Raw genomic sequence first — 72,089 nt, forward strand, 5'->3', positions numbered from 1 at the left:
CATGTAAGAATCAGGTTGGTTCACACACAATATCTCACAGTTCACGTTTTGATGCTAACAAAACAAATGAACAATTTATCTATTAGTTGCGTAGTTGATTGTGCAAGATATAAGTACTAATTAGATAAAGACAAAGATGATCTTTGTCAAGTTAGTAGAACACCACATGAGGAAGAAGACAAAGTACAATCAACTCTATCGTCTGGACATGTAATGCAAAAGAACAAAACTTTGTTCAATCAAGGCAACACTAATCTACGGTCAAAAGTAGTCAGTCAAACAAAATCTGAAACCATTCATCCAGTAAAAAAGAAACAGTTATGAAAAGCATGGTAACTGAAAGCATCTTCTGAATCTCTAATCATCATTACTACAAAAGAAGTATCCTATGATAGTATTTTTCAACACAGCTTAAAATATGAACTTACACTTTCAACGACTCCTTGTACAAACCTTATCTAATATCTCTACGTCTCCTTTCACAACAACAATATTTTTCAGGGTGCATGAATAGGAAAATCACCTATGTTGAAGATTGGCTTGGCTTGTTAGTAAAGCTCGTGTTGAAAAGTAGTTGAATCCCATACATGTGTGCTTAAAAGACACACAGTGTGTTATAGAGTGATCAACACAAAATGTGTCTAGCACCAAAATTCGAGAGAAATAGCCATATAATTTTAAGTAATGGATATATGAAAAGAGAAAAAATGTGTGAATACAAAGTTTGCATAATCTATTCACAACATTGAGAGATAAGAAAACCAACGTCAAATTAAACAAATTAAAGAATATTATATAAGAAAAGGATGACTAGTATAGGAAATAAGGTATGACAGTATTGATATCAGAATTGTGTGTTGTTCTTATTCATGTAAAATCTTATATATACAAGAATACAAGAATATTAGGTAATAATGACTAGCCTATAATATGATTATAATATAAAAACTATTAAATACATTACATGAGTCAACTTGTGTACAAGGAATCTGTCATGATATGCTTATTTAATTCCATAATATGCATTTATATGTCAATGATCACTAGTGTTGACCATATTCCATGATATACTCTCAACACCCTGTTAGCCAATATATTTTACTAGCTGTAATAAATGTGGTCAAAGTATAGTTGACCTAGATTTAAAGAAGATTCGAACAGAGTGTTGTATTGAAAGCAAATTTAGGTTCGAAGATGGTAGAAGACTTCGACAGAGCAGTTTTCGAAGGTGGTTATCAACAGTTATTCTTTAAGTCAGTTTGTATTTTAAGTTTGTTTTCAAATAAGCAAAACTGTCGACTTGTGGCAGTTGTAGTTTGAATTTCAAAGAAGTGTAGTTATTTCTAGACTTAGTATAAATAGTAGTTTTTCATAGGAAAAACGGGTCACAATTCCATCATACAAACTTACACTCAAAGTATCCGTATGGAAGCGAGAAACGAGTCACAAGTTGCAATGTATGAATCTGTGTACCAACTTTTGTTTAATCAATACAATTTACCTTTTTTTCTTTAAGTGTTCTTGCACTTTACTTTATTAAGTTCGATTGAGTTCAAGTGGATTGAATTCGATTGTTTTTATCATATTTCTTATATTTTCGACACCAGAGACACAGAATTTCTAACAACAAGAACAAACACAATATGTCCTAAGATTTACTGGTTGATCTTGCAAGTTACCATTTGTAAACCAGCGGTTGTTTACGAAAATCCAACGTAAACAAATTGGCACGCCCAGTGGGACTGTTTGTGCTTTTTGTTTATAGTTTTTGTTAGAGTTTCTTTTAATTCTGGTTTGTTTTGTTGTGTATGCAATTAAGAAACAAGAAATTGCTTTTTAATATGACACGCGCTAACAACCAAAAGAAAACAAATCCAACATCTTCAAATGAAGATGTGGATCAAGTGACGGTTGAAGATGATGTTCCATCCCCAGAGAATGTTAGAACATCACAGGCTGTTCCAACTAGTAATACAGCCACTCAAATATCGTCTCAGGCCATGCCTTCGATGGCCACAGTAATTTCTCAAGCCATGCCTTCGATGGTTACCCAAACTTCCCATGATTATCCAAATAATACTTCTATTCAAGGAGTTTGGGATCATAGATCAATGCCATATGGTATGCCATCATCATTGATGCAAGGCTTACAAACTAGTGGTAATATGTTTTCAGAAAATTTAAATGTTTCATTACCACAACTTTTTGGTCCTGGGGTATCTACCACATATAGAAGTCCCCAACAAAATTTAACCAATGCTTCTATGGCTGCCATTAGGCAAACTATGGAAGAAACTAATCATGATATGGTTAATATGATGACCCAACAAATTGGTACTGTCATAAATCCTTTAATTCGAGACACCAGCACTAGTTATCAAAGGTTGTCTGATCAAATGGAAAGAATTGCTAATTTCTTTGGCGCTCCACCAATCCAAAATACCCAATTGCCTCAAAATCGAAATTTGAGGGCAATTGAAATAATTGCTGATGAACCAGTGGTTCGAAATCATGAAAATATTGTCCAACCACAAGTAGTACAACCACAAGTTCAGGCAGAACCTGAAAGACAACCCATTTTGGTTAATAGAAACCAAGATGCCGATCAAGTGGTTTTACAAGCCCGTCGAAACAATTTCGATGGTCAGAATAATATAGCGGGTATTGTCGAGGCTTTGTTAGCCCAAAATGGTTTTAATATGGGTTTACATAGACCAAATTTTGTGTCTCCTTTGTCTGAGTATGTTTTAGACGCTGAATTGCCTAGAAATTGGAAAATTCCAAAGTTTACCAAATTTGCTGGAGAAACTAATGAATCTACTGTCGAACACATTGCTAGGTTTCTCATGGAAGCAGGAAATATTGCAGAAAATGAAAATTTGAGAATGAAATATTTCCCAAGTTCTTTGACAAAAAATGCTTTTACTTGGTTTACAACTTTACCTCCTCATTCAATTTATAGTTGGAACCAATTAGAAAAAGCCTTTCATGAACAATTTTACATGGGTCAATCTAAGATTAGTTTGAAAGAATTGGCCAGTGTTCGACGTAAAAGTCATGAGTCAATCGATGATTATCTCAATAGGTTTCGTCTCCTTAAGGCTAGATGTTTTACTTCTGTTCCAGAATATGAATTGGTCGAAATGGCTGCTGGTGGCCTCGATTATTCTGTTCGAAAGAAATTAGATACCCAGTACTTAAGAGACATGGCCCAATTGGCAGACAGAGTTCGACAAGTTGAAAGACTTAAAGCTGAAAAAACTAGAACTCATAACAAATTTCCTAAAAAGGAAAAAATTGCCTATATAGAAACAGGAGATAGTGAACCCGAATTCGATTGGGGTTTAGATATCGTTGAAGACAATGATATAAACCTAGCAGAATTAAAAGATGGACCTCCATATGCTTGTAAAATGTTGAGGCCATCCAATGGAAAAAATCCTGAAGATCCCAAGAGTGACAAATATCCTTCTAAAACTTATACTTTTGATATTACTAAAAGTGAAGAAATTTTTGATCTTTTAGTTAATGATGGCATAATATTAGTGCCACCTAATATGAAGTTGCCTCCTTTGGAACAAAGGAAGAAAAGAGGATTTTGTAAATTCCATGGTTTTTTAGGTCATAACCTATCTCGATGTACTCGTTTCAGGGATTCTGTACAAAAAGCTCTTGATGAAGGGAGGCTGAAATTTGGAGAGAAATCAAAACAGCAAGTGGATGGAGATCCTATGAAAAAGGCAGAGTCCATGTTTGCTGATGTTTCTGCCAATGTGGCAGAATCCATGTTTGCTGGTATTTCTATCAATATGGTGGAAATTTCAGAGAATATTGATGCAGAAATGGTTACTGAGGACCATCAAATTGAAGAGCCAGTGGTTACTGAAGATCAATTGGCCAAGGAAATGGAGAAAGCATATCCAAAGGCTGAAGAAGATTTGGTTGATTTTTTAAACCGATGTAAAATATCTAACACCAATGCTATGCTTTGTCCTCGATGCAGTGCAGTGTTCGATAAAGAAGCTGCGAAATCAGTTGAAGGATATCAACCTCAAACAAAACGTAAAGGAGGGTGGTTCGAGAACCGTTCTAAATTTGGCTTTAACAAAAGAGGTGTTCCTTACAAGATGAAAACTTCAGAGAAGTATCAAGTGAAGAACCATAAGAAGACGTTCGTTCCTTCATCGAAGTCTCCTATTGATACTTGGGTTTTCTCTGGGGGTAAGAAAACTGGTCATTCTGCGCCTCCAGCACCACCAACAAAATGGGTAAAAAGAGCTGTCAAAGTTCCAGACCAACCAGAGAGTTCTAATCCTAACAAGTATGCTTACAAAAATAACTATAAAGGTAAGAATCCTATGACTAGAACTCAATGGCGCCGTTTTCAACGCCAGAAAAAGGAAGGAGTTTTGAAAGATGTCACTAATGATGACAAAAGTAAGGGAAAACAACCAATAGTTTTCGAAATGGTTAAAAAACCAGCTACTGAAAGAATTTTCCCTCCATTATCTTCTGCTTTAAACATCCCCAAAGGGGATGATGATATTCTAACTTCTACTTTTTCAGATTCTGAATCAAGTCTTGACATTATATGTGTGGTTTCTGTACTACCAATTGAATATGCATATGATGTATCTTCGAAGGCCAATCATGATGATGAATGTGATTTCACTGAGGAAATGGCTCGTCATAGGCCTCTGTGTTATTATGTTATGAACAATGGCTGCATCGAAGATCAACATGCAGTGTTCGAAAAACCTGATAATATCATGAAGCTTCATTTAAAGCCTTTGTTTATTCAAGCTAAATTAAATGGTGTTGGAATTAACAAAGTGTTAGTAGATGGTGGTACTACTGTTAATCTCCTACCACAATCTTTTCTAAGGAAACTTGGTATTTATGAATGTGATTTGAAACCACATAATGTAGTGCTCACTAATTATGAGGGATCTACTGGACAATCTCTTGGTGCTATCGAACTAGAATTGGTAGTAGGAAGCATAACCAGAGCAACTGTGTTTTTGGTAGTTCCTTCTAAAGCCAATTTCAATGCATTATTAGGGAGGGAATGGATCCATGCTGTAGGTGCAGTTCCTTCTACAATGCATCAAAGGATTGTGATTTGGAGGAAAGATGGTTTGGTAGAGAATATTGAGGCTGATCAGAGTTATTATTTCAAAGCTGAAGTTGATAATCAAGATATCAACAAAAAGAACTTTGACAAACAGCTTCAATATATTGCACCATTCATGGAAAATGATGCATCAAGTTCTATGACTAAAGAAGAAAAATTCTTTGTAAAACTTGCACCAGAATGGGGTTTTCGTTGGAAAACTGCATTCGACGATGACTTCGTAGTGGTGAACAATGAAGATTGCCATGAGAAGATACCTGTAAAGGAAACAGATTTGCTGAAGACAAGAAGTACTTCGTACAAGAGGGTTACTGATGACCAAGGATATTCAGCAAATGGAATCTCACCAACTGGGTGGGATATCAATAATTGATCAATGGTTGAGCCCAGCATATGGGAAAAGATTACGGCTTATGTAGCCGAGAAAAACTTCGATTTGGCTGAAACAGCCAAAGAAGAAGAGGTCTTCGATGCTTCAGTAGAAAATAATTCTGATGACCTCGTTGATGATCAAAAATTAGACTGTATTTACGATGATGAACCTTTGGGTTTTGAAGAAGATCCAATGGAATCTACAATAAAAATGAAGGCCCAAGATCCTCTTGAAGAAGTGGATATAGGAGATGGTTTTGTAAAAAGACCAACATACATAAGTTCAAAGATTCCTAAGAGTTTCAGAGATCGAATTGTGGCGCTTTTGAAAAATTACAAGGATTGCTTTGCTTGGGATTATCATGAAATGCCTGGTTTGAGTAGAAAGGTTGTAGAGTTGCAATTGCCAATCAGGACAGACAAGAAACCAGTGAAGCAAATTCCAAGAAGGTTTGCACCAGAGATTCTACCAAAAATAAAAGAAGAGATCGAAAGACTCCTCAAATGTGGCTTCATCAGACCTGCAAGGTATGTTGATTGGTTAGCTAATGTAGTTCCTGTTAAAAAGAAAAATGGAAGTATAAGAGTTTGTATTGATTTTAGAGATTTAAATCTCGCCACTCCTAAAGATGAATATCCTATGCCAGTAGCAGAAATGTTGGTAGATTCTGCAGCAGGTTTCGAATATTTGAGTATGCTTGATGGTTATTCAGGTTATAATCAAATATTTATTGCTGAAGAAGATGTTTCTAAAACAGCATTTCGATGCCCAGGGGCATTAGGATGTTATGAGTGGATAGTAATGCCATTTGGTCTTAAAAATGCTGGTGCTACATATCAAAGAGCAATGAATTCAATGTTTCATGATTTAATTGAAGATTTTATGCAAATTTACATTGATGATATTGTTGTGAAATCATCTTCTGAAAACAAACACTTAGAACATTTACGTTTATCATTCGAAAGGATGAGACAATATGGATTAAAAATGAATCCATTAAAATGTGCGTTTGGTGTTTGTGCAGGTGATTTTTTAGGATTTGTTGTCCATAAAAAGGGCATCGAAATCAATCAAAATAAGACTAAAGCTATAATGGAGGCTAAAGCACCCTCTACCAAAAAAGAGTTGCAGTCTTTATTAGGCAAAATAAATTTCCTCAGAAGATTTATATCTAATCTAAGTGGCAGAGCACAAGCATTCTCGTCATTACTTCGATTAAAGAAAGAGGAAATTTTTAGATGGGAGCCTGAACACCAAAAGGCATTTGAAGACATAAAGTCATATTTATCTAATCCTCCTATTCTTTCACCTTTGTTGAAAGACAAAAAGATGAAGTTATATATAGCATCATCTGAAAGAACTATAGGGAGTATGTTAGCACAAGAGGATGAAAATGGTGTAGAAAGAGCCATTTATTATCTTAGTAGAGTTTTAAGTGATGTTGAAACAAGATATCATCCTAGTGAAAAATTATGTCTTTGTTTGTATTTCTCATGTGTGAAACTTAAGCATTATATAAGACCTTTTGATGTTTATGTTTATTCCCATTTCGATATTATTAAGCACATGTTATCTAAACCTATTCTGCATAGTAGAGTTGGTAAATGGGCTTTGGCACTCACAGAATATTCTTTAACTTATCAATCTTTGAAAACTGTGAAAGGCCAAATAGTGGCTGATTTTATTGCTGATCATTCCATTGAAGAACCTGTGACTGGGGGCATCGAAACATTTCCATGGACATTGTATTTCGACGGGTCTAGTCATAAAAATGGTTCTGGAATAGGGATAGTTATTGTTTCACCAACAAATGAAGTAACCAAATATAAATTTCGAATTAGCCAATATTGTTCGAATAATGAGGCAGAATATGAAGCCTTAATAAATGGTTTAGAGATTTTGCTCGAACTGGGGGCAAAATGTTTAATTATTAGAGGTGATTCTGAATTAGTAATAAAGCAAATAACAAAAGAATATAAATGCCTCAAAGAAACTTTGATAATGTATTACACTATAGTTAATGCATTACTTAAACATTTTGTTCAAATTGAAGTTCAACATGTTCCTAGAGCAGAAAATCAAGAAGCTAATGATTTAGCTCAATTAGCTTCTGGATACAAACTTTCGAAGGAACAAGAGCAAGAGGTTATTGAAATTAAAACAAAGCGTAATTCGATAGACATTGTGCCTAACAAATTGTTAAGACCAAAACTTGGGGGCATGGAAGCATCTCAAGGATACCTTCAGAGTGCAAAATTTTCTGAAATTTTGGTCATTAACAATTTGGATGATAATGATTGGCGAAAACCCATAGTCAATTTTTTGGAAAATCCAGATGGCACAACTTGTAGAAAAGTCAAATATAGAGCCTTGAGTTATGTGATAATAGGCAATGAATTATTTAAAAAGACTCCAGAAGGAGTTTTACTTAAATGCCTTAGTGAAGCAGAAGCATATTTGGCTGTATCGAATACTCATAGTGGTGCTTGTGGTACACATCAAGCAGGCCATAAAATAAAATGGCTTTTGTTTCGACAAGGTGTTTATTGGCCAACCATGTTAAAAGATTGCATAAATTTTGCTAAAGGTTGTAAAGAATGTCAAGAACATGCTGGAATTCAAAAAGTACCAGCTAGTGAATTACATTCAATAGTGAAACCTTGGCCATTCAGAGGATGGGCTTTAGATGTAATTGGGGAAATCAAACCTAAGTCATCCAAAGGCTACAAATATATTTTGGTTGGAATAGATTATTTCACTAAATGGATAGAAGCTGTTCCACTAAAAGATGTTACTCAAGATGAAGTTATAAACTTCATTCAAAAATTTATTATTTATAGATTTGGCATACCAGAAACTATTACTACAGATCAAGGATCTGTATTTACTGGTCGAAAGATGGTAAAATTTGCTGAAGAAATAGGATATAAATTGTTGACTTCAACACCATATTATGCTCAGGCAAATGGTCAGGTAGAAGCAGCAAATAAGAATTTGATTACTATAATCAAAAGAAAAGCTAGCCAAAAGAAAAAACCCAAAGAATGGCATGAGTTTCTTTATGAAGCTTTATGGGCAGTTCGAACTTCTCCTAAAGAATCTATAAATACTACTCCTTTTGAATTAACATTTGGCCATGATGCTGTATTGCCAACATAAATCTTACTTCAATCTACTCGAATTCAAAGACAAATCGAAATTCCAACAAATCAATATTTGGATATGATGTTGGATGAATTAGTAGATATTGATGAAGAAAGATTAATGGCTTTAGAAGTGCTTACAAAGCAAAAAGAAAGAATAGCAAAAGCCTATAACAAAAGAGTTAAATCGAAATTATTCCTGCAAGGGGACTTAGTTTGGAAAGTTATCTTGCCTATGGATAAAAAGGATCGATGTTTAGGAAAATGGTCTCCTAGTTGGGAAGGACCATGGAAAATTCTAAGAGTTTTTTCGAATAATGCGTATGAGATCGAAGAACTACAAGAAGATCAGAGAATTCTACGCATAAACGGTAAATATTTGAAAAAATATAAACCGATGTTACAAGAAATTAAAATTACACAAGAGTAATTTGATTCGAAATAAAAACTTGGCATTAATTTAAAAATGCCAACTGATGGGCAGGTTACATCGAAATGCTTAAAATGGAAAAACCATTACAAAAGAAAACATAAAATACTTAAAGACTAAAAAGCATTTAAAGATGGTTTTCACCATTCAGTTACAATCCCAAAACGATCGAGAAACCAGTGAATTTCCGTATCGAGACGACACCTGAAGCAAGCATTGACCAAGTAGTATTCATGATCTGGCCCAGGTAGAAGTGCATACCAGCCTCCAATTCTCCCATCTCCTGCACAGTTGCGGTAGTTGTTGCAAAAACGACGCCTAGTAAGCCAAATAGGCATGGGCCTATTCCACCAAGGACAGCGAAATCGATAAGTTGAAGTCCCTCCCAAAATGTCGCTTCGAAATTCTGCCAATCGATGTGTCCATGCAAGATCTTCGAAGTCTTCGAGGATGTTTTCTGGCATAGGCATGGAGAGTGCATTGATGAGAAGACGGTAGTACCTTGCACTCAGAGAGCCAGTGGCGTTGATAGCAGTAGTGAGGAGGCGTTTCATTTCTTCAATGTTTGGATTAGCATCCAACATGTGTTGAGTGCTTCGAAGAATACAGAACATGGCGTTGCCATGATTCCAGAGTCTAAGTTTAAAAGCAAACTTAGAATGAGCCACCATAGCATTGTTGTACCATTCATTGGGGTCGTAGAGGAAGTAGAGGACATCATTTCCAAAAGCCCTAGAAACTTCAGAATCCTCACTGACACGCCAATGCCTGCTACTGGTATGGCGAAAGGCGAAAAGATCTTTCCTGCTTTGAGCAGCAATCTTTGCAGCAATCTTGACTAAAAGATCATCACTCAGATTATCAATGGTGGTCATGATGATTTGGGAAAGAAAGCTTTGAGTAAGAAGGATTTTTTCAGACGAAGACGAAACAAAGAAAAGAGTGATTTTTATAAAAGGAAAATCATATTTATAGGGGAGGGAAGTTGAAAGAAGTGGTTCAATCAGACGGTTCTTCTTGCTTTGAAGATGATGACACGTGGGAACAGTTATTCTGATGGCCAATGGTTACTTAACTTTGTAATCTGAGGGAAGTTTTAAAGGTTTTCTTTTAAAAGGATTAATCTGTGTTAAAAGGTTATTTATTTGTTTTATTTCTTTTCAACTTCCTAGACAAGTTTAACTTGTTGGGTTAAACAAAAAAGTTACTTTTTTGTTTCCTCATCATTAAAATGTCTTGGAAATTGTTCCAATCTTATTTGGATTTAAATAAAATTTGAATTCGATATAAGAAAATAAGAAAGGAATTTCGATGATTGAAAAGAAATTGTCATTCGAAACAGAAAATGGTCCATAAAATTGTTATAAAGACATTACAGACCAAGATATTCGATAAGGCTGAAATAAAATAAAAGTCTTAGAGAATAAAATAGAAACAGAACTAAATCTCAAATGATGAGATGAGTTTCTCGATTTGGCTCTTGTATTCAGCCAGTTGAGTATCGAGAGCATGGTTGTCACTTGCAAGTTGAGCAATGGTAGACTCTAGTTCCTTGGAGAGCTTGAATTTGTTAACAGCTTCATTGGCTTCTTGATTTCTGGCTTCATCCTAAGCCAAAATTTCAGCTTTCTGAGCTTCCAGCTCTTTAATCTTGGCATCGATGTCAACCACTTGCTGCTTCGCATTGTTTCTTTCTTGCTGAAGAGTTTTAAATTTTTCTTGGAAGAATGACAGTTCGATCACAATTTGATCATGATACGCTTTCTTCTCTTCCATTTGAGCTTGATCAGTTTTCCTCTTCTGGAAGTTTTGATTAGCACTCTCCAACATTGGTTCAAGATAGTTAAACAGGTTTCGAAATTTCCAACCAGTTGGGAGAGCACCAAGCTTTTCAAATAAACTCCTGATTTCAGCAAGAGCTCCAGCATCCTTTTCAATCAATTCTAGCAAGTTGGCTTCGATGATCTTCTTTTGAAATTCTGCTAGCAGGTTGTTCTTTGAAGTCTCAGAGGGATTTCCCTTGGATGAATCAGAAGTTTGGCCAGTGCTAGTTGAGAAAAGAGTATTACTCTTAGCTATCAAGGCAAAAGCGTTGAAAGGATCATCTTTGGCCAATCGATTGATTTCTTCCAGATCGATCATAGGAGTATCTTGTTGAGCAATCATCTCTGCATCACCAGGAGCATCTTGTCGAGTAGTGATTTTTGTATCTCCAGTAGCAAAGTTTGATACATTATCTCCAAGGGTGGGTGCAGAATAAGATTGATCATTGTTGAGTGATTCATCATTTACCAAGTCATCAGTGGGTGTTTCTGTTTGTTGTTGTTGAGAAAGATTCACTTTAAGACCTTCTGGACTGCTAGCATCATCATGCTCATCTTCTTTGTCTTCAGCAATTGGTGAAGTGGTCTTCGAAGAAGGAAGGTCTTGCCCATGTTGTGATGGATTAGCTTGTTCTTGTTCGATACCCTAAAAAGAATAAGATAAATGCTTAAAACAAGGCACATAGAAATATTTCGTATAAAATATGGTTTTGATAAAATACCTTCGAACCATTATCACCAACATGTGAATGAGCACTAGAGTGAGAATTCTTTCGAAGACGTTTGAATGGTTTAGATGGTGAGATGGTGGGAGAACCTTCAGAAGCTTCCACTTCGACTTCCTTTTCTTGGACAAGTGATATTTGTTCTTGTTTTCTTTTCCTTCTTCCTTCAGTATTGACTTTGGGAAGTGTTACTTTGGAAGCTTCGATCTGTTCTTTAGTTATCTCCACCTCGTCATCATCATCAGAGAGATCGACAGTTGCTTGTTCTTTCTTGTTCTTCGATCTAGAAGGTCTTTTCGATGAAGTTGTTTTCACTTTGGGTTCCTTTGATTTAGGAGGTTCCTTCGATGCAGCCTCAGATTTCTTCGATTCAACTTCTTTAGTTTGGGAAGCTTTCTTTTTCTTCTTGTCAGACTTGCTTTTTGAGGTGTTCTGGGTGCTGGCATCATCGAGCTTTGTTTCTCCTGGAGTTAAAGGCAAAGCTGAAATATGTGATTATACAGATAAGTACTATTTTTTCTAAAAATAGTATTAATATATTTTAGTAAAGGAAAAAATCATACCCATGATACTGGGAGTTTCGATTCGAACTTGGGATAATTCATAGCCAAGTTCACCACTATATTGATATAAATTGCATTTAGCATAGGTTACTAAATTATTCTGTGGGATTTTGAAATTATAAAGTAACCATTTTGGGTATGGTGGCCTAAAGGCCAAAGCAAGATTACAAGATGGAAATTTTGCTAGTCTCATTTTCTTTTCTAAAACATAAAGATATTTATTGGGTGTTCCAGGGGGAAAAATTGTTTCTGGAATTTTTTCTCGAATTTTGTCTCTCAAGGTCTGAGCAGCATAATATACTGTCCTCCTTGGATGTAAAGGGTTATATGCTGTTTGATAATATCTTTGAAATTGCTGAATTTCTTTAATGTGCGTACCTCTAGTCTTCTTGTCTTTGTTCTGCAAAGTGTGAAAAGTACTGGTCAGTTGAGGCAGCAATTCATCAGGATTCCCTCGATTGGATTGGCGTATGTAATAATTTCGCCACCATCGAAAGAATGTTTCAGAGCATGCAAATGATGTTGAGAAATATGTAGGCTCGAACACAGTTGTTCTCTTGGCTTGAATTATGGATTTCCACACAGGTTCGATCAGAGGAATTTTCCATTCACTTATACTTTTGAACGAAGAGCTAGGTTTCGATTGAACCATACCAAACTGTCTAGCTACATGGTTAGGTTGGTAACCATATACTCCATAAGGGCTACCAGGTGTAAGTCTGCTAGATAGATAGGTAGGGGTCAAATAAGCTTCCCATATAGCATTGATTTCTGTTTTGTTGGCTGTTTTCGAAGTAGTGGGAAAATCCTCTTTGAACCAGTTAGGTCCATATTTCCTAGTGGTAAATGGTGCCATTATAGGGGTGAAAATGGGACAATCAAGCAAGGTTTTGTAAGCATTCTCAAAAAGTTGTTGCGAAGATTTGTTCCCATCAGGGTGAAACATAGCTAAGCCTATACCTTCAGTGGTCCTTTCTGAGTATGCTGATGTGTAAGAGGAAGGTAGGATCGAAGCAAGTTTTGATCCAAAAATGGCTAAAAGCCATAGTTGGAACAACCATATGGGTCCTGATACAACTAAATTCCCACCAGTTCGGGGATAATCTCTAAGATTATTAGTTGTATGGTTAAGGGTTTCATACAAAGAACTTAGAATCAGTTTGCTTAAACAGATATCTGTTCCTTCATGTAACTGATTAGCTAGACACATGAATTTCTTAGGGACTTGTACTGACCTTGAGCAAAAAACATGCATAGATAACCAGTAGGTCAAGAAAGCTACATGTTCATCTGCAGATACTTCAGCACATTTGGTATCATGGTTGTTAGCTATAAACAAACCATAGGCAGGGCTATCGAAATTTACTGAGTATTGAGAGGTGGTAACATCTGGATTAAAGGTGTATCCAGTTGGTTTTAAGCTAGTAAGGCCGGCCACATCTAAAAGGGTAGGAGTGAGCATTCCACATTTCAAGTGAAGGCTGTTGTTCGATGGGTTCCAAAAATGTAAAGCAGCAAATATCAATTCATTATGGTATTTTGGACCATATCGAGATATTTGGATGAGATCAAAAATCCCTTTCTCCTTCCAGAATTGTCCCTTTTGTTTTTGAACTTTGTCTAACCAAGCAATGTATTCTGGAGAAGGTTTTGGTTCAGTCCTAATTTTGGATTTTACAAAACTTAGGTCAAAAGGACCTTTTGTGAAAATTAAAGGAGGTTGAGTTTCAATACATGGAAAAAGAGAGTTAATTTCTGGAGTTTCAGGTTCTAGAGAAATGGGGCCTAAGAATGCATGTGGAGTATCAGTACAAGGGATGATTACCTGGGTTTTCCAGATAGCTTTTTCAGCTTCATTGATCTCTGGTTCGTTCACAAAAGCAGGAGCAGCATTGGCGATTTCTTCAGTGAAATCAATGGGTTCTTCGCGATTCACATGAGAAGTTCCTGCTGCGTTTGTCATTGTTTCAATGTTTTTGTGAGAAGTTGATGAATAGTGAAGATTTCGTGTTTAAAGATAGGAGTTGCAGAAAATTCGAAGTTTTTTCTTTGAGAGAATTTTGGCGGAGAAGAGGAACAGTGAAAGTGAAAATGAAATGGTGAAAAGTGAGAAGAGTAAAGGTGAGTTTGTTTCTATATGGACCTTTGATCATGACACATGTCAAGATCTTATTTTGACAGTTTTACCATTAAAAATGGCGTCTTTTCCAATATTAGAGAACGTGGCCCACTAACTAAGATTGTGGGGTCAGTATTTAAAGGAAATTTGAATTAGTTTTGAATTAAATACTGACATCATTCATTTCGATGGAGAATGTTAGTTATTTTTTCAAAAACGTTTTTTTCTTCTTCGGTGAAATCGAAAATGGCGTTTCTGGGGGGCAATTTGTTAGCCAATATATTTTACTAGCTGTAATAAATGTGGTCAAAGTATAGTTGACCTAGATTTAAAGAAGATTCGAACAGAGTGTTGTATTGAAAGCAAATTTAGGTTCGAAGATGGTAGAAGACTTCGACAGAGCAGTTTTCGAAGGTGGTTATCAACAGTTATTCTTTAAGTCAGTTTGTATTTTAAGTTTGTTTTCAAATAAGCAAAACTGTCGACTTGTGGCAGTTGTAGTTTGAATTTCAAAGAAGTGTAGTTATTTCTAGACTTAGTATAAATAGTAGTTTTTCATAGGAAAAACGGGTCACAATTCCATCATACAAACTTACACTCAAAGTATCCGTATGGAAGCGAGAAACGAGTCACAAGTTGCAATGTATGAATCTGTGTACCAACTTTTGTTTAATCAATACAATTTACCTTTTTTTCTTTAAGTGTTCTTGCACTTTACTTTATTAAGTTCGATTGAGTTCAAGTGGATTGAATTCGATTGTTTTTATCATATTTCTTATATTTTCGACACCAGAGACACAGAATTTCTAACAACAAGAACAAACACAATATGTCCTAAGATTTACTGGTTGATCTTGCAAGTTACCATTTGTAAACCAGCGGTTGTTTACGAAAATCCAACGTAAACACACCCCCCCTCAAGTTGGAGGTGGGATTGAAATCTCAATGACACCCAACTTGCCGAGTATTCGTTTATAAGCGTCACCTCCAAGTGGTTTAGTAAAAATGTCAGCTAGTTGGTCAGAAGAACGAATATAGGAAGGATTTATGAGATCTGATTTAATTTTCTCACGAACAAAATGACAATCAATTTCGATGTATTTGGTGCGTTCGTGAAAAACTGGATTTTCGGCAATGTGAATGGCAGCTTGACTATCACAGTGAATTGTGATCGGCTGAGGATGATCAATACCGAGATCAGATAGAAGATATTTTAACCATTGCAACTCAGAAGATAAAGTTGCGAGAGAACGATATTCTGCTTCAGCAGAAGAGCGAGAAATTGTTGGTTGTTTCTTGGTTTTCCATGAGATGGGATTAGAACCTAACATGGTAAAATACCCAGTAGTAGAACGCCGAGTTGTAGGACAACCAGCCCAATCAGAGTCTGCATATCCAACTAAATTAATGGAGCTCGATGCCGAAAGAAATAAACCTTTGCCGACACTCCCTTTAAGGTATCGAAGAACCCGTGTGGCCGCATCGAAATGAGAGGAATATGGGGATTGCATGAATTAACTAAGAGTGTTAACGGCATATTGAATATCAGGTCGTGTCACTGTTAGATATAGGAGACGACCTACGAGACGACGATAAACTGTCGGATCAGAAAGAGGGGTTTCGTCTTTTGGACGTAGACGAAGATGTTGCTCCATAGGAAAATATGATGGGCGACAACCAGTCATTCCGGAGTCAGATAAAATGTCAAGTGTATATTTTCTTTGACATAAGAATATTCCCTTTTTAGAACGAGATACTTCAATGCCTAGGAAATAGCTAAGATTACCAAAGTCTTTGATAGAAAAAGATTGGGCAAGAAATTGCTTTATTTTTGAAATGGCATTTTCATTGTTGCTGGTGATGATGATGTCATCAACATATACAAGGACAAATATGGCTGTTTGATCACAATTGTAAGTGAATAAACTATAATCAGAAATTGATTGACGAAAGCCTTTTTGAATAAGAGTGGTGGAGAATTTAGAAAACCATTGGCGAGAAGCTTGTTTAAGACCATAAATTGATTTATTTAGTTTACAGACACATGGTTTCTCTTTATGAGAGAATCCAGGAGGTAATTTCATATAAACTTCTTCACTAAGATCTCCTTGGAGAAATGCATTGTTAACATCAAATTGATATAATGGCCAATTTTTTATGGCAGCAATGGAGAGAAGAAGCCGAACTGTGACTAGTTTCGCGACAGGTGCAAAGGTATCATGATAATCGATGCCTTGAACTTGATTGTAGCCTTTGGCAACTAAACGAGCCTTATATCTCTCAATGGAGCCATCAGAGTGATATTTGATTTTGTAAATCCACTTACAACCAATTGCAGATTTACCTTCGGGGAGTGGACATAAAATCCAAGTGTTGTTTGACTCAAGGGCTTGAATCTCCTTAGCCATAGCGTCACGCCATTCAACTGATTTCATGGCTTGAGAATAAGACTTTGGTTCTTTATTTTCAATGATATTAATGAGAAAAGCTCTATGGGAAATACTTAGATTGGATAATGATAAATAATTTTCCAAAGGAAAATTAATTTTTGATGTAACATTATTAATTTTACATATATAATCCTTGAGATGAATTGGAGGATTACGAATACGTTGAGAATGACGATGATTTGGAGGGTTCATTTCTGTCGAAGGAGAATTATTTGAGAGAGATTCTGCAAAAAATGATGGAGGATTAGATGAGGCATCATCTTCAGGAGTGGAAATAGTCACAATTGTATCATTTGAATTATCAGAATTATCATTGTTACTATTTTCAGGAGGAATATTAGGATGAGTTGGTGAACCAGTAAATAGGTCATCAAATTCATTATCAAGAATTTGAGTGTTAATGCTTATTGCATTATTAAATGGAGGGGATTGAATATCTTGATAAGGAAAAACAGTTTCTTGAAATTGAACGTCGCGAGAAACATATATTTGACAAGTTTTCATGTCATATATGCGGTATCCTTTTTTATTAAAAGGGTAACCAACAAAAATACCAGGTTTGGAACGCTCATCGAATTTATGTTGAATGTTCATATTTTTAGCAAAACATAGACATCCAAACACGTGAAGTGATGAGTATGAAGGAGGAGAACCAAGTAAAACTTGATGAGGGGATTTAAATTTTAGGATTGGAGTTGGAAGTTTATTTATAAGATAGGCTGCAGTAAGAACACATTCACCCCAAAATGGAAGAGGTAAGTTTGCTTGAAAGCGTAAAGCTCTTGCGACATCAAGAAGATGTCGATGTTTTCGTTCCACAACTCCATTTTGTTGAGGAGTTGCGACGCAACTGCGTTGATGAATAATTCCATGATCATGAAACCATGTTTGCATTTGTTTGGACAAAAATTATGAACCATTGTCAGAACGAACAGTTTGGAGTTGAGGAAGAAAAATGTCTCCGTTACCAAAGTTGATTTGATCAATTTTGATATTAAATTGACGATTGATTTGATTAAAAAAATGAACTAACATAGTGAATGTTTCAGATTTATGTTGCATTAGATACAACCAAGTACATCGCGAATAATCATCGACAATGGTTAGAAAATAGCGTGATCCATTATTAGATGGAATGGAGAATGGACCCCAAATATCAACATGAATTCGTTCAAAACAATGAGATGAATTAGTTGTTCTTGAGGAAAAGGGTAAACGTGGTTGTTTTGCACGTGGACAAACTTCACAAGAAAAATCTTTGTTTGCATTAATTTCTGGTGAATTTTTAACAATGAAATTGAAACGAGACATGGATGGATGACCTAGGCGTAAATGTCGTAGGTCAAACTTATTACAATGCTTAGAACTAAAAAAGGAACTTAATGGATGACTAAGGCAATAGTGATCCTTGTCATGCTTATTTGAGACTAAATCTTCATTCAGATAGAAGAGTCCGTTGCGAGCACTACCCTGACCAATCGTCTTCTTTGTTGCTTGGTCCTGAAATATGCAACGAGAAGATGAAAAAATTGCATCACAATTTATTGATTCTGTTAATTGTGAAACAGACAATAAATTGAATTTGAAAGTTGGCATGTGGTAAACATTCGTGAGTATAAGTGACGGTGAACAATTGACAGTGCCTATGTGTTTCACAAGCGCTTGAGAGCCATCAGGTAGTTGAACTGAGATTTGATTATGAACAGGAGAATATGAAGAAAAAAGGGAAAGAGATGTACATATATGGTTAGAAGCACCAGGGTCAATAATCCATGAAAACGGAATACAAGTAAAAGTTGTACCTGCTAAATTCACTGATGATCCCACATTGTCCTCTTTGGCTAAGAGAGTCAGAAGCTTGTGATATTGTGCACTTGATAGTCAGTTTTCTTCTGTGGCTTACTTGTGTTACTTGGGAAGCCATGAATTTGATAACAAGTAGCGATGGTATGACCATGCCTGTTGCAATGTTCACAGAAAGGACGCTGACATTTTCCTGGAGTGCGACTTGGCGCTTTAGAAGTTTGGAGTGCAGCAGATTCTACAGCAGGAAGAGGTCGAAAATTGATCTCTTGTTGTTTTTCTCCTTGGCGGACAATATTATAGATACGCTGAATCGAAAGGAATGGATCCATCAGAAGGATTTGACTAAAAACAGCAGAAAAACGATCATGAACGCCTTGAAGGAATTCCATGGCACGATCTTGATTCTGTTGATCAAGGATGCTTTTAGCATTACCACAGATACAAGGATTGACAAGAGCAATAGAGTTGAGTTCATCCCAAAGAGATTTAAGTTGGGTGAAATAAAGAGAAACAGACATGCCTTCTTGTTTGAGGGCAGAAATTGATTGTTTTAATTGATATATTTTAGGAGCATTTGATTGAGAAAATCGATCTTTTAGATCGGACCAGATTTGTGCTGCAGTTTCAGCATACAAAATACTAGGACGAATCTCGGTTGAAACTGAGTTAAGAATCCAACTTGCAACCAAATCATTGCATCGTTGCCATGTAAGGATGTCTTCTTTCTTCCTTGGAATGGTTAGTGATCCATCAACAAAACCAAATTTGTTTTTTGCACGAAGTGCCATTGTCACTGCACGACTCCATGAACCATAGTTATCACCTGTAAGTAAAGGGGTGACAAGAACAGTTGAAGGGTTGTCTGAGTGATGAATGACACAAGGGTCTGGGTTTGAGGTGGTTGTTGATGTTGACTGGACAGTTATGGGTGAGGAGATGGAAGAAAGTGGAGGATTTTCTGGTGGTGGTATATCAGACATGATGGCAAACAGAAGCAAAGGGAAAAATATTTGGAGCAAAGTGATGATATAAAGAGGACAAAGCTCTGATACCATATAAGAAAATGATGACTAGTATAGGAAATAAAGTTTGACAGTATTGATATCAGAATTGTGTGTTGTTCTTATTCATGTAAAATCTTATATATACAAGAATACAAGAATATTAGGTAATAATGACTAGCCTATAATATGATTATAATATAAAAACTATTAAATACATTACATGAGTCAACTTGTGTACAAGGAATCTGTCATGATATGCTTATTTAATTCCATAATATGCATTTATATGTCAATGATCACTAGTGTTGACCATATTCCATGATATACTCTCAACATCTTATGACATTCAATTTATAGAAAAAGAGATTGTAAACGGTTGTTCATAAAAAATAAATCATTTGAAAATCTAGGTATTCGATGTATATCCTCTCTTGTGATAGTCTTTGGATTATGTTGTACATCAATCAAGTTGTATATCAAGTTTTTTTTATTTCTTTTTTATGACAAAAGTTGTACATCAAGTTATCTTTGTACACTTGCATTAATATAGAATTAATTGTAATATTCTCTTAAGTAGAGTACTCCTATCAAAGTCTATCTTTGACTCTGTATAACTTAAATACAAACTCAACGTCTATTGTCATCAGCATGTTAGTGGCACCAACCTTTTTATCCAAAATGGTTCCGAAGAGACATTAAAAACTTGACTCCTCAAAGGACTCAGTTGAGTCAGAATCTTTGAGAAGACAATGAGGATTCAAACCAAGTCAAAAACTTTGCAACGAACATAATGAGCTTGTTGAAACCAGAATGTTTGAGTGCAAATGATTTGATAGTCATATACCTTGTGAAAAATCCAGTGTGTAGAAAGTTAGACAGAACATATTATGGTACTTGTAAAATTTTAACAAGTCTTCTTTTGCATCTTACATGCACTTGATTACTCATTTATAAAATTTCAAGCAATGTTGTCCCGGACACAACATATAAATATTTTTATAAATAATCATATATATATATATATATATGGGGAATGCTAATACACACCCACTTAAATTTTAGAAGGTGTGCATTAGCATCATAGTCCTACCTATTTTTGACAAAAAATACCCCTTTTCTCTTTTTTAATTGTCCTTAAATGTATGTCCTTTTAAGTAATTTCTCACCAAATTAATTGTGTCTCTCTCTTTCTCAAAGAATCCTTCCACGCACCACTAATTCATCTCAGTAACACCGAACAACACAGGAAGGAGTCACAAATCTCCGGCTACACGCCGCCGTACTGCGTCGTCAAAGGAATTATGCGCCGCCGTATTCCATTTGAGGATGGAAGGTCAGAATCGGAACCGCATGTTGGTGGAACGGTGTATTCTAACCCTTGTTGATGACACGGTGGAGTTGTTTTGATAAAAAAATGTGAAGATCTGTTTTTTTTTGTCATGGTTGGATTAAGTTTGGATCTCAGGTGGTTTCAATTGCTTATCCACCTTCTGCTCTGACAAATGTGATGAAGGTTTTCTGACGTAAAGGCTTTTTTTTTGGACTTGGTGAAGGTTTTTTTTTTTATAAACAGAGAAATCATTAATGTGATGAGAAATTACTTAAATGGACATATCTTTAAGGACAATTAAAAATGAGAAAAGGGGTAATTTTTGTCAAAAGTAGGTAGGTGTAGGATGCTAATGCACACCTTCTAAAATTTAGGTGGATGTGTATTAGCATTCCCCTATATATATATATATATATATATATATATATATATATATATATATACACTATGAGAATAACTATAATGGTGAGAATACTTGTGAACCTTTAGATCAAACATAAATGGTTCATATTAAAAAACATCACTTTAAACAACCCATGTGACTCATATCAATTCACGTTCATCTTCTCCAACCCATTAGTTTTTCCACTGCCATTTATTTCACTTCCGCCATTAACCTGTGCAGCGAGATTCAATGGGCTATGGCTTCAATTGACAACAAACAGGAAACAAAATTTGGGAGTAGTTGGTTGTGGGTTCCTTTTTCAAATTCATCTGCAATTTCAATTTTATAAAATGCATACAATTAAGAATTTATGGTCACAAAGCGATAACATCAATGGAGGAATTTTCTCAATAATGTCTTGAATTGCCGTTAATTTCCCAAAAATCTAGATCAAAAGAATAAACAAAGTGGAGATTTGAGATATGATTTCAAATACAGATCAAGTGCGTGAAATTAGATTAGGAAATGAAATGGTAATATTTCTAAAAAAAAAAATCAATTTTATGGCAGTGGAATAGACATGTCGAACAGATTGAAACAAGAGAATGGGTATCTTATGTGAGAATGGTGAAAATAATTTGTGTAACGCCCTATTTCTATTAATGCGATAAAACACGCGAATATAGCAGTTAATCAAGAAATAGACGCTACGTGTCAACATAATCCAAAATCTCAACATGCATATATATAAATCTCAGCAGTCACAGCGGATATAAAATCATACATCTCCATATCAAATCAATACATATGTCATGGTCAATAACATCAACATAAAATTCTCCAAAACTCAACAATGAGTACATCTCAAAATAAAATAAATCAATCAAAAACTAGGACACCGACTCGACTTAATCAGAGCCCTAGACTACGACGCCAAAGCTGATAACGGAGCAAGCTCCCGCTATCCAACCACTCACCAAAGCAACTACTCTTGCACAGTGTCTACCCATCCATACAGACAGGTAGGCGGCAAAAACCACTGGGGGTAAGCATTAAATTAATCATAATCAACATATAAAAACATAGCATTCAAGGATTCATACATATCACATATACATAACCATCTCTCCTAGAATACTAGCATCACATGATTAATATCCCCCATTACTTGCACCTCAAGCTATCATAGCATAACAGACATATTCAATCTCTAATCAAGACATCGACACAAGCTCATCATTTATCAATAACAATCAATGAAAGGATTACTCACCTCATTCTTCACTTAGCATACTTAACTCAACAAGTATAGTTCATCATTTCAAAGTTATAAGCAAGTAATCATCATCATCAAAGGAATCACCGTGTCATATGCATATACAATTCTCATTTCATCATTATTATCAAAGTAACTATCATCAAATAGGTTCACCAAGTGTATATGTACAAGCAAGTGAGACATGCAATTAGAACATAGTTCAATTATTCACAACCATCAACAAAATCCACCAATGTACATATACACCAATCCACACAATCACAACACTCACCAAATTTCACTAATACACAAATTCATCAAGTCACATATTCAATTATGACACAACTCATCAATTATTCGAATGCATGCAATGTTCTAGACTCTTCTAGATGCATGCGGTACCGTAACAACAGTCATTAGATGCCAACTGCACATCTATGTAAGAGTACACCTCCTCTTACATGTAAGAGTACACATCCTCTTACAACAACTATGTAAAAGTACACCTCCTTTTACATTAACATATGACTCAATAAGATATGATGCATGGACATACAACAACGACCCGATAATGCGCAACTTCAACAATTATCAACGACAATGTAAAAGTACACCTCCAATTACATTGACCAACTCAACAACAATTGCATTATCAAGTATTCATGTCCACACATTCAATCAATCACAATTCACATAAGAGTCATCCTCAACACATCAACATCAACTTATACAACATATCACAACAATTCCATATACTTCTCATAAACCAAGAAAAATGGAACAACACAACATTTCATGATAAACATCATATTCAATCTTAAACAATCCTCCACATATCATCAATCAATCATATAAAACTATCCACAAAAGATTTGTTAAGTAATTGGACTTCAAGATTATTTTCGACAAGTTCGTCTCTAGTTTCACCATTTTAAAATAATTGAAGCAATTAAACCAAAACCAAGTAAACAAGATTCAATGCCTCAAATAAGTATACCACTAGGCTACTTATAAGTACAGTAGAGGATACAATTACGTTTCACCGGCCAAATGCGACGAAATCATAAAAATCACAAAGTTCGTCTCACTTTATCACTTTTCAAGAAATTTCCATTTTCGAATCAAAACAAGTTAGATCCATCACACCATAGTCTTAACACCCTTAAACACCTTAATTGAACTCAGAGAACATAAGTTTGAAGTTAGGAAACATTCCATAAAGTTTGGGTTGACTTATAAATAGTTATGCGGAATTTTCGTAAAATTTCCCTAAGACCTCCTTGGAGTATTTTCCTCATAACTCACAAACCAAAAATCATTTTCAAGTCAAACCAAAGCCTTTGGAAAGCTAACAAAATTATCTACAACTTTTGTGTTTACGTCAAGAGCCAAATCAAAACAGAAATGTGAGAAAAAGACGCAAGAACACAAAACAGGGAGTGCTGTCTGAACAGTAGCTTCTGAACAGTGCTCCTGAACAGTAGCGCTTCTGAACAGTGGTGCTGTCCAGAAATTAAACTTTCGGATTTTATCCCATTTTCACCCAAAAATCCCAATTTTGATCATTCCAAACCCCAAAACTTAATCCCAAAGATGTTTATAGGTCATATAACATTCAAAACACTTAAACATACACAAGTTTTGAGATTAAAACATCAACACAACAAAATTCATCAAATCACCAACTTCCACAACTTTCAACAACAACAACAATTCTCATCATCAATTCATCAATTCATGATACCCAATGCATCAATTCATCAACAACACATGTTAGAACAACAACAACAACATTTGAACATGAATTCATCAACAATTCAACAACCACAACTTCATTCATCATCAATTTCATACAAAAACATATCATGTTCATATCTACCCATTTTGACATACAAATTCAACAATAACAACACAATTAACATTCAATTCATGTACATAATCATGTCAACAAAATTAAGCACGAAATTCTACAACCAAAAATCAAATTAAGCACTTAACCACAATTATGCAAGAATTAGGGTAGAATTAAACTAAAGGATTATGATTAAAGCCTAACCCCCTTTATTAATTCTTCTCAACACCAACTAAGGCTTCACTTTAGCTCCAATCCTAACTCCAATCCTTGAAGCTTGACCTCCCTCTAGCCTTCTCTAGATCTCCTCTTCAAACCCTTGTCTTCTCTCTATCTCTATCTCTTCTCAATTGAAAATGAAAATGTTGACAAAAACCCTATTTCCTCTACCAACTAGAGCTTATATAGGTTCACCTAATTGGGCTTAACCCATTTCTATTCTAACCCACAAATGTTACTACTCACTTAACGGTAAAATGTAACACTAACGGTCAACTACCGGTAAATAAAATAAATAACTACCACTCCCTAGCACTTAGTAAAATAACAAATCTCACTAAGCACTAAAAATAATCCTCAGCAAAATTACAAAATTACCCCTACTCTCAAAATGATCAAAATACCCCTAAGTCCAAATTGACTAAAATACCCTTCTAACACTGAATTCTACAATTCCCGACCAAAAATACACACAGAGGCAATTAATCACATAAGAGCACATATAACATACATAAATAAATAATAAAATAAATCTAGCGAAAAATCGGGCTGTTACAACTCTCCCCCACTAAAAAGAATTTTCGCCCTCGAAAATTACTTGAAGGAAACAACTCTGGATACGAAACCCTCATCCTACTCTCCGATTTCCAAGTGGCACTCTCACCAGTTGGTCCAACCCAAATCACTTTAACCAAAACAATCTCTTTGCCACGCAAACGCTTCACTTCACGATCCTCAATCCTAACTGGCCAAGTCTCAACGGTCAAATTATCTCTTACTTCCAAATCATCCACTTGAATCACATGAGACGCATCATACACATACTTCCGCAACTGAGACACATGAAACACATCATGAAGATTCGACAAAGATGGTGGTAACGCAATCCGATACGCTACAACCCCAACCTTCTCAATAATCTCAAACGGTCCAACAAAACGAGGAGTCAACTTCCGATACTTCAAAGCACGACCAACACCGGTTATAGGATTCACTCTCAAAAATACATGGTCACCAACCTAAAACTCAATATCCTTCCTCCTCTTATCGTGATAACTCTTCTGCCTACTCTGAGACGCTCTCATATTCTCTTGAATCATCTTAACCTTTTCGGTAGTCTCTTGCACAACTTCCGGTCCTAACAAAGCACTTTCACCTGACTCATACCAACACAACAGTGTCCTACACCTCCGACCATACAAAGCCTCAAACGGTGTCATTCCGATACTAGAATGAAAACTGTTGTTGTAAGTAAACTCAATCAACGGTAAACATTCAACCCAGCTGACACCTTGCTCCAAAACACAAGCTCTCAACAAATCTTCCAAACTCTGAATAGTCCTCTCCGTCTGACCATCGGTCTGGGGATGATAAGCATAAATCATCCTCAACTTAGTTCCTAAAACAACTTGCAAACTCTCCCAAAACTTAGAAGTAAACCTCGGATCCCGATCCGACACAATACTAGAAGGAATACCATGCATTCTAACAATCTGCTCAATGTAGATCTCAGCCAACTTCGCCACAGACATACCGGTCTTAATAGGAACAAAATGTACCGACTTCGTCAACCGATCAACAATCGCCCAAATCGAATCAAAACCCTTAACAGTCCTCGACAAAGCTCCGACAAAGTCCATAGAAATGCTATCCCACTTCCACTCTGGCACAAACAACGATTGCATCAAACCCGACGGTCTCTGATGTTCAATTTTGGACTTCTGACAAACCAAACAAGCATAAACAAACTCTGCAATCTCCTTCTTCATTCCAGGCCACCAAAACAACCTTTTCAAATCCTAATACATCTTGGTCGCTCCTGGATGAATACTCAAACTACTCCTATGACCTTTTTCCAAAATCTGTCTCTTAAGCTCAAGAACACTTGGTACACAAACACGATCATGAAACATCAAAACACCGTTCTCACCCAACCTGAAGTCTCCACCCTTGCCTTGGTTAACCAACACCACATGATCTACAAGTTCCAAGTCTTCCTTCTGACCATTCTTAATCTCTTCCAAAATATTACTTGTCAGCTTCAACATTCCTAACCTCACACCCTCCGGTGTCAACTCACTAACCAAACTCAAATCTCGAAACTGGTCAATCAACTCCAACTCTTTAACCATCAAAGCAGACATATGCAACGACTTCCTACTCAAAGCATCAGCAACAACATTCGCCTTTCCAGGATGATAACTCAGCTGAAAATCGAAATCCTTAAGATACTCCAACCATCTTCTCTGCCTCATATTTAACTCCTTCTGATTAAACAAGTACTTCAAACTCTTATGATCACTGAACACCTCAAACTTAGAACCATACAGGTAATGTCGCCAAATCTTTAACACATACACAACTGCTGCCAATTCCAAATCATGAGTCAGATAATTCTTCTAATGAATTTTCAACTGCCTCGAAGCATAAGCCACTACCTGACGATTCTGCATAAGCACACCACCAAGACCCATCTTAGAAGCATCACAATACACAACAAACGATTCCTTCGGATTCGGCAAAATCAACACTGGAGCTGAAGTCAACCTCTTCTTCAACTCTTGGAAACTCTTCTCACACTTAGCATCCCAAACATAAGCTTGTCCTTTCCAAGTCAACTGCGTCAATGGCAACGCCAACTTAGAGAATCCCTCAATGAACCTCCGATAATAACCTGCCAAACCAAGAAAGCTTCTAACTTCAAAAATAGACTTAGGTGATTCCCATTGTAACACTGCATCAACCTTTGACGGATCCACGACAATACCACCCTTAGAAATCACATGACAAAGAAAACCCACTTCTCGCAACCAAAACTCACACTTCGACAACGTAGCAAACAGCTTCCTCTGCTTTAAGACACCCAACACAATCGTCAAATGCTCTGCATGCTCTTCTTCTGACTTCGAATATACCAAAATATCATCTATAAACACCACCACAAAACGGTCCAGAAAAGGATGAAATATTCTATTCATATATTCCATGAAAACACCTGGCGTATTAGACATTCCAAATGGAATCACAGAATACTCATAGTGTCCATACCTCGTTCGGAACGCAGTTTTGGATATATTTTCCGCCTTCACTCTAATCTGATGATACCCTGATCTCAAATCAATGTTGTTGAACACCTCTGCACCAACCAACTGATCCATCAAATCATCAATCCTCGGAAGCAGATACCGATTCTTGATCGTCACCTTGTTCAACTGCCGATAATCCACACACAACCTCATGCTTCCATCTTTCTTCTTAACCAATAACACTGGAGCACCCCACAGAGAAACACTCGTCCTGATAAAATGCTTCTCGAGCAACTCTTCCAACTGCTTCTTCAACTCACCCAACTCTGATGCAGACATCCGATAAGGCGCAATCGAAATAGGATTCGTTCCTGGTACCAAATCAATTGCAAACTCAACTTCCCTCTCCGGCGGCAACTCGGTAATGTCGTCCGGAAAAACTTCTGGAAACTCTTGCACTACCGGCAAATCACCAACTCCTTTCTCACTACTTTCCTTCAAGGAAGCAAACATCATGAACACACTAGCTTCACCGTCCAAAGACTTCTTCACTTGCTCCGCGGTCAAGAACTTCCCACCTTCCTCAGCTACCGGCATAGAAAATGTTACACTCTTGGTCAAACAATTAATGTTAACACCAAAAGATAACATCCAATCCATACCAAAAATCATGTCCATATGCTTCAACGGAAAACACACAAGATCCAACTCAAAATCAACAGGAACCTTAACACAAACCACAACCAACTGAGCCTCTGCAGCCAAATATACCTTCCCTTGCCAAACCCAACGAACCTGAAACAACCTGCTACTCCCCCACTACACTCAAACCCACCTAAAAGAACGGAACAACACAACAAGTACCGACAGTACTTCCGTACATGTCGCATACAAACAGGAAATTCAACGGGTTTTGGTCTGGACAAGACCAACCAGGCTCTGATACCAACTTGTAACGCCGTATTTCTATTAATGCGATAAAACACGGGAATATAGAAATTATTCAAGAAATAGACGCTACATCTCAACATAATCCAAAATCTCAACATGCATATATATAAATCTCAACAGTCGCAGCGGATATAAAATCATACATCTCCATATCAAATCAATACATATGCCATGGTTAATAACATCAACATAAAATTCTCCAAAACTCAACAATGAGTACATCTCAAAATAAAATAAATCAATCCGAAACTAGGACACCGACTCGACCTAATCAGAGCCATAGACTACGATGCCAAAGCTGATAACGGAGCAAGCTCCCGCTATCCAAGCACTCATCAAAGCAACTACTCCTGCACATCGTCTACCCATCCATACAGACAGGTAGGCAAAAACCATTGGGGGTAAGCATTACATTAATCATAATCAACATATAAAAACATATCATTCAAAGATTCATACATATCACATATACATAACCATCCCTCCTAGAATACCAGCATCACATGATTAATATCCCCCATTACTTGCACCTTAAGCTATCATAGCATAACAAACATATTCAATCTCTAATCAAGACATCGACACATGCTCATCATTTATCAATAACAATCAATGAAAGGATTACTCACCTCATTCTTCACTTAGCATACTTAACTCAACAAGTACAGTTCATCATTTCAAAGTTATAAGCAAGTAATCATCATCATCAAAGGAATCACCACATCATATGTATATACAATTCTCATTTCATCATTATTATCAAAGTAACTATCATCAAATAGGTTCACCAAGTGTATATGTACAAGCAAGTGAGACATGCAATTAGAACATAGTTAAATTATTCACAACCATCAAAAAAATCCATCAATGTACATATACACCAATCCACGCAATCACAACACTCACCAAATTTCACTAATACACAAATTCATCAAGTCACATATTCAATTATGACACAACTCATCAATTATTCGAATGCATGCAATGTTCTAGACTCTTCTAGATGCATGCGGTATCGTAACAACAATCATTAGATGCCAACTGCACATCTATGTAAGAGTACACCTCCTCTTACATGTAAGAGTACACATCCTCTTACATCAACTATGCAAAAGTACATCTCATTTTACATTAACATATGACCCAATATGATATGATGCATGGACATACAACAGCGACCCGATAATGCGCAACTTCAACAACTATCAACGACAATGTAAAAGTACACCTCCAATTACATTGACCAACTCAACAACAATTGCATTATCAAGTATTCATGTCAACACATTCAATCAATCACAATTCACATAAGAGTCATCCTCAACACATCAACATCAACTTATACAACATATCACAACAATTCCATATACTTCTCACAAACCAAGAAAAATGGAACAACACAACATTTCATGATAAACATCATATTCAACCTTTAAAAATCCTCCACATATCATCAATCAATCATATAAAACTATCCACAAAAGATTTGCCAAGTAATTGGACTTCAAGATTATTTTCGACAAGTTCGTCTCTAGTTTCACCATTTTAAAATAATTGAAGCAATTAAACCAAAACCAAGTAAACAAGATTCAATGCCTCAACTAAGTATACCTCTAGGCTACTTATAAGTACAGTAGAGGATACAATTACGTTTCACCAGCCAAATGCGACGAAATCATGAAAATCACAAAGTTCGTCTCACTTTATCACTTTTCAAGAAATTTCCATTTTCGAATCAAAACAAGTTAGATCCATCACACCATAGTTTAAATACCCTTAAACACCTTAATTGAACTCAGAGAACATAAGTTTGAAGTTAGGAAACATTCCATAAAGTTTGGGTTGACTTAGAAATAGTTATGCGGAATTTTCGTAAAATTTCCCTAAGACCTCCTTGGAATATTTTCCTCATAACTCACAAACCAAAAATCATTTTCAAGTCAAACCAAAGCCTCTGGAAAGCTAACAAAATTATCTACAACTTTTGTGTTTACGTCAAGAGCCAAATCAAAACAGAAATGTGAGAAAAAGACGTAAGAACGCAAAACAGGGCGTGCTGTTTGAACTGTAGCTTCTGAACAGTGCTTCTGAACAGTAGCGTTTCTGAACAGTGCTTCTGAACATAAATTAAACTTTAGGATTTTAACCGATTTTCACCCAAAAATCCCAATTTTGATCATTCCAAACCCCAAAACTTAATCCCAAAGATGTTTATAGGTCATATAACATTCAAAACACATAAACATACACAAGTTTTGATATTAAAACATAAACACAACAAAATTCATCAAATCACCAACTTTCACAACTTTCAACAACAACAACAATTCTCATCATCAATTCATCAATTCATGATACCCAATGCATCAATTCATCAACAACACATGTTAGAACAACAACAACAACATTTGAACATGAATTCATCAACAATTCAACAACCACAACTTCATTCATCATCAATTTCATACAAAAACATATCATGTTCATATCTACCCATTTTGACATACAAATTCAACAACAACAACACAATTAACATTCAATTCATGTACATAATCATGTCAACAAAATTAAGCACGAAATTCTACAACCAAAAATCAAATTAAGCACTTAACTACAATTATGCAAGAATTAGGGTAGAATTAAACTAAAGGATTATGATTAAAGCCTAACCCCCTTACCTTAATTCTTCTCAACACCAACTACGGCTTCACTTTAGCTCCAATCCTAGCTCCAATCCTTGAAGCTTGACCTCCTTTTAGCCTTCTCTAGATCTCCTCTTCAAACCTTTGTCTTCTCTCTATCTCTATCTCTATCTCTTCTCAATTGAAAATGAAAATGTTGGCAAAAACCCTATTTCCTCTACCAACTAGAGCTTATATAGGTTCACCTAATTGGGCTTAACCCATTTCTATTCTAACCCACAAATGTTACTACTCACTTAACGGTAAAATGTAACACTAACGGTCAACTACCGGTAAATAAAATAAATCACTACCACTCCCTAGCACTTAGTAAAATAACAACTCTCACTAAGCACTAAAAATAATCCTCATCAAAATTACAAAATTACCCCTACTCTCGAAATGACTAAAATACCCCTAAGTCCAAATTGACTAAAATACCCTTCTAACACTGAATTCTACAATTCCCGACCAAAAATACACACAGAGGCAATTAATCACATAAGAGCACATATAACACACATAAATAAATAATAAAATAAATCTAGCGAAAAATTGGGCTGTTACAAATTGCAGCCATCAGATTAAAAGCAATGGGTGAGATTAAAACACCACTTAAGTGACTCATGTGCCAAGCATGTGACCATTCTCTCCCTCTGTTCCATCATTCACGCTTCCTTCATTCATGTGTGTCAGTGATTTTTCTCCTCCCTCTCTTTTGGGTTTGCGGTTTCATCTTTCATTGATTCTTTGTGAAATTCTGGCACGTTAGACTTAAGATGTTCTAAGAGATGTTTCAACACGAAACACATAAACAGATGTTGTATACAATGTTTAGAACATTAAACTAACTAACATAATAAAACAAAATAACAGACAAGAAAGGAAAGGGGCACAGAGAAATTGTTAACCCAGTTCGGTGCAACGTCACCTACTCCGGGGGCTACCAAGCCAGGAAGGAAATCTACTAGTGCAGTCCGTATTCAAAAGCTCTAAGCAAACCACATTTGTACTTATGACCTAGGACCTACCCCAACAAGATTTCAACCTAGGAACTCCTAGATCTGAGATCCCATCTCACTCCCTTACAACTGATCACAAACCTCTGTGATTCTCAAATTACAGACTCAATCAAAATGAAGTTACCTTCAGAACATAGCAACATGCAACCTTGCTTAAAAGCTTAGATGCAGTTCACAGACTACCTAACTCCTTGCTTAAAAGCTTCGGAGTAGTGCACAAATTACAGCTCAAAATAACGTCCTAAGCATGCATCAAAGTGATACACGAAAGGCTCACAAAAGACTCAAAACCTAGATAAACTCTATTTCTCAAAATAATGTCTTGAATAATTCTTCAGGTCTTGCAGCCTCCTTTATATACTGAAGCAGAACGCGTCATCAACTCAATCAGACTTCAGATCAAATCGATGACTCATTGCTCAATCAACATGGCCGGATAAGGAAACTCCTAAAAAGTAGGCACATTAAAAGTCACATTATCATCTCCTTAAAAACACTTTCCTAAATCATAACCATTCCCTTAGGAAATCACATCGTTCTGATCTTCTCATAACTGCATACGGTTTTGACCAACTCTTAATATTGCTTAAAATATTCTCTTTGATATTGTTGTTATAAGAGCACATTAGCTATATGCATAAAAGGTGGATAATGTTTTGTCTAAGTACATATCTTCATTGCGTAAAAAAAAAGTACATACCTTCATTGATTTTTTTTTTTTTTGAGGGAACATACCTTCATTGATGGCTTTTTCTTCACACTATTTTAATCGGAAGTGCTTCTAAATTTCGTAGAATTATTATACTCACTCGCAAACTCTGACAAGTGACAACGTAAATCCATTTCTCTAATAACTTTTATCGGAAAAAAAAAAGTGCATGCGGTCATATCTTTCTTTTCATACTATTCCAAGAACAATGTTTTTTTTCTTAAAAAAAATGCTCCTTTTCTTTAAACAACAAAGAACAATTTATCTTTCACATAAACTATTTATTTTTTAGTAATTTATGAATAAGTCGATGGAGAAATGTCACAGCTTTACACGCTTATATTGATTAGATATCTAATTTCCTTCTTTAATAGTGTATTTGCATGCATGTAAATCATGAATTTCAATATCTAGAACCAAGATACGTGATTCTCCCCCTTAATGGAAGAGACACAAACTCAAATTAACATATTTATTACTATATCATAAAAGTATAAAACAAGTTAGGTCAAACCCAAAATTGAGAAGATGAAAATATGGTTAGCAAATAAATCAACTTGAGCATGAAAAATGGCGACAAAGAATGTTACCTACGAGTTCTATTTTTGTACGGTATATCCTCCAAAGCTTTCAGATGTCTATTAGTTAGAATATTTTACATTGTACTTATAACATGTTATAATAAAATTAAGGATCTAAAACAAGAGCAACTTATTTTTTTATTTTTTGGGTCAAGAGTAACTTATTATATAACATGTAAAAGAATAGAAAGTAAGGAAATAATAATATAAAAGAGAAGAATATATATTATTTTGGTTTTTTTCTACATTACCCTCTCTTGTTTAGGGGGTATTTACCCCTTCAAGATATCAACCAATCAAAATGTAACATTAAATGTCAAATAAATGAGTCAATATTTTTAGGCAAAATTACACTAAAGGTCCTTTATTTTATTTATTTGTAACACATTAGTCCTTTATCTTTTTTTTCTCCCATTTAGGTCCTTTATCTATTAAAATGTGCACAAGTTAATCCTTTTCTTCATTTTTCTATTAAAAAATCATGAAAATATTAATTTTATTAATAAATTTGTTTTTATAAAATATTTTTTAATAAATAAATTCATAAACCCTATAAACATTTCATCCTCATATTCATCATTTTCATCTTCTTGCTTAAATCAAAAAAATTGTCCATCCAAATAAACCTTCAAATTCCTTAAATATTTTCACTTCCATCTTTTTCTAAACACAAAATTCAAAATCCCCAAATTTCATAAACCCTAATTTTACCAAATCCATAAATTTGGATATTGGATTTAAAGAAAAAATCTCACAATTTGGATAGTGAACCTCTCATGTTTGATTTCTCAAGCATAGTTTTAGAAAAGATCATCACAACTTAGATCTTGTAATTTTCTCATCGAATACAATCATCACTTTCCCTATAACTTTCCTATCTCTGATGGTAGTGAAGGCGAGGTTGGCCTGCAACAATAAGAAATTGTTTATACCATTGTATAGCACTAATCCAAAATCCAAAAAGGTTAAGAATCTAGAAAACTAAACAACTAGCTCATATGCACAATCCTCGTCAAGTTCACATCAAACACCATTATAATCAAATTTCATAGAAAACAAGAAACCTGATACTTTGAATTATCGGTTTCTTTCTTTAAATCCAAAACTAGACCATCGACCCGTGCTATCGCACGGGTCATATCGAAGGTAATATTTGGCAGTAACATGTAACAAAATAGTTTAGTTGAATGTCATAATTGTTCTAATTAAATTCATAATATTAATTATCATAGACATTGGTACTGTACCATATCATATTATGTCCATGACATCGACCTTGATATTGTAACATGACATCGACCCGACACAAATTTTGATCTTTTAATTGGAATGAACAATAAATACGATTATCATTGAAATTTAAATTACCAAACATTCTCCACAATTTACGTTAATTGGTGTATATTCCCATCGTTTTAAGGGGGCACATGAGAACCAAACTTCTTTATCATTCAGGAAAACTTTCTGTAATTTAAATCAATCAATAGCATAAAATTAGGAACATGATTTGACTTTAGATAAACATTAAATGATTAGGTTATGTATAGCGAGACGGGTTAAGCTTTATTAATAAGAGATACTAGAACGCCGACCCGTGCAACGCACGGGTCTCACGGGCCGGAATAATTTGATACATAATAAAACGAATAATTAATAAAGTTTTTAGTCCCAATAAATATATCAAATTTAGTTTTTAGTCCTCGTAAATTTTTTTGATAGATTTTGGTTTCTATAAAAAATTTCAGCACATAGTTTAGTCCCTATTAAATTAAAATTTATTTAATTATGCTTAAAATTTTAAATTTTTTAATGATCTGTTACATACTTGTTTAAAACATTATAAAATGTTCCTTCGCTTAAACACATACTAAGCAAAGGCAAGCATACTAACTTGGTTTTATCAATCTGTACTTTTAATTTAACATGTGAATGCGTGGGATCTAGTTACTCAAGCCAAATCAGTATTGGGTTTTCTTCATCAAGCATACCAACTTGGTGAATGACTATCTAACATTCAGAAAAATATTAACACCTTCCGGAGGTAAATCTAAAAATAAATTTCGTACATTTAGAGGTCGAAGCGCTAATAAAAGACAATGATAATAAATTGTTGAATTAATACTTATGGCAATGAATAAATTTATTTAGGTGGACTGGAAAAAGTTTCCTTAGCTAAGTAAATATAGCCGACACAGAAACTTGAAGAAAATTAAAAACCAAACTGTAAAAAACAAAAGGAAAAAACACAGATTATTTAATGTCTGATTTATGCAGATTGAAGGAATTCGATAACAAAGCAAACGGCTCTAGCATTCGAGCAAGCTAAACATCTTTGTCGTCCTTGTGCTCAATTTTGACACGAACAACTCTGGTAGGTTTTGTGGCCGACGTCTGGCCAGCTTCATCATCATCAACAGCCACATAGTCAATGCTATTAGAGGACCTCTTAGCACCTGTTTTGGTGGTTGGTGTGTCAATCACACATGTATTGCTGCATGAGTCCTCAACCTCTGGTACATCCTGCAGACATTGGCGGCAAACAATTTGATCAATTGTGTTACGGATTAAAGTTTTACGGACTCATGAAAGATTAATGCAATAATTACCATCTGAACATTTGAATTGTTTGGCGCAGCACAATCCACACTAAGCTCAACAACAGATCCATCGTCGGAGTTATTAATTGTATTTGTTTCTCTACTGACTTTAGTCTCGTAGAGCTAACGTGCCTGCATGCACCTTCCATTCCACCGTAAAGACTCATCGCCACTGTATCAGAACACTTTTCACCACTGTTGCCTCCATCGATTCCTCACCGAACAGATCAGTTACCATACATTGATTGATTAGTAACTAATTTAGTAAGGGAACCATAGTTTCAATTATAAAATTAAAAAAGTATACCAAAAATTATATTAGGAGAATACCAGCACACAGATTTGTTAGCAAACAAATGAATAGTCACGCAACCGTTTAAAATTTCTGAGTAGACTTAAAAATGTCGTGATTTTATAGGAACTAAACATATTTATTTATAAACATAAAATTTCATTAGATATAGATAAAGAAACTATAAATTGTAATAAGTTAAATTTAAAGTATCTAACTAAATTAAAAATTAAAAATATAATTATGTCTATATATACTATATTTCATTACCGTGTTTTTTAAATTCGTTTAAATATTATTTTAATTAATGGTTAAGAAAAGGGAAAATTTCTTATACGATATTTAGTGTGACAATAACAATAGTTAAATATCATAGTAATATGAAATCATGAATATAAATATGATAAAGAGCGACAACGGATTATACCCATGTTGGAGAATCGACTTAAACTAAACAATTTTAGAAGCTACTATGCATGTGTTTGATTATGCGGTGACCAAAATTGAGTTTGATTGAATTGATTTTATATATTTTTTTTGAAAAATAAAAGAAGGATTATATTAATTGGAAATGGATCCCAAATTTCTTTTGGATTTTCTTCTACCCAAATCTTATTTAAAAGACTTAAACGCACTTTTGGCCCCTAACTTTATCATAGTTGCAATTTTGGTCCCCTATTAAAAAAACCACTTTTTAACCCCCTAAGTTTACCCTTTTTTTTCAACTTTAAGGTCCCCATAATCTTGACTCTATCAACGCCCACGTGGCTCATCACTTAAGTGAGTTGGACGCCACATGCATTTTTTTTCAATTAAATTTAAAAGAAAAAGCCACATGTGTATATTATAATTAAAGAAACAAAAAAGAAAAAGGTAATGGGAAGGGGCGCACGTGACAATCTTCATCTAAAACACAAACAACGATGTCAGCAGTTCAACATCTTACAACATGAACAACAACAAACCACTTATTATCAAAAGAAAAAAAAACTATGGTCCTCTTTAGAAAGAATTTATCAGGCCACACTCATGCTTTCTCACCTACCATTTCTTCTTCTTTTTCATGGATAAGAATATTCAAGGATGAAGGTGACATTCACAGCCATGGTCATGTGTATTTATAGTTATACCGTATGAAAGAAAGAAGTAACAAACAACACCTTTGTGTTCTTAGTAAAGTGGATGAAAAAATGGGGGAAAAATTAGGTTTAGGGTTAGCTTTACGGATTAAGCATTTACCACGGTTTAGGGTTTATTTTTATCGAGAGAAACAGGTTTAGGGCTTCGTATATATAACCAAAATATTTGCTTCATAAAAAAAAGGCGAGGATAAGAATAAAATTTGTGCGATGCATTTTTTTAGATGGAATTTGTTATGTTAAATTGCAAACGTAAAAGTGTAGAAAATATTTGTTTCAAAAAAAAAAGGAGGATACGAATGAAATTTGTTAGGTTAATTTTTTTTTTTGAAAGGGAAATTTGTTAGGTTAATTAATAAATAAGGATTTGGATGGCCAAAACTATAGGAAAACAAATTTCGGATTTAAGTGAATTGATAACAAATTTCGGATATGACCAAAATTATAATTAGAGATAAATATGAAATAGTTGTTTCGGAAAATAGAAAAGATAAATACGAAATAGTTGTTTTGGAAAATAGAAGAGATAAATATAATATGATCAATGGCTAAAATTGAATGGCGCCTAAATGCGCAAGATCCAATGGCTTAGAAAAGTGGATGAAAAAATGGGGGGAAAAAATTAGGTTTAGGGTTAGCTTTACGGATTAAGCATTTACCACGGTTTAGGGTTTATTTTTATCGAGATAAACAGGTTTAGGGCTTCGTATATATAACCAAAATATTTGCTTCATAAAAAAAAAGGCGAGGATAAGAATAAAATTTGTGCGATGCATTTTTTTAGATGGAATTTGTTATGTTAAATTGCAATCGTAAAAGTGTAGAAAATATTTGTTTCAAAAAAAAAAAAAGGAGGAAACGAATGAAATTTGTTAGGTTAATTTTTTTTTTTGAAAGGGAAATTTGTTAGATTAATTAATAAATAAGGATTCGGATGGCCAAAACTATAGGAAAACAAATTTCGGATTTAAGTGAATTGATAACAAATTTCGGATATGACCAAAATTATAATTAGAGATAAATATGAAATAGTTGTTTCGGAAAATAGAAGAGATAAATACGAAATAGTTGTTTCGGAAAATAGAAGAGATAAATATAATATGATCAATGGCTAAAATTGAATGGCGCCTAAATGCGCAAGATCCAATGGTTTAGAAAAGTGGATGAAAAAATGGGGGGAAAAAAAATTAGGTTTAGGGTTAGCTTTACGGGTTAAGCTTTAGTAAATATAAGATAAGATTAGGGTTAGCTTTACGGATTAAGCATTTACCACGGTTTAGAGTTTATTTTTATCGAGAGAAACAGGTTTAGGGCTTCGTATATATAACCAAAATATTTGCTTCATAAAAAAAAAGGCGAGGATAAGAATAAAATTTGTGCGATGCATTTTTTTAGATGGAATTTGTTATGTTAAATTGCAATCGTAAAAGTGTAGAAAATATTTGTTTCAAAAAAAAAAAGGAGGATACGAATGAAATTTGTTAGGTTAATTTTTTTTTTTTTTGAAAGGGAAATTTGTTAGGTTAATTAATAAATAAGGATTCGGATGGCCAAAACTATAGGAAAACAAATTTCGGATTTAAGTGAATTGATAACAAATTTCGGATATGACCAAAATTATAATTAGAGATAAATATGAAATAGTTGTTTCGGAAAATAGAAGAGATAAATACGAAATAGTTGTTTCGGAAAATAGAAGAGATAAATATAATATGATCAATGGCTAAAATTGAATGGCGCATAAATGCGCAAGATCCAATGGTTTAGAAAAGTGGATGAAAAAATGGGGGGAAAAAAATTAGGTTTAGGGTTAGCTTTATGGGTTAAGCTTTAGTAAATAAGATAAGATTAGGGTTAGCTTTACGGATTAAGCATTTACCACGGTTTAGAGTTTATTTTTATCGAGAGAAACAGGTTTAGGGCTTCGTATATATAACCAAAATATTTGCTTCATAAAAAAAAAGGCGAGGATATGAATAAAATTTGTGCGATGCATTTTTTTAGATGGAATTTGTTATGTTAAATTTCAATCGTAAAAGTGTAGAAAATATTTGTTTCAAAAAAAAAAAAAAGGAGGATACGAATGAAATTTGTTAGGTTAATTTTTTTTTTTTTGAAAGGGAAATTTGTTAGGTTAATTAATAAATAAGGATTCGGATGGCCAAAACTATAGGAAAACAAATTTCGGATTTATGTGAATTGATAACAAATTTCGGATATGACCAAAATTATAATTAGAGATAAATATGAAATAGTTGTTTCGGAAAATAGAAGAGACAAATACGAAATAGTTGTTTCGGAAAATAGAAGAGATAAATATAATATGATCAATGGCTAAAATTGAATGGCGCCTAAATGCGCAAGATCCAATGGTTTAGAAAAGTGGATGAAAAAATGGGGGGAAAAAATTAGGTTTAGGGTTAGCTTTACGGGTTAAGCTTTAGTAAATAAGATTAGGGTTAGCTTTACGGATTAAGCATTTACCACGGTTTAGAGTTTATTTTTATCGAGAGAAACAGGTTTAGGGCTTCGTATATATAACCAAAATATTTGCTTCATAAAAAAAAAGGCGAGGATAAGAATAAAATTTGTGCGATGCATTTTTTTAGATGGAATTTGTTATGTTAAATTGCAAACGTAAAAGTGTAGAAAATATTTGTTTCAAAAAAAAAGGAGGATACGAATGAAATTTGTTAGGTTAATTTTTTTTTTTTGAAAGGGAAATTTGTTAGGTTAATTAATAAATAAGGATTCGGATGGCCAAAACTATAGGAAAACAAATTTCGGATTTAAGTGAATTGATAACAAATTTTGGATATGACCAAAATTATAATTAGAGATAAATATGAAATAGTTGTTTCGGAAAATAGAAAAGATAAATACGAAATAGTTGTTTTGGAAAATAGAAGAGATAAATATAATATGATCAATGGCTAAAATTGAATGGCGCCTAAATGCGCAAGATCCAATGGCTTAGAAAAGTGGATGAAAAAATGGGGGGAAAAAATTAGGTTTAGGGTTAGCTTTACGGATTAAGCATTTACCACGGTTTAGGGTTTATTTTTATCGAGAGAAACAGGTTTAGGGCTTCGTATATATAACAAAAATATTTGCTTCATAAAAAAAAAGGCGAGGATAAGAATAAAATTTGTGCGATGCATTTTTTTAGATGGAATTTGTTATGTTAAATTGCAATCGTAAAAGTGTAGAAAATATTTGTTTCAAAAAAAAAAAAAAGGAGGAAACGAATGAAATTTGATAGGTTAATTTTTATTTTTTGAAAGGGAAATTTGTTAGATTAATTAATAAATAAGGATTCGGATGGCCAAAACTATAGGAAAACAAATTTCGGATTTAAGTGAATTGATAACAAATTTCGGATATGACCAAAATTATAATTAGAGATAAATATGAAATAGTTGTTTCGGAAAATAGAAGAGATAAATACGAAATAGTTGTTTCGGAAAATAGAAGAGATAAATATAATATGATCAATGGCTAAAATTGAATGGCGCCTAAATGCGCAAGATCCAATGGTTTAGAAAAGTGGATGAAAAAATGGGGGGAAAAAAATTAGGTTTAGGGTTAGCTTTACGGGTTAAGCTTTAGTAAATATAAGATAAGATTAGGGTTAGCTTTACGGATTAAGCATTTACCACGGTTTAGAGTTTATTTTTATCGAGAGAAACAGGTTTAGGGCTTCGTATATATAACCAAAATATTTGCTTCATAAAAAAAAAGGCGAGGATAAGAATAAAATTTGTGCGATGCATTTTTTTAGATGGAATTTGTTATGTTAAATTGCAATCGTAAAAGTGTAGAAAATATTTGTTTCAAAAAAAAAAAAGGAGGATACGAATGAAATTTGTTAGGTTAATTTTTTTTTTTTTTGAAAGGGAAATTTGTTAGGTTAATTAATAAATAAGGATTCGGATGGCCAAAACTATAGGAAAACAAATTTCGGATTTAAGTGAATTGATAACAAATTTCGGATATGACCAAAATTATAATTAGAGATAAATATGAAATAGTTGTTTCGGAAAATAGAAGAGATAAATACGAAATAGTTGTTTCGGAAAATAGAAGAGATAAATATAATATGATCAATGGCTAAAATTGAATGGCGCCTAAATGCGCAAGATCCAATGGTTTAGAAAAGTGGATGAAAAAATGGGGGGAAAAAAATTAGGTTTAGGGTTAGCTTTACGGGTTAAGCTTTAGTAAATAAGATAAGGCGGGGTAATTCCTTTCCAAAAAAATAGCATAAAATTAGGAACATAATTTGACTTTAGATAAACATTAAATGCAAAAGTGTGGAGGGAAAAATTAGGTTAAGTAATAGCGAGATGAGTTAAGCTTTATTAATAAGAGATAGGGTTAATATAGTAAAATTAAAGGGGAACATGAGAGAAAACTTTCTGTAATTTAAATCAATCAATAATATAAAATTAGGAACATAATTTGACTTTAGATAAACATTAAATGATTAGGTTAAGCATAGCGAGATGTGTTAAGCTTTATTAATAAGAGATATAAGGCGGGGTAATACCTTTCCAAAAAAATAGCATAAAATTAGGAACATAATTTAACTAACATAATTTGACTTTAGATAAACATTAAATGCAAAAGTGTGGAGGGAAAAATTAGGTTAAGTATAGCGAGACGGGTTAAACTTTATTAATAAGAGATAGGGTTAATATAGTAAAATTAAGCAGATAAATTAGGGTAAATCTAGGGCAAAATATTGCTTATGGGTTAACTTTAAGTAATAAGAGAGATATGGTTAATATACTAAACTTAAGCAGAGAAATTAGGGTAAATCTAGGGCAAAATATTGCTTACGGATTAACTTTAAGTAATAAGAGATAATGGAAGAGATATGGTTAATATATAGTAAAATTAAGCAGAGAAATTAGGGTAAATCTAGGGCAAAATATTGCTTATGGGTTAAATTTAAGTAATAAGAGAAGAGAGAGATAGGGTTAATATAGTAAAATTACGTAGAGAAATTAGGGTAAATCTAAAGCAAAATATTGCTTACGGATTAACTTTAAGTAATAAGAGATAATAGAAGAGATAGGGTTAATATAGTAAAATTAAGCAGAGAAATTAGGGTAAATCTAGGGCAGAATATTACTTACGGGTTAACTTTAAGTAATAAGAGATAATAAAAGAGATAAGGTTAATATAGTAAAATTAAGCAGAGAAATTAGGGTAAATCTAGGGCAAAATATTGCTTACTGGTTAACTTTAAGTAATAAGAAATAATAAGAGATAATAGAAGAGATAAGGTTAATATAGTAAAATTAAGCAGATAAATTAGGGTAAATCTAGAGCAAAATATTGCCTACGGGTTAACTTTAAGTAATAAGAGATAATAGAAGAGATAGGGTTAATATAGTAAAATTAAGCAGAGAAATTAGGGTAAATCTAGGGCAAAATATTGCTTACGGGTTAACTTTAAGTAATAAGATATTCAAATTTATGGGTTTGGCAAACTTAGGGTTTATAAAATTTGAGTATTTTGAATTTTGTGTTTAGAAGAAGATGGAAGTGGAAATATTTAAGGAATTTGAAGGTTTATTTGGATGGATCATTTTTTTGATTTAAGGAAGAAGATGAAGATGATGAATATGAGGATGAAATGTTCATAGGGTTTATGAATTTATTTTATTTTTATTAAAAAATATTTTATAAAACAAAGTTTTTAATAAAATTAATATTTTCATGTTTTTTTAACAGAAAAATGAAGAAAAGGATTAACTTGTGCACATTTTAATAGATAAAGGACCTAAATGGGATAAAAAAAAAAGATAAAGGACTAATGTGTTACAAATAAATAAGATAAAGGACCTTTAGTGTTATATGATGGGTTGAATTTGATGTGAAATTTTAATTGTTACAAGACTTATAGTGTAAATTAATTAAGATTGAATACCTAAATATATAATTAAATAAAAATTAAAAGTTACCTTAGGATTAAAATTGATTTTTTTTTTATAGAAAAAATTGACTCATTTATTTGACATTTAATGTTACATTTGTATATTTCATTTTGATTGGTTGATATCTTGAGAGAGTAAATACCCCCTAAACAAGATAGGGTAATCTAGGCCTCACCATTATTTTATCGTATTGAAAATGATATTTGTCTCATATAACTTAATCACACGAATACAATCACCAAGAAAATAGTACTATCCTTACAAAAAAAATAGTACTAAACATCATGATATTTGACCACCTCACTTTTTAACACTTATTCAAGTTCTCATTCCATTTTTCTATCACACAATCAATGAGATGTGTTATATGATTGAGTTATCCCGTATCAATGCGGATAGCACTTGTGTACTATTAGGCTACCAATGTTATATAACATTATTAAAGCGTCTCATATGGCACACCCTTTACTTTCATATGCGTATCTTTTTCTTTCCTCTTTATCCCTTTCTTACAATATTGATCAAGTGACACTCTCTAATTGATCAATGTTAGGTAACACTAATGGTCCAATGGTATACAAGTGCTATCGGTATATCAACCCATCCTTGTTATGACATTATCAATCTAAGGTTGTTGGTCTTTGAATGTCAACTAAAACATTTTCAAAATAGTATGAGTATTAAACAGCACGCGCATAAGCTCATCATTCATTTACGTACGAGAGAGCAATAAGTATTACTCCTACATGCACATTAATTTTATTTATCTTGGATTGTGTGGATAATGTTGAAGTTAATGCTTTGGAGATTTTTTTTTTTGAAGGAATGCTTTGGAGATCTTGTCGTTTGTCGTAAGAATATATTCCCTCCGTTTCAAAATGAGTGTCGCTTTAGCCAAAAAAATTTGTTTCAAAATGAATGTCGCTTTCAGTTTCCAATGCAATAATAACTTTTTCTTTTCAATTGTACCCTCCAATTAATACTCTGCACACGACTTCCAAAGTACTCCCTCCGTCCCGTTTTATTTGAGTCAGTTTGGTTTTTCACACAGATTAAGAAAAATGTATAAATAAAGGGGAAAGTGGAATATATTGTATTGGGAATGATGAAAGTAGTATTAATTAGAGTTATATTGTATTGGGAATGATGAAAGTTGTATTGAAAATTGAAATGACTCAGTTATTTTGGGACACTTTTTTTTAGAAAATGGGTTAGATATTCCGGGACGGTGGGAGTATTACTTTTAAAACTAATCAATAGTTAATAAGGATAATTGGGTAAAATAACCATTCTCTTTCTCTTAATCATTGCATTTCTTAATATGTGTGTAAACACCTAAAACGACACTCATTTTGAAACGGATGGAGTATACCCAAAATGACAAAAACAAGTGTACTCAAATCAGTGTCTGCAGGTGCAGCACGTGTCTATCTCATTTTTATTTTTTGGCAATCTATTCTCTAATTATGAAACTTAATTTCTACCAAAAATACAATCTTACTCCTTCTTAATTTTTTGACACGTCATCAAAATTATATCCTTTTGTGTCTTTTGTTTCAACCTCCCTCTATTTTTTCTCTTTTAAAAACAAATTAAAACAAACTCACTCGATAAAACACACTAACTTAATCTTTTTTATATAACAAACAAACTTAATCTTTTATTTCCTAATATCTATTCTCTAATTATGAAACTTAATGTATACCAAAAATACAATCTTACCCCTTCTTAATTTTTTGAGTCGTCATTAAAATTATATCCTTTTACGTCTTTTGCTTCAACTTCCCCCTATATTTTCTCTCTTAAAAACAAATTAAAACAAACTCACTTATAACACTCTAACTTAATCTTTTTTTAAAGAACAAACAAACTTAATCTTAATCCCAATCAAAATAAATTTCTCCATGATTCAACTTCTAAATATCTAAAGAGTTAAAAACAATTTACAATCTATTATCTTTCTCTAATTATTAAAGTTAATATTTCTCAATTATTAAAGTTGATATAATTTTGTAACAAAAAAAATCCATTTTTTATAGTTAATTTTGTAACAAAAACATGTGATTTTAGTTACAAACCAAACAAAATAAATCATGATTTATTTTTATAAATTCTCTAAATTAATAGATATCAAAATCACTTTTATTTTAAATTGTAAGAAAACGGGTCCTAATTTTTTTTAAAGAGGTGGTTTTTATCATGATAAAAAAATCTATAAATTATTGAATGTCGTTTTTTTTTAATTCGTAACAAATGTGTCATATATTTAATTTACATTTACTAAAAATAAACTTTATGACGTACATGTGATTTTATCTCATCGTGCGTTTCTAATAAAAAACATTAATAAATACATTTCCCTTATGAATAATATAAAAATATAGGAAAAACATTTTAAACCAATACTTCAAAAAACACGGGGAAAAAAAGAGTAAATAAAAAAGAAAAAAGCACAAGAATTATTTTTGACAAAAAAAAAAAGCACAGGACTATTTCTCACTTATACATATTATTACATCTAAATTTAATCAATTATATCCAATTGAATGATCACAAATAAGATAACTTTGAGAGAGTTACAAAATCTTTCTCATTTATAAATTATACACGGGTTAGTATTTATTATGAGAAATACAACTACTTTACATAAATTTACACATCTTCAAGATTATTTCTTTTGTATAAATGATTTTCATACATTTTTTGGTTTATCTTAATGTCATATTATAAAATTATTATTTTTAATCGTTATTCGTTATTAATCATTCCATCCTTTCAAAGAATGACTATAAAAAAAACACAAGACAAACATAACTCTCTAATTAATTAGACATTAACCAATATTGTTGTACAAATCATACATGGGACAACAATCAGTCACATAATAATTAGTTAAATTGATTATTTTTTTATGTATTGTATCTAGGCATGGCAACAAAACCCATACCCGCGAGTACTCATCCGAACCAAACTCAATTTGACTGGTTTTTCCCCGCTTTGACTCGGTTTGAGTTTTCCCCGATTTCAAAATACGGGTACGGGATGAGTAACGGGGATATAGGTATATCCACCCTGAACTCATACCCAAACTTGTCCTGAATGTAGAAAATCATTTTATTGCCCCCTTTTATATAAAAACAAACTCAAACCATAAATCATTTCAGTCACACAATCAGAGTCTCAGTCTATCATATGACACTCACTTCTCATAGTTCTCTCTATTCTCCATCACCATAGCCATGATCTATCGACTATCGTCGTCATTTCTTTGCAAGATAATGCATTGCAACATTGTGTGTGAGGTAGAAAATGCCTCTATTTTATTAAAAGAATATTATCCATTGCGGGGATGGGATGGGGATACCCGAACCCATTGGAGACGGAGATGGGATTCGATTTCTTATCCCCATTGGATATGGGTAGGGTAGCGGGTAAGTATATGGTAGTAGGGTATGGGGACGGGGAAGGTAAAACTTGTCCCCATCCGCCCCATTGCCATGCCTAATTGTATCTTCTAAATAATAGTGGGAGTAATTATAATATACTAATTAGAATTTGATATAACAATCTTGCACGATATACATATTTATTGTTTATAAATTCATATAAAAATAAAAAAAAATGCTAAAAAATTACAAATATTTTTCAATGATATATAAAAATCACTGAGCTTATTAATGTCCCCGCTATCATTATTGTGATTTTATCATTTATAATATTTTTCACATATTTTTAGTCTACCGCTTTATAATATTTAATAACAACTATTTCAATGATTTTATTATTATCTTCATCTTTATCATTAAATTTTTTTCTTATTTCTCAATGTAAATAATATTGTAACTGTGTCACATAAATCACGATTTAAGGAATAGCCCGTGCGGAGCACGGGCCCCGTACTTAGCACGGGTCTGTTGCTAGTTGTCATGAAACCATAAATGAAAATGAAAATTATTATCAGAGCCTATTTACTGCATCGTACATCAATTATAGACACTGTTTTTTTTTTGTCGTTTTGTAACATGCTCCAAAGACTCACGATGAGCCTGTTCTTGTTTGGTTTGTTTTCAGTAAATAAGAGAATGAATGAGACTTGTTTGAAAATATAATAAATTACTACGAATATTCACTATCTTATTAAACAAACTATAGTCAGCTTTGTTCAGAAATTTAATAATTAATATGCATATGGCTAACTTTTATATATTTTGATCCAAATCTTGCAAAATCTTATTTGAGACAATGATAAAAATACACACAAGATCCATTGTAAAACAATACAATTATTTCTAAATACAATGGTTCTCCAGTTTTACATATACATATATATATATATATATATATATATATATATATATATATATATATATATATATATATATATATATAGAGGCTAAACTCTAATTGAATGACAATTAGAGGCTAAACTGTGGTTATGACTTAGTTTTTAACTTAGTAGTAATAAGTATTTATACGTTGTCATGATCATAATAACTTTTATTTTAAACATAAAAGAATTTTGGGACGGATCTGGTGATTCTTGTTTCAGACAAAAATCTCGTTTTTTCCCGGGGAGGGAGTTAGAGATATTTGATGTCTGTTGTTAACTTAAATTTTTGTCAGATTATTTCGTTCGATGTCTCGTTGAGAGCGTTGCTCTTCTATCCCTACGGGTTGATAGGTTTAGAGACTTTTATAAAAGTTTTTTAAGTCTAAACTTTTTGTTACTATGATCATGAGAAAGTTTTAATACTTTGTTCTACTTTGTTATTTAACTATGTCATAACACTGTTCGCCCTTTGTTTTCTTATGGAAGAACCAGATCAAAATGATCTTACTACCAATCAAGAATTGGTTGAATTCCCAAATAATTTGGAAAAATTAAACAAATGGGTAATACCATCTGTCCCTAAAAAAGAAATTTATAATTTTGGGATGTTTGACTTTAAGTCTAGATTGGCAGTTAAGACCATTGAACAAAATGTTCGTATATCTAAAGACTCTCAGAATATTTTCTTGTTATGTAAAAAGGATTTAGAATCCTTCAAAGAGTATAAATATATACATGTTGGGTTAATACAAATTGCTATTAGACCTTTAACTCTGCTTGGTTTAAATACCAGTATAATGGCCTATGTTAGAGATGGCAGATGTAATGATTTTAAACAATCTTTAGCTGCTGTTATAGAGACCAGTTTATGTCATGGTCCAGTCTATTTTGATATAGCACCTGATTTAAGTTTATCTTTGTCTGATAAACATTTATTTGAAGCTTTACAAATGAATATTCATACTAATGGTTATGATTTTATAGCTGGAAGTCAAATTATGACTGTTTGTTATAGGATATATTTTAAGGTGTTAAATACCCTTAATCCAAAGGCTAGACAAATAAGTCATCCGGGAACCACTACGTTGGTTAATACTAATTTGTTGACCTCTAAGGTTGCTACCAATAGACTAATAAGGTGGGACGAGTTAGAATTCCCTGAAAATTGGAATCTTCCTCGTATCGTGAACCCTGAACCTATCATGAATAGAGATGTTGAACAAATTGTTCAAACTACTGATGGAGATGTTGAAATTAGATTCACTCCTCAGAGAATTTGTAAAATACCTAGAAGTATATCTTCTAGATATTCTTCTAACAGTTTTTATTCTGTACCTAGTAATATTTCTAGGAAATCTTTTTCAGAAGCTTCGTCATCTAAAATAAAAGATGATTCTGAAACTGTTGATTACATTAATATAAGTGATAATAAAATCTCTTATGGAGTTTACTAGACTAATGAAAGTCAACCTGAAAGTAGGAAATCACCTACTGAATCGGAAATGGATTTTCCTTTCCCCAAAAAACAATAGTTTTTATGGATCTTACACCAAATAGTATTTGGAGAAAATTCATCAATGATGAATTTATGATGGATAAATATTCTAATTTTAGAAATTGGTTTTTCAAAAAATTTCCTGATTGGGAACGTGAAGAAATTAAGGACGATTATTATGATCACCTTAATCAAACGAAAAATTATATTAGATTCGTTGAATGGTTTATAACCTATTTTGTTAATAAAACTGATAATGAGATTTTAACTTTAAAATCTAGACCTTGGCATATTGTTGGGCAAAAAGATCCGATTAATACTCCTTTTCCTCCTGAGAAGAAAATCTTGTTAGGAGAGAATGTTGAAGCCGTTGCGTATTCGCACACTGTTGTTGAAAAAACAATGGGTAATACCCATGTTACTTTGCAAGAGTTAAACTCGATAATAAAAGCTCAAAATTTTTCAAATGCTTATTTGACTCGTATTGGAGATCAATTAATATCTTTAGAACAAGATATTGAATATTTAAAATTTTTGGTTAGAAAAAATATTGACAATCAAAAAATTATTATTGACAATTTTGAAAAAAAGGATGAACCAACACCTTCAAAAGGATTTTGTGACCAAATTAATGAGTCTCCCATTATTCAACCTCCTGCTAATATTGAAGGATTTAAAATTGATGACAATTCTAATGAATTTTTGAATACTTTACAAGAAAAACTTAAGAAATTGAATCTTAATGTTATTTCTAAAGATAATGATTCTGAAGATGAGTCTAAAGAATCTTTTGACAATAATGAGGAATTTGATAATATTGATCAACTCACCGCCATGTTTGCTAATCACAGTCTTGATGATAAGACCGATGCTAACATTAATACGGTTTATACTAAAAGAGGAGTAGATAAAATTTACTATGACAGGCCCTCACCTCAAGATTTACTTTTTGAAGAAAATGAGGATTTTGTTCAAAACTCGTATTCGGGTAGATCCATTTATGAATGGAATATTGACGGTCTAAATGATAGACAAATTGTCACGTTGACTCAAAAAATGTTGATGTATGCAACTATTTGTAAACAACAGGGAAACCCTGATAAAAATATTGCTATTTTTATAACTGTTGGTTTTGTGGGCCAACTAAGAGGTTAGTGGGATTATTACCTCAACGATGCCCAAAGAGAAGAAATTCTTTCTCATAAAAAAATTGTTAAAAATGAAGCAACTGGCACGAGTACGGCCACTAATGAAGAAGACGCTGTTTACACTTTGTGTCTTTCTATAATAAACAATTTTGTTGGTACTAGAATACCTGTTGGAGAACGTATTTGTACTCTTTTACAAAACTTGAGGTGTCCTTCGCTGACACACTTTAGATGGTATAAAGATACCTTTTTATCCAGACTCTTTATGATTGAAAATCCTAATAGTAGTCATTGGAAAGCAAAATTTTGTTGATGGTTTACCCCATCTTTTTGCCGAAAGAATTAGGCAAACTTTGAGAAATAAAAATGATGGTGTTAATATTAATTACCCAGATCTGACGTATGGTCAAATTACGAATACCTGTATGCAAGAAGGTTTAGCTTTGTGTAATGACATAAAACTTAAGAATCAATTGAAAAAACAAAAATTAACTGAAAAACACCAATTGGGTGAATTTTGCGAACAATTTGCGTTCGATCTTGGTAAACCTTCTGTTGAGAGACAGAAAAAGAAGAAAATTAGTTCTTCTAATGATGATACTCATATTAAGAGAAGAAAACATCATAAATCTTCTAATAAGAAGAAACATAGAGAAAATTTCTCTAAAAGAAAATCTAGGGAAAATTTTCCTAGTTCTAAAAACAAAAGGAAAGCTGATCAATTTTCCAAAAACATTAATTGCCATAAGTGTGGTAAAGCTGGTCATTATGCCAACCAATGCTGGACCAAGAAACAACTTAATGATATTGAAGATGATAATCTTCGTTCTCAACTTGAGAAAGTTTTATTTAAATATTCTGATAATGAATCAGAAGAGAATATAGAATTAATTGAAGATTCTACGTCTAATGACGATTCTAATTCTTCTGATGACAATAAAGATTGTCAATGTGGTGATGAAATAGACTATTGGAAACAAATAGTCGAAATGAATGGTCTCAATGTTCTAATTGCAGAACATGATGAAGCTTTAAAAGCTATTGATAGTATTTCAGACATTAATCTGAAAAGAAAAATGTTAGAATTTCTTATTAAAGATGGCTCTAACAAGGATAAGGGTCCTCAAATTATCGAAACACCGTACAGAATAAGTGAGGTTTTGGCCAGGTTTAGTGAAACCAACGTTAAAGAAACTCCTGTTTCTACTAACGACCTTAAAAGAGAAATTAATCTCTTAAAAAGCGAGATAGCTCAGATAAAAAGAGATAATAATATATTATCTCAAAGAGTTTTAAAATTAGAAAATTTGGATATTGAAGAAATTAAAAATAATATTTCTAAGATAGAGGAAAATAAGCCTTCTACTTCTGATAATTCTTTTCTTACTACTATACAAAGAGTTACTTCTCAAAAATGGTTTGTTAAAATAACTCTTGTGATTAACAAAGAATATATTCTTAAAAATGAGATAGCTTTAGTCGATAGTGGTGCAGATCTTAACTGCATACAGGAAGGAATTATTCCTACAAAATATTTTTCTAAAACTACTCAATCTCTTACCCAAGCAGGAGGAGATAAACTTCAAGTTAATTACAAACTTTCAAATTCTTATATTTGTAATCAAAATATTTGTTTACCCACAAATTTTATTTTGGTTAAAAACCTTACTCATAGGATAATATTAGGAACTCCGTTTTTGCATAATATTATGCCTATTATTAATATTGATCAAAAAGGTATTACTACCAAAATCAATAACCAAGAAATTAATTTTGATTTTATTACGGATCCTCATACTAGGATGATTAATGAAGTTAAGGATATTCTTAACAAAAAAGAAAAACAAATATGTTTTCTGAAAGAAGAAATTAATCTTCTCAATATTGACGATCAACTTAAGAAAGTTGAAATACAAAGACAAATTAAGTCTTTAGAACTTCAATTTAAAAATGAAGTTTGCAATGATCTTCCGAATGCTTTTTGGGATAGAAAGAAACATACTGTTTCTCTTCCATATGTTGATGACTTTAATGAAAGTCAAATTCCTACCAAGGCTAGACCGGCACAAATGAATGATAACTATCAAAATTTGTGTAGAAAAGAGATTCAATCTCTTCTTGACAAAGGATTAATTAGAAAATCTAAATCTCCTTGGAGTTGTACTGCTTTTTATGTTGATAACGCGGCAGAAAAGGAACGTGGTGTTCCTAGATTAGTGATTAATTATAAACCTCTTAATAAGGTCTTAAAATGGGTTAGGTATCCTATTCCAAACAAAAAAGATTTGTTAGATAGATTAGCTAATGCAACTATCTTTTCTAAATTTGATATGAAATCTGGTTATTGGCAGATCCAAATTAAAGAATCTGATAGATATAAAACTGCTTTTACTGTTCCGTTTGGACAGTTTGAATGGCTTGTGATGGCTTTTGGTTTAAAAAATGCGCCATCAGAATTTCAAAAAATTATGAATGACATTTTTGAGAAATACTCAGATTTTATTATTGTTTACATTGATGATGTTTTAGTCTTTTCAAAAACTATAGATCAACATGCTAAACATTTAAAAATCTTCAAAGAAGTGGTTAAAAGAAGTGGGCTTGCTGTCTCAGCGCCCAAAAGGAAATTATTCCAGACTAAAATTAGATTTCTAGGTCACACCATTGATAAAGGAACTATAATTCCTATTGATAGAAGTATTGAATTTGCTTCTAAGTTTCCTGATATTATTCTGGATAAAACTCAATTACAAAGGTTTTTAGGTTGTCTTAATTATGTCTCAGACTACTATGAATATTTATCCAAGGATACAACTATTCTGTATAATAGGTTAAAATCTAAACCTAAACCCTGGACAGATGAACATACTCAAGCTGTTCAAAGGATTAAGAGTAAAGTCAAGTGTTTACCCTGTCTTTCTCTAGCTAATCCTAATTATTTCAAAATTGTTGAAACTGATGCCTCCAATTTAGGTTATGGGGGAATTCTTAAACAAGTTAACCCTACTTCTAATAAAGAGATGCTAGTTAGATTTACTTATGGGAAATGGAATCCCACTCAAACCAAGTATTCTACAGTTAAGAAAGAAATGCTTTCTATTATTAAATGCATCTCTAAATTTCAGAGTGATTTACTTAATCAAAAGTTTTTGCTTAGAATTGATTGTAGTTCTGCAAAACCTATTATTGAAAAAGATGTTAAGAAGAAAATAATTCAATATCTTTGCTAATTGGCAAGCTCAATTATCTGCCTTTGATTTTGATATTCAATATATTAAAGGAGAAAATAATTCTCTTGCTGATTTTTTAACTCGTGAATTTTTGCAGGGCTATGACGACCCCTTATAGGGGGAGAGGAGGCCGTGGCCAATATGGCCGTGGTAATCAAGGGAGCAATAATATGTTGCCCCAAGTTCCAAATGTTCCTATAATCGGGGACTGGTCAATTGTTCATTATAACAAAGGAAGACCAAATTTTTCTAATATTAAAAAAGAGAAAGAAGAAGCTTCTTCTTCTTCATCTGCAAAAGGTAAGATAATATCTTACAAACAAGCAACTCAGGAAGAATCTTCCCAAGAGTATTTTGAAAATCCTATTACAGAAACCATCATGAATATTGATGATGAAGATCTTTCACTAAATAATAGTGATGGTTGGTCTGTTAAAGATAAGTACTTGGACACCAGAGGTTACCCTGGTATGGCTGGAAAGTCCAGACCACATCTTGAAATGCTTTTGATCGGATCTGGATCAGTTACCATTACTCATAATCATCATAATGGTAATACTAAAGACTTTATAAGTTTTTCAAAATGTCATATTAACAAAATTTTGTTACCTAAAGATTGGGGTATTAGCCCAAACCATGAAAAAGCTATTATAGATAGCCAAAACAATTCCATCAATTTTAATTATTGGGATTATATTAATGCTTTTACTCAAGCATTTTATTATCAAAATCCTAAGAACAAGCATTCTTGGTTCTTTTCAGTAAATCCCGAGATTGTTGAAAGACATATTCCAAATTGGTTTTTCTCTTGGTGGCAAAAATTTGGCCCATCTTTAGAAATTCTACCTTCTGAAATACAAAATTTGTATACTTCTTGGTGCAATACTAGCCCTTTAATTGAGAAGGTTGCATCTAGTAAACTTATCACAGGGCAATGTCCTTGTTTGTTCTTTTGTAAATTTCAAATTCCTTGGATTTGGAGATGGAATATTACCATTTCTAAAGATAGGTTTAATGTTCCTATTTTACAAAGAAATTTCTTTTATAAATTTTGGACTAATATGAGTTCAGATGATATAAAAATTATATCTGAAAAAATTACGGCTTCTATTGTATCTGGTTTTTCAAAAAATTTCCTGATTGGGAACGTGAAGAAATTAAGGACGATTATTATGATCACCTTAATCAAACGAAAAATTATATTAGATTCGTTGAATGGTTTATAACCTATTTTGTTAATAAAACTGATAATGAGATTTTAACTTTAAAATCTAGACCTTGGCATATTGTTGGGCAAAAAGATCCGATTAATACTCCTTTTCCTCCTGAGAAGAAAATCATGTTAGGAGAGAATGTTGAAGTCGTTGCGTATTCGCACACTGTTGTTGAAAAAACAATGGGTAATACCCATGTTACTTTGCAAGAGTTAAACTCGATAATAAAAGCTCAAAATTTTTCAAATGCTTATTTGACTCGTATTGGAGATCAATTAATATCTTTAGAACAAGATATTGAATATTTAAAATTTTTGGTTAGAAAAAATATTGACAATCAAAAAATTATTATTGACAATTTTGAAAAAAAGGATGAACCAACACCTTCAAAAGGATTTTGTGACCAAATTAATGAGTCTCCCATTATTCAACCTCCTGCTAATATTGAAGGATTTAAAATTGATGACAATTCTAATGAATTTTTGAATACTTTACAAGAAAAACTTAAGAAATTGAATCTTAATGTTATTTCTAAAGATAATGATTCTGAAGATGAGTCTAAAGAATCTTTTGACAATAATGAGGAATTTGATAATATTGATCAACTCACCGCCATGTTTGCTAATCACAGTCTTGATGATAAGACCGATGCTAACATTAATACGGTTTATACTAAAAGAGGAGTAGATAAAATTTACTATGACAGGCCCCCACCTCAAGATTTACTTTTTAAAGAAAATGAGGATTTTGTTCAAAACTCGTATTCGGGTAGATCCATTATATATATATATATATATATATATATATATATATGCCCTAACTCTAAATCAGACATTAGACATTCATATATTTCATTTTAATAAGCAAAACTTTCATTGAAATTGAGCAAACTAGCACAACTATATGTGCAAAGTACTTCCAAACCAACATATATATATATATAGACACACACACAACTGAAGGGTTTTTCCATCAATGATTCCTCCACCAAACAATTGCTGCCACACAACTACATTACGCATGAAAAATAACTATCAGGTGGCAACTTCAATAGAAGTATTGCACCCTTATTGCATTCGCGTAGCATAGCAGTAACATCAATGACCCCCTAGACATTAAACATATATGTAAATTTCGACATTTGAAAATTTATTAACATGTGGCTAGGGATGGGAATAGGCTAGACCGAGCTAGGCTTTGCAAGGCCTGAGCCTGGCCTGCCAATTTTATTGAAGGCCTAAGCCTGGCCTGCGGCCTGTCATAGACTTACTTTTTAGGCCTGAGTCTGGCCTTCTGAAAGCCTGATACGGTCTGCTAGCCTGTTTCATATGAACATCTTCAAATAAGCAATGTGATCTAAGTTTAAATAGACTAGCAAATTAATATATCAATTAAATTAAACTCTCTTTTGATAATCAACATGAATTTTTAGGGTATTTGACTATATATTGTATCAGATTTTAATTCTAGTTTATAATAATACATATAAATATGCAAAAAAAATAATGTGGACTAATAAGCTTAAATTACTGAAACAGTTAACATAATTTTTTTTAATTCAAAGTACAAAATATAATATAATAATAAATAAAATTATTCATATTTACTTAAATAGGCCGGCCTAATAGGCTTAAGAGGCTTTTTGAATGACATTCGGTCTGGCCTATTAAGCTAAATAGGATTCTAAAAAAGCCTAGACCTTCTCTATTTAAGAAAAAAAGCCTGACCTGACCTGTCGTAGGCTAGGCCGTAGGCCCCTGTAGGTCGGCCTGGCCTATTCCCATCCCTACATGTGCTCTTCTTTCTCAAAAATTTTAAAAAATTATATGAGGCCCTTATTTTAAAAAATTATATGAGGCCCTTGTGTGGCCACACCCACGCATTCTATATTTTCTATATTCCAAAATTTTCTGTCTCGTCCAAATTCCCTTCTTCACACATTTCTCATACCACGTGCGTGTAGTCGTTTATTTAAGTTTAATTGCTTTTTGAAGGGTTAAAGTTTAATTAATTGTTAGGGTATGTAAGTTTTTAGCTCAAATTATAAAAAAATATTTACATTAGAAATGTATTTGAATTTAATCATTTTAAAATTAAGACATGGTAAATTATTTTATGTTTCTAATACTACAAATTTTTATAATAATTTGTGTTCAATAAATATTTCATTTTTATATTTCCAATTTGATATCATTATTTAGATATTTATATAGGTATTTTAAGAAATGATATAATGACATATCTAAACGATGTTTGTGTAATTTTTTTTTCTTGTTAGTACTCTGGTAGAAAAATTAAATTTAGAGAGGTGGACATATACATATAGTTTTTTTTTAATGGGATTGAGTACCGTCCCGTTTAAATCCGTTCACTTAAACATGCCAAAAACAGGACGAGATGAGCCGAATTAATTTAGGTGACTGAGTACAAACATGAATTTTAATGCTTTTTTTTTTTTTTGCAATTTTATTGTTTAATGTCTTTTTTAACAATTTTATTGTTATGAAAAAATATGTCGATGTTAGACGACAAATAAATTTATGGTAAAACACAAGCTTATGAGACTAATGTAAATTATAATGAGTTATTTGGTCGCTTTAGATTAAATTATGTCTAACTCGTTGATAAAAAATAATTAATATGGCAAGTTGACGAGTTCACAGATCGGCCCGCTCCACCCTGTTTTTTCAACGAGTTAAGCGGGGCGAACCAACTAAAAACGGTGAGTTCAAAACTTCAGCTCAACCCGTCAAAAATAACGGGTTAAATGAGCCAACCTGACGGGTTTGGTTTGTTTTACCACCCTATATGAGTAACATCGTACTCATATTACTGTTATTTTGTTTATTAAAAAATATAAATTAATTTCATTACATCATAATGTCATTCTTTATGTTAGTTCTTTTAAATTCACTAGATTGATTGATTGAATGGATGTGTAAAAAGTTGTGAGTATATAATTCTTTTTTATGTTAAGTAATTTAGTAGCTATAAACTCACATTTTAAGATTAATAAGTGGGGTGTTCGGAGTTTGAACTCCAGCCCATGCATATATTATTCAATTTTCATTATCAACTGAGCTAAACTCACAAGAAATGAGAGTGTATAAATTAATTTTTTTATATAAGAAAAATTGAAATCTTTTTTAAAATGTATTCATTCCTTCTTTAGGAAAATGTATTTTTTTTTAAACATGGTAAGTGTATTTAAGAATATAACATTCTTAACTATAAAGTGAAAGTGTCAAAAGTATATATATATATATATATATATATATATATATATATATAAATTGAAAAATAGACAATCATAACATTATTTTTTTTTATTTTTTTTACGAAAAATAAGCGATATTCATTCATTCATTTAAGTTGATAGAGTATATCAATACTATACAAATTCACAAAAACAAAAACGATGAACTTGTAAACAAATTCACAACATCCATGTCAATATCACAAAACGGCAAAGTACAAAAGCCTACAAATATAACTATATTCAAGTTTTCGAAATACCCGTGTTTTCAGATCTACAATGTTGACGACGTCAAAGTCATTGATTGGATCTGCATTGGATCGAAATTGATCTGACAATTTAAAACTAACAAATATCTGAACAAGATGGGAAAGAAAAACAATGTCGAACTAAGACGACGATATCACAAAAAAAAACTAAATAGATGTAAAAATCACTTATTTAATTTAAATGGTAAGAAATTTTCAAAATCAATTATTATTATTTTTGGAAAATCCTGAACTAATTATTATTTTTCATTTATTACAATTTTTTAACATATTTTTAAATGTACAAAATCAAAGATAATTTTAGAAAAGTAACGTGTCCTTGATTCTTATTGCAACAAATTTGGTATAGATTTCAATTTAAAAAATCTATAATTGGTAGATTTTTTTTATTTTTTTTTACGAGAAATAACATGTTTACAACCCTTGGGAGTTGGCCGGTGGTGAAAGTTTGAGACTTAGGAGTATATTTCTCTCTAAGTTTGTTCAGTTCTCCCTCAACAATTCTTGTGTTGGATCTGTCAATACATAAGTTTGCTCTGATTTTAATTGGATTCAGTTAGTAGACAACAAAATGGATGTACCAAATTAGTTTATCCTTAAACTGAATATCAAGTTAAAAAAATCGCATGTTAACTTACCGCGTTGAATATTTCTTTAAAAATCACATGTTAACTGCATTTATGGAGTTGTTTATGGAGAACTATACAACGGATAACAAGTTTTTGTCTAATTGTTTTAGTAAAAAAAAGGTTTTGTGTAGTTTTTCTTTTTTTTTGAGGGGATTTTCTTTTTTCTTTTAAGTTTTACTTTTTCCTCTCATTATTTCTTTATTCGAACTTTTTCATAAACTTAATTTTTGATAAGATAAAAGCTAGAAAAATGATATATATCAATCGACTAAACTCGCAGAAGACATACCAAAAAACGCTAATGAAATATAAAAACCTGTTTCGGAGTCATGTGGTTAGCTTTGATGATCAGTTTTGTGTTGGGTGTGGGGAGTTGGAAACTTCTCCTCACTTATTTATTCATTGTAATTTATTTGGTACTGTTTGGAATCATATCTTCCGGTGGATTGGTGTATCTTCTGTTCTGCCGTGTGATGTTACAAGTCTCTTTTATCAGTTTACTGTTATTAGGGGTGTGGCCAGATCTAGACAATTACTTTTATAGGTTATTTGGTTTGCTACAGTGTGGGAAATCTGGAAAGAAAGAAATAACAGGGTCTTCAAGGATAAAAATTGCTCAATATTGCAAGTGGTGGACAAAATAAAGTCGCTAACTTTCATGTGGTTGAAAGGGAAATAGGTTAGTCTCCCTTCTAATTACCATGGGTGGTGGCTTAGTCCGTTTACTATCTTAGGTATTGGTTAATAGTTAGCTCTTTCTTGGTTTCCGGTTGTTTGGCGGTAGCCTTGTAATTATTTTATTGACTTTGTGTATTCTGGTGTTTCTTCCTAAGCACTCCTTGTGCTAGGAAGGCCTTTTTGATGTGGTAATATATTCCATTTTAGCCTCTTCAAAAAAAAAAATATAAAAGGGTTTATTCAAAAGTTTTATATTTAATATTAAATGTACAAGTTCCAATACAAAATTTCTATTTTAAATTTTTTAACGTCTGCAAATTTGCACATGAAAGAAAAACCCAATATAAAAAGGTGAGTCAGACATTAGACCCCATATTTATTTTATGAAAATATTTTCTCTTTTATATTTTAAAATTTGTGTTAATAAGCTTATCTTCTTGTCATCATAACACTTCACTTTAAGGCTCTGTTTGGATTGATGGAACATAACGAAATATAGTGGAATGAAACATAATGGAATGGAGCGGAATGAAACAAAAATTTCATTCTATTGTTTGGGGTATTTTACGCCGGAACATAACAAATTTTTCATTCCATTATTTGGAAAGTGGATGGAATGGAATGAAATATGACATTTTTTTAAAGAACTATTAGGTAGAATTGAAATAGTTAAATCTTAAAGTTGTCTTTTTCTCTTTGATTTTTACACTTAATGAATTTTGAATTTAATTATTTTAGTATATATGAAGCTTTTCTATTATTTTTATCAGAAATGTAAACTAGCACATCGAAAATTCATGGTTTGGCGGAAGTATGCACTTGTATTTTTTTTTTTTTTAAATAAAAAGCCTAAAAAATGGGTTTGGCTGATAAAAAAATAACACATGAAAATGTGTTTTTAATAAAGACATAAGAAACAATAACACATGAAAAATGTAAGTTAACATATGATGAGTTGTTAATGAGATGACGTGATGCAACAAATTTTAAGAATTACGAACAGGAAACAGAAACAAAACACATGTGAACACTGAAAGCAGCAAGAATACAAGCAATTGAGAAATTGAGGAGAAAAACGAGAAAGAAAGGGATGAAGAATTGTTTCACTAATGAAACAAAAATAGGGATAAAAGAGTAATTATTCAATTAAAATGTTCTTTTCCATTACATACTCCCCAAATTGGGGGGATGAAAAATAGAAGGAAATTGTGGTATGGGATCGAATAGATACCATTATACTCTGTCATACCCTAAATTTTGACCAAAAATCCTACATTCATACACCGACACGTGTCTTTTGAACCCGACTAATCTCAGCCTTTTTCGGCAAAAATTCGGCAGAGAGGTATTTTAAAATACCTCATATTTGATTCCGAGTCGAGCCCTCTTCTCTCAATTTTCATTTTTTATTAAATTTTTAGTTCCCATCTTTTATTTAAATTCTTTTTAGTTAATTAACATTAAATTCATTTTTAAATTCTTTACTTCATTTTTGTTTTTATTTCAGTCCTTCTTTTTATTATTATTATTATTATTATTATTATTATTATTATTGATTATTTTTAATCAAAGTTTTTGTCCAAAAAATATCCAAATGGTCGATCCACAGCTTCACACAGCCTGGCCTGTCCCCTTGCACCCAAGCCAGGCAGCTTCTGTTGCCCCTTTCACAGACCTTATGTCTCATTCAAGTTCTATAAATACAAGCTCCTGCAACCAGCAATACGGACAAGAATTTTCCAGCAACCAAATCAAAACAACAACAACGCAAACTCATTCAAAGCACAAACGACCAATCACAAACCAACATCAAAACAATTTTCCCAAATCGCAATCAGCCATACTAGTAACCCTCACAAACCTTTTTTTTTTTTTTGAATCAAAAATCAAACTTCACACACAAAACCGTACAACACCACATACACCAAAGGCCATTAATTCAACCCAGACGAAAACGGCCATCCAATCTACACAAATCGGACCCAAAAACAAACTTTGAAAAGGTAGTATTTTTTTTTAGATCTAGGCTTGTATAAGTACTATTTGTGAATTTTAAGTGAAGAAATAAGTAGAGGAGAAGAGAATAAAGAAAAAGAACAAAAAAGAGTAAAAAAAAAGGCAGGTTTGGCGGCGGAGCCACCACTTTAAGTGGCCGGCCCGCCGCGTCGGAAGATGGTGGCGGTGGCAAAGCCACCGGAGTTCCTCGCCGGAACTCTAGAGAGAAGAGAGAGCTTATCTCTCTAAAGAAGTGAAGAGAGAGAAAGAAGGTGTTAAAATGACAAAAAAAACCATTCCCCATGTATATATATTGCTAAACCGGACCGGTTCAACCTTTGAACCGGACTGAACCGGTCTAACCTCTAAGCCCAGCGCCTTTTCTGTCTCAAAGCCCAATTCTGCTTCTTTTTCATTACTACACCCCACATATCACTGCTTGCACCCCCATCATCTACTTTCATTCCTTTCTCATGCATTCTAATTTTCTCTTGCATTTTTTTATTTCTTTTCTCATGCATTTTTATTTTATTTTTGCATTACATTCTATTATTTATTATTATCATATGCATATTTAAATTCTGGCATTAAATACACACCTCAATCCAGAGTGCTCTGGTCCATTTTAGTTCTCATGCATTTTTATTTTATTTTCGCATTACATTCTATTATCTACTATTATCATATGCATATTTACATTTCGTCATTAAATACACACCTCAATCCAGAGTGCTCTGGTCCTAATTTAATTGTTGATATTATATTATTCTCCAGAACAATCTGGTCCGTGTTAATTAAATTAATCCAGAGTGCTCTGGTCCTAATTAACTGTTAATATTATATTTTTGTTTAATTTAATTGTTCTCCAGAACGATCTGGTCATTGTTTAAATAAATTAATCCAGAGTGCTCTGGTCCTAAATCAACTGTTAATATTATATCTCTGCTTATATAATTTTCATATCAATATTCAAAAACAACAAAAACATGCAAACATATCAAAATCACAAAAATATTTTCATAACAAACCTTGATCTCAAATCAAGCGATCGTCATTTTATTTTATTTTCTTAATCAAATTTCGAATCAATCTTAATTCTACTTTGAGTCATTTTTCTTTAATATAAAAAACACAAACAAATATTCATTTGCTATTTTGGCTTTTCATTTTAAAACCCTTTTCAAAAAACTATTAAAAACACAAAACAAATCAAACGGCAATTTCTACCCATAACTACGAGGTTTTGATCCCTCACGGGTACGTAGGCAAAGGACACGCGTCCTTCCAAATCAATAAAAATGTAGATAATTTAGGTCTCTATTTTTCTTTTATCATTGCAAATTCTATTTTTTAAAGCAAGCAAGTTTATAGCACAAAAGTTAAATAAAATCAAGAGGTTCTCGTAGAGTACTACGAATATTTAGGGTGCTTAACACCTTCCCTAAATATAACCAACCCCCGAACCCTTTAATCCCTAAAAATGTGGTATTTGAACTTTTTTCCACTTTCTCTTGAAAAGAATTAAATGTTCAGTCATGAAATCAAAAAGTGGGTTGAACGCCAGTCAAATGGCCTTCGACCAGTCCGAAAAATGACGCGACATACTCCATGCCATTTTATTCATTTTAAACAAACCCAAGCAATGAAACATGACTCTATATCACTCCATTCCATTTCAATCCATTTTATTCCATCAATCCAAACATAACCTAAGAGTCTCACATATACTTTTTTTTTTTTTTTTTTTTTTACAAAAAGAGCCTCACGTATACTTACTAACAAGTTAAAATAAATAAATACATACAAATGATGTTTTGTAAATTGAATGAGAGTATACAAAATTTTACTTTGAAAGTGCATCAATATCAATAAATTCTCTATTCATTATTTGTCAAAAGATCTCTAAAAAAATTTCCCTAAAAAAAAAATCTCTAAAAAAATTATTTGTCAAAAGAAGAAAAGAAACTTCTCTATTCATCAATAAAAGAATCTATTGAGATTTCCCTTTTTCCATTTTTACATAATCTCTTTAACTGCAATGTCTAATCTTTTTAAGCAATCTCTAATATAAATGTTGTAAATTAAAGAACATAGACTAATTTTCTTTTTAAAAAAGTGAACTTATAAAACAATATCATAATTTTTTTTAAGGAAACAAATTTAATATTATCATCATAATTTTTTTAATTCCTGTAATTTAGTCAACAAATGTGATACTTTTTTTTAAAAAATATTTTTGTAGAAAAAACAGTGACTTAAGTGTCCTTTACACAAAAATAAAATAACAATTTTATTATTCGATCACTTTAAATTTCGTACACTCAATCAACACTTTATATATCACTTTTATCACGCGATTCTCTCTGATTCTTTCTCGTGACGTCGTCAAAGTATTTTAAGGTTCACCAAACATTTTCCTAAAATAAAAAAATAAAGGTTTTTCCATCCCCTATAAAACCCCTTTATATTCTCTTCACAATTTGCATTATTCTCTCTATCCACAAAACAAGTACAAATCCAAACCAACCAAGCCATGTCTCGTCATAGACGCACACCTTCTCAAGCCATTCCATCTGAGATATTTGCTGCTGATATATTCACCAAACCATTTGACTTGACTCCACCCATTACCAACAACCTTGAAGCTCAATCATCCACCAATGGAGCCACAAGATCCACCATTGCTCAGCACAACACCAACCAAGAGATCAAAGCTGAGTTTGCTGCCCCACCTGCTGTCACTACTTCTCCGGTGAAGCCGAAGGCACCACCGGTTAATAAATCTGCCTGAACTTGATCTACCATGTGTCTGTCCCTTTGCTTCTGCTGTTTTTGTTATCATGTGTCTGTCATTTTCTGTTTTTTTTCTCTTCTTTTCCTTTGAATAATACTTTCTCTCTTTGTTTGAGATGAATTATGTATAAGATATATTACAACAGAGAAGCTGAACAATATTATTACTAAAGAAATGAAGGTAGCAAGACAGAATAGTCATCCAAATTTAGCTCAGGTTTTGTAACAAATTCAACTCTTAGCCTAAAATAATAATACAAAAATGATATTTGAACAAAACCGGTTTATACTATGAAAATTGCCCTACACACTAAATTGCCCTACTATGAAACTCTTCAACAAGTCATAAAATATTTTAATTTTTGTTGTTTATCTCTTTCTCTCATGACATTATCAATCTAAGGTCGTTGGTCTTTGAATGTCAACTAAAACATTTTTCAAAAGAGTATGAGTATTAAACATCACGCGCATAAGCTCATCATTCATTTACGTCGAGAGAGTAATATTACTTCTACATGAACATTAATTAATTTTATGGGAAATGCTAACCGGTGTCCCAGGCATTGGTTAAGGATATGAAAAAGGAAATTATATAATAGTTAATGCATTGAAATTGTGTAATTAATTTATAATAAAATCAAAAATAGTTTTCTTTTATAGTAATAATTCTCTTTTTATGGTATGCTTAACCAGTGTCCGGAGGCACCGGTTAGCAGGACCCAAATTAGGCAAATTTTATTTATCTTGTATTGTGTTGTGGATAATGTTGAAGTTAATGCATTGGAGATCTTGTGGTTTGTCGTAAGAATATATACGCAAAATGACAAAAACAAGTGTACTCAAATCAGTGTCTGCAGGTGCAGCACGTGTCTGTCTATCTCATTTTTATTTTTGGCAATTGTCATGAAACCATAAATGAAATAAAAATTATTATCTGCATCGTACATCAATTATAGACACTGTTTTTTTTTTGTCGTTTTGTAACATGCTCCAAAGACTCAGGATGACCCTGCTCTTTGTTTGGTTTGTTTTCAGTATATAAGAGAATGAATGAGACTTGTTTGAAAATATAATAAATTACTCTGAATATTCAATATCTTAATAAATTAGTCAGTTTTGTTCAGAAATTTAATAATTAATATCCATATGACTAACTTTTATATATTTTGATCCAAATTTTGCAAAATCTTATTTGAGACAATGAGAAAAACACACACAAAAGATCCATTGTAAAACAATACAATTCTTTATAAATACAATGGCTCTCCAGTTTTACATATATATATATATATATATATATATATATATATATATATATATATATATATATATATATGCCCTAACTCTAAATCAGACATTAAACAATCATATATTTCATTTTAATAAGCAAAATTTAGCACAACTATATGTGCAAAGTAGCTAAAAACCAACTTGTATACAATTTAAGGGTTTTCATTCAATGATTCCTCCACCAAACAATTGGTGCCACACAACTACATTAAGCATGAAAAATAACTATCAGGTCAGGTGGCAACTTCAATAGAAGCATTGCATGCATCCCTTATTGCATTCGTGTAGCATAGCAGTAACATCAATGACCCCCTAGACATTAAACATATATGTAAATTTCGACAGTTGAAAATTTATTAACATGTGGCTCTTCTTTCGCAAAAATTTTAAAAAATTATATGAGGCCCTTGTGTGGCCACACCCACGTATTCTATGTTCCAAAATTTTCTTCTCATCCAAATTCCCTTCTTCACACATTTCTCATACCACACGCGTGTAATCGCATATCCTTATTTATTAATTTTGTTAAGTCTGCAGCAACTTAACCTAATTTTTTCTCTCCACTAACCCCCTTATTAGGATTGCAACAACTCTATCCTAAAAATTTGGCTCTAAATTTGCATCATATATGTTTTTCGTTTCTCTCTCTAATAACCGTGAATATTTTTCAAATCAAAAATTTAATAGATATTTTAATCCTTAACCTTATTATTTATTAATTTTATTAGGTCTGCAGCAACTTAACCTATTGTTTCTGTAGATTTTATTTTATTTTTTGACAAGTTGTTGTACACTTATTTAATACGTTTACAAATTGAATACCCTAATTTCCATGCAAACTCGGCTACCCTAAATAATTTGTTAGGAACCATGAACTGCATTAATTTTTGATGTTTAACTATAAAAGTAATAAATAAAATTGACCCGTGCAACAATATAATTTTGTATTCTTTTTGTCTTTTTTCTTTATAATTTTTTTTATTATCATTTGATTGTAATATTGTATCTCTAATAATCTAATTTGCGTTTATTGATCGACCCATGATCTTATGGGTTAAAGATTATTTATTGGTCTCTATTATAGTCGAGAAGACCCGTGTGTCGCACGGGTCAAAAGTCTAGTTTAAGTTTAATTGTATTTTGAAGGGTTAAAGTTTAATTAATTGCTAGGTAGGTAAGTTTTAACTCAACCGACAAAAATGTTAAAATTGTTAGGTTGAACATTGTGATTGAGTTACGAATTCCGACTCCTTTATTAGTTCGTGAGTTTCAATTATTGTGTTTAATTTTGTCTATCTAAAAAAATTATTAATTGTTAGACACTACGTACATAGATAAAAGTTGTGCAATATATAAAGTGATTTAATTGGATGTATGTATAAGAAGGTTTTACACCGTTAATGTGTTAGTTTAGTTGGTATGGACAATTCATAATATATGCAATGTCCGGGGTTCGAACCCCCGACAAAAAAAAAATCATTGTGTTTATTGTTTTTTAAAGGATTGTTTTTCTTTCTATAATGCATATATTATACATTTTTCGAAAGAAAAAAAAGAGTTTAGTACATGTATGGAACATTTTAATCGTTATATGAAAGCTTCGATTAAAGTGTTAAATTCTACGTTATGTTATATGTATAAACATATGCTCGGGTTGAGGGGAAACCCATTTATATATAGAATTTATGAGATATAAAATAGCAACGTAGCATTTTCTTATTTTAGACATAAAAACGTGCCAAATTTTAATAGTACATTTTTAAGCAGGAAAAACGTGTTGCTTTAGAAGGCACCACAAACTCCAACAAAAAACATGCCAAACTTTATTGATAATAAACAAAAAATACAACATTTTGGTGACATGAACCAAAACTCGGGAAAAGAAAAAGCACTTGCAAAATGCATAAAATGGCAATCAAAATAGAAAAATGTTATCCCACCAAAAAAAAAAATCTTATAGAGCTAACTCTAAAGGAGAAAAACTTATCTTCACAAGAATTGTTTTCCTGAAGATATGAAAAATGTTAATACAGAAAGAATTTATCAACTGCAAACAATTAACGAACAATAGAAAAAAAGGATTGCATTGTCAATAAACATTTTGAATAATTTGACATATTACAAATGAAACAAATATTTACATTGGCAATGTATTTGAATTAAATCATTTTAAAATTAAGACATAGTAAAATTATTTTATGTTTCTAATACTACAAATTTTTCTAATAACTTGTGTTAAATAAATATTTCTTTTTTATATTTCCAATTTGATATCATTATTTAGATATTTATTTAGGTATTTTAAGAAATAATAGAATGACATATATCTAAATGATGTTTGTGTAATTTTTTTATCTTGCTAGTACACTAATAGAAAAATCAAATTTGGAGATGTGGACATATATACATATAGCTTTTTTTAATGGGATTGAGTACTAGAGATGGTAAAGTGGGTCGACCCGTCTCGTTTAAACCTGCCCGCTTAAACTAGTTAAAAGCAGGACGAGACAAGTCGGGTCAATTTAGGTGACCAAGTCCAAACATGATTTTTAATGCATTTCTTTTAACAATTTTATTGTTTAGTGTTTTTTGAACAATTTTATGGTCATAAAAAAATATGTTGATGTTATTTATAAAAATAAAATTGACGGCAAATATAAGTTTATGGTAAAACATAAGCTTACGAGACAAATTTAGACTATAATGAGTTATTTGGTCGCTTTACTTTAAATTATGTCTAACTCGTTGATAAAAAAAAATAAAATTGCAAGTTGATGAGTTGGCATGCCGGCCCGCTCTATCCCGTTTTTTCATCAAGTTAAGCGGGACGAGCCAACTAAAAAAGACGGGTTCAAAACTTCAGTTCAACCCGTCCAAAATAGCGTACTAAATTAGTCGGCCCGACAGATTGGGCCATCAATTTAATTTTTATAAATAACATCATAATGATGTAATGAAATTAATGTTTTGAAATTAATTTATAAAAATAAATTTCTAATCACTAAACTAAAGAATAACATTATGATGTATGTAATGAAATTAATTATATTATTTAATAAACCAAATTAATTTCATTACATCATAATGTCATTCTTTAGGTTAGTTCTTTTAAATTCTCTCGATTAATTGAATGTATGCATGTGTAAAATGTTGTTAGTATATAACTTGTTCTGTCAAGTAGTTTAGTGATTAGAAATTCACATTTTAAGATGTATAAGTGGGGTGCTCGAAGTTTGAACTCCGACCCATGTATATATTATGAAATGTCCCTTGTCAATCGAGTTTAGCTCACAAGAAATGAAGTGTATACATTAAATTCTTTTTTAAAATGTACCCATTATGGTTCCTACTTTAGGAAAATGTTTTTATTTTATTTTATTTTAAACATGTTAAGTGTATTTATGAATATAGTAACATTCTTAGCTATAAATTGAATGTGTCAAAAGTAAAAAATTTATAAATTGAAAAATGGACAATCATAGAAAAATATAACAGACTTCATTTTTTTTTTTACAAAAACTAAGCGATATTCATTCATTCAAATTGATAGAGAACATTGATATACTACAAATTCCCTAAAAACAAAAAGGATGAACTTTTGAATAAACCCACAACATTCATGTTACTATCATAAAACAGAAGTACAAAAACCTACAAATATAATTATATACTAGTGTCTGAAATATCCATGTTTTCATATCTACAACGTTGATGACGCCAAAGTCATTGATTGAATATGCACTAGATTGAAGCTGATCTGACAATCTGAATCGAACAAACATCTTAATAGGATGGGAAAGAAACAATGATGCACTAAGACCAGGAACCCCCTAAAGAAAAAACTAAATAGATATGAAAATCACTTATTTAAACAAAATGGTAGAAGATAATGTGTTGATTAACTCCATAGAAAAGTTCAAAATCAATTATTATAATTTTTGGAAAATCCATAACTAATTATTATTTTTCGTTTATTACAATTTTTTAACATATTTTAAAATGTACAAAATCAAAGATAATTTTAGGAAAAGTGACGTGTCCTTGATTCTTATAGTAACAAATTTGGTATAGATTTCAATTAAAAAAATTCTATAATTGGTAGATTTTTTTTTACAAGAAATAACATGTTTACAACCCTTGGGAGTTTGGCTGGTGGTGAATGTTTGGGACTTAGGAATATGTTTCTCTCTAAATTTGTTCAGTTTTCCCTCAACATTTTTTGTGTTAGATCTATCAATACATAGATTTACTCTGACTTCAATTGGACTCTGCTAGTAGACAACGAGATGGATGTACCAAATTAGTTGATCCTTGAACCGAATATTGAGTTAAAAAAATCACATGTTAACTACACTTACGGTGTAAAATATTTTCTTTGAAAATCACATGTTAATTACACTTATGGAGTAGTTTATGGAGAACTATACAAAGGATAACAAGTTTTTGTCTAATTTTTTTAGTAAAAAAAAGGTTTTGTTTAGTTTTTCTTTTTTTGAGGGGATATTCTTTTTTCTTTTAAGTTTTACTTTATCCTCTCATTATTTCTCTATTCGAAGTATGTCATAAACTTAATTTTGTTTTACTTTATCCTCATTATTTCTCTATTCGAAGTATGTCATAAAAATTACTTTTGATAAGATAAAACCTTGAAAATGATATATATCAATCGACTAAACTCGCAGAAGACATACCAAAAAACGCTAATGAAATATAAAATATAAAAAGGTGTGTAGGACATTAGACTCTGTAATTATTTTATGAAAATATTTTCTAATTTATATTTCAAAATTTGTGCTAGTAAGCTTATCTTCTCGTCATCATAACAATTCATTTTAAGGCTCTATTTGGATTTATGGAACAGAACTGAACGAAGCAGAGTGGAATGGAACATAATGGAATGAAGCAGAATGGAACATAAACTTCATTTCATTGTTTGAGTATTTTACGACGGAACAGAACAAACTTTTTATTTCATTGTTTAGAAAATGGATGGAATGAAATGAATTATGACATTTTTATTCCAATATTACCCTTATATAACTATAAGGTAGTTTTTTTTAAGAAACTATTAGGTAGAAATAAAATAGTTAAATCTTAAAGTTATCCTTTTCTCTTTGGTTTTTACACTTTCTGATTTTTGAATTTAATTAGTTTAGTATGTATGAAGTTTTTTTTATTATTTTTATCTGAAATGTAAACTAACATTTCGAAAATTCAAAAATCAGAAAGTGATGCACTTGTTTTTAAATAAAGCCATAAAAATGGGTTTGGCTAATAAAAAATTAACACATGAAAATGTGTTTTTAATAAAGACATAAGAAAATAACACATGAAAAATGAAAATTAACATACGATGGGTTGTAATGAGATGATGTGAAGCAACGAGTTTTAAGAATTACGAACAGGAAACATAAACAAAACACATGTGAACACCAAAAGAAGCAAGAATACAAGTAATTGAGAATTTGAGAAAAAAAAACGAGAAAGAAAGGAATGGAGAATTGTTTTACTAATGAAACAAAAATAGGGATAAAAGATTATTTATTCAATTAAAATGTTCCTTTCCATTACATACGCCCCAAATTGGGGATGAAAAATGGAAGAAAATTGTGGTATTGGATGGAATAGATTCCATCGTATTTGTATTCCATGTCATTCCATTCAATCCAAAAATAACCTAAAAGTCTCGCATATACTTTTTTTTACGAAGAGTCTCACATATACTTACTATCAAGTTAAAATAAATAAATACATACAAATGATGTTTTGTAAATTGAATGAGAGTAAAAAATAATTAACTTTGAAAGTGCATCGATATCAATAAATTTTCTATTCATTATTTGTCAAAAGATCTATAAAAAAGTTTATTTGTCAAAAGGAAAAAAAACTTCTCTATTTATTAGTAAAAGAATCTATTGGGATTTCCCTTTTTCCATTTTTACATAATCTCTTTAACTGCAATGTCTAATCTTTTTAAGCAATCTCTAATAAATATTGTCAATTGAGGAACATAGACTAATTTTCTTTTTAAAAAAGTGAACTTATAAAACAATATCATAATTTTTTTTGAAGGAAACAAATTTAATATTATGATCATAATTTTTTTAATTCGTGTAATCCAGTCAACAAATTTGATTTTTTTTTTTTTGAAAATATTATTTTTGTAGAAAAAAACAGTGACTTAAAAGTCCTTTACACAAAAATA

General features: G+C 32.3%; 2 long non-coding RNA genes and 1 pseudogene across 2 annotated transcripts; 1 reads left to right on the plus strand and 2 right to left on the minus strand.

Annotated features, from left to right (window-relative positions):
- Positions 1 to 5,829: 5,829 nt before the first annotated feature.
- On the plus strand, positions 5,830 to 6,994 carry LOC146924702 (uncharacterized). Its single transcript, XR_015010989.1, has 2 exons — positions 5,830 to 6,034; positions 6,532 to 6,994. It is a non-coding gene; the product is annotated as an uncharacterized LOC146924702 (long non-coding RNA).
- An 11,231-nt stretch (positions 6,995 to 18,225) lies between these two features.
- LOC146924703 (uncharacterized) lies at positions 18,226 to 18,955 on the minus strand (annotated as a pseudogene).
- A 16,677-nt stretch (positions 18,956 to 35,632) lies between these two features.
- On the minus strand, positions 35,633 to 36,558 carry LOC146924704 (uncharacterized). Its single transcript, XR_015010990.1, has 2 exons — positions 36,191 to 36,558; positions 35,633 to 36,104 (listed from the first exon to the last, which is right to left on the minus strand). It is a non-coding gene; the product is annotated as an uncharacterized LOC146924704 (long non-coding RNA).
- Between the last annotated feature and the right edge of the window lie 35,531 nt (positions 36,559 to 72,089).

Source organism: Medicago sativa, chromosome 5 (assembly GCF_051527215.1).
Source record: "Medicago sativa cultivar Bolivia chromosome 5, Bolivia_mono, whole genome shotgun sequence".
NCBI lineage: Eukaryota > Viridiplantae > Streptophyta > Magnoliopsida > Fabales > Fabaceae > Medicago > Medicago sativa.